General features: G+C 46.5%; 2 protein-coding genes and 1 long non-coding RNA gene across 3 annotated transcripts in view; 2 read left to right on the top strand and 1 right to left on the bottom strand.

The window, feature by feature from the left end:
* The window catches only part of CEP78 (centrosomal protein 78), a 28,368-nt gene extending 24,778 nt beyond the window's left edge, over window positions 1-3,590 (top strand). Inside the window, exons 11-14 of the mRNA XM_029919677.1 lie at window positions 1-166; window positions 1,671-1,842; window positions 2,161-2,208; window positions 2,961-3,590. The exon at window positions 1-166 is cut by the window's left edge and continues 1 nt beyond it. Of these exons, the coding sequence (XP_029775537.1) occupies window positions 1-166; window positions 1,671-1,842; window positions 2,161-2,208; window positions 2,961-3,524 (950 nt within the window). The 3' untranslated portion in view covers window positions 3,525-3,590. The remainder of the gene's footprint in view (window positions 167-1,670; window positions 1,843-2,160; window positions 2,209-2,960) is intronic.
* Window positions 3,591-15,717: 12,127 nt separating this feature from the next.
* LOC115276841 lies at window positions 15,718-16,695 on the bottom strand. Its single transcript, XR_003902112.1, has 2 exons — window positions 16,278-16,695; window positions 15,718-16,183 (listed from the first exon to the last, which is right to left on the bottom strand). It is a non-coding gene; the product is annotated as an uncharacterized LOC115276841 (long non-coding RNA).
* A 15,346-nt stretch (window positions 16,696-32,041) lies between these two features.
* Window positions 32,042-61,101, top strand: LOC115276470 (phosphoserine aminotransferase). The gene is made up of 9 exons (XM_029920509.1): window positions 32,042-32,193; window positions 37,315-37,375; window positions 38,306-38,375; window positions 41,131-41,336; window positions 42,132-42,304; window positions 43,581-43,750; window positions 51,409-51,537; window positions 58,666-58,803; window positions 59,946-61,101. The coding sequence occupies exons 1-9, from the start codon at window positions 32,134-32,136 to the stop codon at window positions 60,049-60,051; spliced, it is 1,113 nt and encodes a 370-aa protein (XP_029776369.1). The 5' UTR covers window positions 32,042-32,133; the 3' UTR covers window positions 60,052-61,101.
* The last annotated feature ends 9,603 nt before the right edge of the window (window positions 61,102-70,704 follow it).

Raw genomic sequence — 70,704 nt, 5'->3', positions numbered from 1 at the left:
TGGAACGTGAAAACGCCCGGTTGAGAAATATCAATTACTCTTTGTCTGAAGCCCTTCACGCGCAGACGGTGACAAGCGTGATGCTGGATGATGAAGGGGTTTTGCGCAGCATTGAGAACTCCTTCCAGAAGTTCCATGCCTTCTTGGATCTCCTTAAAGATGCTGGGTTAGTTCATTGCTCTCGCGCGCATTCTTCTCTTTGCGATAGTAATGATGGTTTGCTGCGGAACGTGGGCGATTGCCGTTGCTTCCATCATTTTACTTAGGGTGTAACTATTATGTAAGATAGAGGGTTTTTATTTTTTACTCAGGACTTAAATTTTAAAAGAAACACAAAGTGGGACACCTGCTTTGGTAGAGGAGAGAGGCCTTTATAAAGGAATAACCTATAAATAAATTAATTTGTAGGTATAGTTTTTGGTAAAGAGTAAATGGAAGGTAATTTTACTTGAAAATATTCCAGAATGCATAGGAACTTCCCTCCTTGTTATCCATTTTCCTTGTAAAATAAGTCTGAATTAAAGCAATTTTGGGGGGTGCCTGGGTGGCTCAGTTGAGTAAGCATCTAGCTTCGGCTCAGGTCATGATCTCACAGTTTGTGGGTTTGAGCCCCGCATCGGGCTCTGTGCTGACAGCTCAGCCTGGAGCCTGCTTCAGATTCTGTGTCTTCCTCTCTCTCTGCCCCCTCCCTGCTCATGCTCAGTCTCTATCAAAAATAAATGTTAAAAATTTTTTTTCTAATTTAAATAAAAAATAAAGCAGTTTTTGTCCTACATATTAAAATTTTCATCAGTCTGCAGGGCAGAGATAGATCGTTTGTTTTCAACCGGGAACGATTTTGCTACAAGAAGTTGTTGAAAGAGAGAATAGGAGATTGAAATTGATGCAGTGATGTTTTGTAGGTGGAGGGGTTGGTGTCGGGATGGAGGGGGCAAACACGTTTTTTGGGACAGGAGGAAAGGTGGTAAAGAAGTGGGGATGAGGGGAGGGGCGGTGGATGCACTGGGTGCGTGCACTGGTAAGTCAGGTGGTGGGCCGGACGCCATGGGGGGAAGCAGTGCTTCAAGGACCGCATGATCTGATCTGGTCCTAGAGCACGATCTGGAAGGGCTGAGAATTTGGGAGAGAACAAGGGCTTGTTTCTGGAGTAGGATGTTGGCTTTTAAGACTTTAGAAGGATTTCATGAGTGGGGCGCCTGGGTGGCTCAGTCGGTTAAGTGTGTGACTTCAGCTCAGGTCATGATCTCCCAGTTGGTAAGTTTGAGCCTCTTCAGATCCTCTGCCTCGCTTTCTCTCTCTGCGTCTCCCCAGCTTGCAACTCTCTCCCTCAGAAATAAATAAACATTGATAAAATTTTATAACGTTTATTTTTGAAGGAGAGAGACACAGAGCATGAGCAGGGAGGGGCAGAAAAAGAGGGAAACACAGAATCTAAAGCAAGCTCCAGGCTCTCAGCTGTCAGGACAGAACCCAATGAGGGGCTCGAAGTCACGAACTACAAGATCATGGCCTGAGTCGAAGTGGGGCGCTTAACTGATTGAGCCACCTGGGCGCCCCAAAAAATTTTTTTTCAGAAGTATTTCAAGATCGTTAGGTATAGGGAGATCTAACCTGCTCATACGCAATTATAACAATCTTTGCTTTTTTTCTCCTTTCCTCCTCTTGTCCAGGCTTGGTCAGCTTGCCACAATGGCTGGTATAGATCAGTCAGATTTTCATTTGCTCGGTCATCCCCAGATGAATTCTACGATGACTAGTCCTCCTAGAGAAGAAAAGAAAGCGCCCGAAGAAGAAAAACCAGAATCAAAGCAGAACTCCCTAGGACACGTGCAGAACATCCAAGTGAGTGGACGGAACAGAACTTAATGATCCTAAGAGTGATGAGCAAAAGCAAATTACAGTCAGAGAGAAAATGAGGCCGATCTGTCTCTAATAATCCACATGCTTGGGAGCCTCTTTGGGGTCCTTTCCCAATCTGAAATTAGTAAGTTTGTACCCGTTTCATAATATTGTATAGTTGTAACTGAGAAAATGGGGACGCCTTTGGAAAATGTCTGATGTAAAGCAAACTATCCTCAGTGAAGATAGAAACGAAACATTAGAGAAGATATTCCAAATTTTAAATTGTGTAAATGTCTATTCTATTCGTATTTCATCTAGGTTTCTATTTGTATGCAGTCAGCTTACAGTGAAGGAACACTAATGAAGGTACAAGTTCTGATACAGATAATTTTTTTAAATAAGTAATCCAGACGTAACTAATAGACAAGGTCTTACGGTTAACCTCCCGGTTATGGGAACATGAGGGAAGGCCTGTCTGCTTCTCCTCCGGCCTTCCCTCCCCTCCCCTCCAGCTCCCATCTCGGCCAGCCTCAGACAGTCTTAGGAACCGACAGCTGAGAACACAGTCTCGCCACAGGTTCAATACTGCTCATATGTTCCAGGAGGGTAGAGAAGAAATTAATTTTCTTAGGGAATAAAGCTTTATTATTTTTGTTAGTGTTTATTTATTTTTGAGACAGAGACAAAGCATGAGCAGGGGAGGGGCAGTGAGAGAGAGGGAGACACAGAACCCGAAGCAGGCTCCAGGCTCTGAGCTGTCAGCACAGAGCCCAACACAGGGCTCGAACGCACAAACTGCAAGATCATGACCTGAGCTGAAGTCGGACGCTTAACCAACACTGCCACCCAGGGACCCCTCTAGCTTTACTATTTTTAATGGGGCAAAGGGAAGTAGGTAATAATTACCACAAACTGTAAAGCCTGAAAATGTAGTAGACGTTGCCTTGGATATAGCTGAGTTAAGTTGGGAATCACCTGGCAAGATACAGTTAGAAAAAAAACGGATCTAAAATTGTCTGATCAATCAACTGACTGTCTTAATAATAAGACCAGACTCTACTTTTTAATGGTTGGCTTTTTCATCACTGAATTTTTGTTTTCTTTTGTTTTCCCTCCAGTTTCAGAAAATTACAAGCGATGCTAGAATTCCTTTGCCTCTCGACTCCTTCCATGGCCCCGTCTGTACGCAAGAGCCCTTAGAAACTTCCAGAGACAACCTGGGAGCCCCGGTCAGTAAGCAGCAGCAGGAGTCTTTCAAAGAATTCATTGCTAGAACATGTTCTCCATCAGCTGATGTGATATCTGGAATTGGCAGCCAAAGAAAAGATGACGAATTATCTAGAAATAGCAAATCTTCTTCAGAGAAGTTGACCAAACCAGGTGAATATACCAAAAAACACTCTGCTAAGAAACAGTCCAGAAACGACCTGCGTTCCTGCTCTGACTCCCCTATAAATTGGAAAAGTAACGGAATCGGGCAAAATGGTTCTTTGGTTCATGAACCAATTAAAAGCGAGTCTTTGAAAAACCCCATTTCTGACAAGAAAGAAAGTAAAATAGTGACTCTTTCATCGAAGAGAACTAAAAGTAAACTCAATCTGTTAGAACACTCTGAAAGTGATACTCTTGGATCTGACTTTGAAATTCAAGAAAGCATCCATTCTGTATCACGCCTGACATAGGTCTAAATCTTTTGAAATTATGTTTTTGCCTCCAAATTTTAATAAAGTCCTTATATTTTCATTGTGCATATGGTGTCTTAAAATGTGATACTGGAAGCCATTAGAGAAAGGTTTATCTAGTCTTTTTTATTGTAATGAAACTTCAGGTGTATGTTTTCTTTTTGACACTACACCGTTCATTCAGTAGGTATGTCCTCAGGGCCTAACAAGTGCTATACCATTCTGGGCACCCTTGCTTTAAGCAGTGAACAAAACAAAACCTGTACCTTTGCAGAACTAATATCCCATGGGAGGAGAAAAAAAATAAGCAGGGTAATAGCACTAGAGAGGAATGAAGTATTAAGTGGGATAGTTTTAACATTTGGTTAAATGTGGAAATACTATAAATCGCTTGGCCAGCAGTCATTGGTGTATCCTAAATCATAATAACCAAGGCAACAAATACTGACCAAGATACTTAACCATATTTATAGATTACAGCAGTCATATAAAAATAAGGTAGGGCCCCATTTTATGGATAAGGATTCAGATAATGTGAATTGCCCAAAATTACAGAGCTTTAAGTAAATGTTTGAGATGGGGTTTGAACCAGAACGTGTGCTCTTAATCTCTTTGTTGTCCTGTTACTTTGTTAAGAGAGGAGGGGCTTGAGAAGGCCGTGGAGAGAAAAGCCAGTGAGCACTGGAGTGCAGAGCAGGACTGTCAGAAAGTATACCCATCCCTCCCCCATCTGGGTTGGGATTTTAAAGGCAGAATATGCGGGACTCCTGGGTGGCTCAGTTGGTTAAGCGTCCAACTCAGGTCATGATCTTGCAGTCTATGAGTTTGAGCCCCATGTTGGGCTCTGTGCTGACAGCTCAGAGCCTGGAGCCTGCTTCTGATTCTGTGTCTCCCTCTCTCTCTGCCCCTCCCCCTAGTCCTGCTCTTTCTTGCTCTCAAAAATAAACATTAAAAATGTTTTTTAATAAATAAAGGCAGAATATGTAAAGGTAAATGAATGCATGCCTCAGGACTAAATTATGCCTCCCTGGTAAAACATGCTAGATAAGTCCTGAGTTCAACCAAACTGTGACTTGAGAGGTAAGATCAGAGAAAAGCTACAGTGTCAGGTCTCTTCTAGCAGGTTCTGCTTGATTGATACCCAGAGGACTGCTACACTACTACTGAGTTCAGGAATCATGGAGCGCGTGCTATTGGAAGAAAACAATAAAGAGATGTAGTCTTGGTCCTTAACTAACAGAATGAAAGTAGAAGACACACAACTAGAGGCATTAATACTGCATTTTGCATTCTGTGATGGGACCGCTTAGGGAACGTAGCCCATGTTTGGGGAAGAAGCGAGACCTGGAAGGTCATCTGAAGAGGTGATAACTAAGCTGAGTCCTGAAGGACTAGTTGGAATCTGGTGAATAAGGTGAGGGAAAGGATACTCAAGGTGGAGGGAACAGTACAGGCAGAAGTATAGAACCAGGAGCATGAGAGTGGTATGTTAGGCGGACGCCAGATAAACATTTCAGTTAGCGGGATGTCCTCAGGCGGTGGCAGCAAGGTCGCCTTACAAGCCATGTTACATGGAGCTGGTTCTTTCTTCTCGGGAAATAGTGAGCTGATAAAAGGGTTGACGAATGGGGCCGCCTGGGTGGCTCAGTCCGTTAAGCGTCTGACTTTGGCTCCAGTCATGATCTCACGGTTCATGAGTTCGAACCCCGCAGTGGGCTCACTGCTTTCAGCACAGAGCCCACTTCAGATCCTCTGTCCCCCTCTATCTTTGCCCCTCTCCCATTTATTCTCTCTCTCTCTCAAAAATGAAAAAAAAATGTTTAAAACAGAAACTTAAAAGGGTTGAAGAATGGAAATGACATATTGATGTTAAATCATGGATATTCAGTAGAACATCAGTTTGCAGAAGCATGGAGATTAGAGATGATCCCACACTCTTCTGAGGAGTATTGTTTTTTTATTTTTACATAAAAATAAAAAATTTCCTCCTCTGTCTTTACAAAAAGGGTTCCATGGACAAAAGTAAGGGAAATCCTGGCTTAAATAAAGTTAAATAGGTTTCTTTACAATATGATTTCTCGAGGCTGCAGCAGGCTAATGGTCATTCTGAATTTCTGTTTTATTTTCTTTTCAATACAGTCTTTTTTTTTTAATTTCTTTTGACTTTTATTTATTTTTGAGAGAGAGAGAAAGGCAGACAGAGCATGATCAGGGGAGGGGCAGAGAGAGAGGGAGGCACAGAATCTGAAGACAGGCTCCAGGCTCCGAGCTGTTGAGCACAGAGCCCAATGCAGGGTTCGAACTCACCAACCGTGAGATCATGACCTGAGCCAAAGTCGGATGCTTAACCGACTGAGCCACCCAGGCGCCTCGTGAAAAAGAATTTTTTTAGAATGAGAGTGACTTAAATGTTCGTAGGTTGAAAGGAAGGAACCGAAGAAAGGAGCTACTGAAGGTGCTGAGGAGTGAGCAGCTCACCTGTACCTTGGATCCCAGGAGGCGGGAGCATGCGGTGCGTCCGCGCACTTAGGACTGGCAGAAAGATGTGCGCAGGTGAGGGTGTATGTCGATCCCTTGAGGGCTCAGTGAATCGGAGGTGTCTCGCCTACATACACGCAGTGAAAACGATGAGATAAGTGATGTGGAGAATTGGGAACACGTGGAAATATAGTAAGAAAACAGGAATACCGTTCATACTGCAAAATACAGAAGAATGGTACTCTTCAAGTGAGATAAATTCCGGCAAGTTTAGGGAATAGAGCCCTGGGAAGAGGTAGGTCAGTGAATTTATGCTGTAGCCTCAGTTTTCTTTTACCACAGACTTTTAAAAGTCATACATACATCAGCTCAGGTCATGATCTCACGGTTTGTGAGATTGAGCCCCGCATCCAACTCCATGTTGATAGCACAGAGCCTGCTTGGGATTCTCTCTGTCTCTGTCTTTCTCTCTCTCTCTCTCTCTCTCTCTCTCTTTCTTTCTCTCTCTCTCTGCCCCTCCGGGGCTCGTGCTGTCTCTCAAAAAACACAAACAAAAAACATGCATGTATACACATTGCAGTTTTAAAATTCTTGCATATTTTAAATGTTTTTTAATCATTTGAAATGATTTTATTAAGACTCCATATGGGGGCGCCTGGGTGGCTCAGTCAGGCATCTGACTTCAGCTCAGGTCACGCTCTCATGGTTTGTGGGTTCGAGCCCCGTGTTGGGTTCTGTGCTGACAACTCAGAGCCCGGAGACTGCTTCAGATTCAGTGTCTCCTCATTCTGCCCCTACCCTGCGCATGCACTCGCTCGCTCGCTCTCTCTGTCAAGAAAAACAAACAAAAATTTTTTTTAATTAAATAAACTTAAAAAAATAATTATGAATATGGATGATTTGTTGTTTAATACTTTTTAGCGCTTTGGTGTTAAACTTCCAACACTGGTCCTGAAGGAAGGTCACTTCCTTGAAAACCAGTATTTTCGGGGCCCCTGGTTGGCTCAGTCGGTTGAGTGTCCGACTTCGGCTCAGGTCATGATCTCGTGGTTTGTGGGTTCAAGCCCTGCATTGGGCTCTGTGCTGAAAGCGCAAAGCCTGGAGCCTGCTTCCGATTCTGTGTGTCCTTCTTTCTCTGCCCCTCCCCTGCTCATGATCTCTCTCTGTGTCTCTCAAAAATAAATAAAAAATGTTAAAAAAAATTGAAATCCTATTTAAAAAAGAACAGTATTTTTATTTGGTTTAGAGAAAGTTACAAGCATGTTCCTTTACTGAGAAGTTGCTGTGTACTCTGCTGAGTGATTCCCAGACCCTATGAAGCTATGCAAAGAGGACGTTTTGAGTTTTATATAACAGTGTCCGATGTGATGCTGTCACACAGAGTTGTCATCCTGCCCTAAGTCCATATAATTACTCTTGGCCAAAAATTATTTTTTTTAATTTTTTTTAATGTTTTATTTTTATTTTTGATACAGAGAGAGACAGAGCATGAGAGGGGGAGGGGCAGAGAGAGAGGGAGACACAGAATTGGAAGCAGGCTCCAGGCTCTGAGCTAGCTGTCAGCACAGAGCCTGACGCAGGGCTTGAACCCACGAACGTGAGATCTGACCTGAGCCGAAGCCGGAGGCTTAACCGACTGAGCCACCCAGGCGCCCCCCAAAATTATTTTTGCATGCCTATCTGGTACTGTATCCAGGAATCTGTCTAATTTCAAATGGATATTTATAGAATAATCTCTAATCTAAGATTATAACACCTGATTTTCAGAGGATCAGCAAGATAGGATTGACGATTTGAGTTTTTTAAGATTCTGATTATAAACTACATGCTGCAGCGTATCGTTTAACAGAGCTGGCCGAACACATTCTTGTACTCTTCCAGAATCTCATTGAGATGATTGGAGAAGTATTAAAGCAAAAATAGATTCATAGCAGAGTTGGAAAACCAGAAAATGAACAATGTGGAATTTCTAGAAGATAAAAAGGTTATCAAAGGATCAGTTAGTTATTAAGAGCAGAACGGCTAAACTTCCATTCTGTGCATCTTTGAAGCCCCTAACTGGGGCGTTTACCACCAGGCTGAGGCTAAGAAAGCGGCTCTCTGAAGTGGGAGTTCTGGCACAGGGCACACTGAGGTTGGAGAGGGCGACACCCTCGTGACTACGAGGAGGGACTGAAGGTGACCCCCACCCGCTCTCTGGCTGTGGGAACAGCCACTCCCTTTATCGTCACCAGAGGCACCTATGATCAGAATTTGTGTTCACTGAAAGTGAAGTGGAATTATTTGGCTTAGGAAAAGCACTTCGAATGTGACATTAGGTCCACACCTATAAATACACCAGGAATCATCAGATTTGAAGAAAACCGGTAACATAAAAGGAGATCCCTAATTAAAACAAATTAGCCTGTTTCAGATGGTAGTTACTAGAGGAAACAGAAGAAATTTAAGAATATGACTATGATCTAAAGAGAGTTGTATGGGGGTGTCTGGGTGGCTTGTCGGCTAAGCCTCCAACTTCGGCTCAGGTCAGATCTCACATTCGTGGGTTCGAGCCCTGCGTCAGGCTCTGTGCTGACAGCCAGCTCAGAGCCTGGAGCCTGCTTCCAGTTCTGTGTCTCCTTCTCTCTCTGCCCCTCCCTCTCTCATGCTCTGTCTCTCTCTGTATCAAAAATAAATAAAAACATTTAAAAAAATTTTTAAAAATAAAGAGAGTTGTATGGATACGGTATCCATAAAGAGTAAGATGCTAGGAAAAAGAAGTCTTTCGCTTCTGGAAATTAAAAATATGATTATGAAAAAGCACTCGGCTAGATCACGGAATGGGTTCAGCTGAAGCTTAAATTCATGACATAGAAGCTTTGAGAGATTCCCCCTTATCCCCTGCAAAGGGATGAAAGATAAAAATTATGAAAGAAAAGTGAGAGCCCTCCAAACAGGCACAGAGTAATCGTACGAGCACACAGATACTTGTGGGATTAATGAGACAATACAGATTTTGGTATTAGACTTCTTAGCAACAAAAAGAAATTTTTCTCTTAGAATTACAAAGCAAACTGAATGATGAATCCATGAGAGATTTTCAATTAAAGAAACTAATGATGCCATGTGCCCTGCCATTCCCCGTTATAAGCATGGATGCCTATAATCAGAAAAAGTCTAAATGAATATTAATGCATACGGGAAAAAGTGAACTCCACCTCACCCTGGACTTGGGAGCCAGCTGATGAAGTGTCACTGTTTACAGTACTGCTGGTTGCAACCTGATGAAAAAGAGGCCAATGCAGACCACGGACAGGGACTTAAAGCTTCCAAATGTGTGCCACTTCTCAAATTTCATTGGCCAGAGAGTGTCACATGACCATGCCCGAGTTCAACAGAGCAGAGAAGGGTGAACTTCCTGTGTGCCCAGAGAGGCAAATATATCTCAGTAATAGCTACCAAACTACCAGGAATGGGGGATGGAATTTAAAAACCCAAGGAAAGTCAGGCAAGAGAAACAAGTTACACAGAAAATAAAAGGTGGTAATGCCTTTTAGTAGTAGAGTAGATGCCTTTCTCACAAATGTTGAGTAGGTTAAATTCTGAAATTCCTTAGGCTTTAGTAAAAACATAAAACCCCAACTACTCATCATTTACAAAAAGCATATCTAAAAAAAATTATCATGGACTATAAAGAAATAGATAAAACTATACCAGGCAGGTAGGTGCTAACAAAAGTGCATGTGGCTCTGTTGATTTCTGGCTAAATAGAATCCAAGATGAAAACCATTAAATGGACAAAGAAAAAAACTCCTTCTGCCTAACAGAAGGTATAGTTAGGCAGAAAGATTTTTTAAAATACTGTTTTAGGGGCACCTGGTTGGCTCAGTCTGACTTCAGCTCAGATCATGATCTTGCGGTTCATGGGTTTGAGCCCTGTCTTGGGCTCTGTGCTAACAGCTGGGAGCCCGGAACCTGCTTCGGATTCATTCTCTCTCTCCCTCTCTCTCTCTCCCCTCCCCTCCCCTCCCCTCCCCTACTTATGCTCTTTCTCAAGAATAAATAACACTAAAAATATTTTCAATAAATAAAATATAAATAAATAAAACACTGTCAAAACGTGTAGCATGAAAACTTTAGAAATGAACTACAATTTTGAGAGATGCTTTAACACATCTCTCTTCCAAACCAGTGGATCGACCACTATGTGCTTATTAGAATGGCTAAAATTTTTAAAAATATGGTACCAAGTACCAGTGAGGATGCAAAGCGATTGGAATTCTCATAGATTGCTGGTGGGAATGCAAAATACTATGGCCACTCCTAAACATGTCTCTAAACATGACCTTATGACCCAGCAGTCACTCCTGGGTGTTCCCCCTAAATAGATGAAAACTCATATGCACATAAAAACCCGTCCATGAATGTTTATAGCAGCTCAATTCATAATCACCAAAATGTCTTCTAATAGGTGAATCAATGATAAACAGATGATAGTATATCTACACATTTAATAAAAAGGAAGGAATTACATATGTATCAATTTGGGTGAATCTCAAAATCCTATGCTAAGTGAAAGAAGCCTAAAAGTTACATATTCTATGATTTCATGTATTCGACATTCTTGAAAAGGCAAAACTATAGTAACAGAATAGATCTGTGGTTACTACGTGTTGGGGAGGGGCAGGATTTGATCACAAAGTGCTTTCAGGAATGAACTTCTAATTCTGCCGTGGTAATATGAACCATATATGGTATAATAATGTTTACGTGAAACATAACAGAAGGTGAAATATCCGTAATATAAAGCATCTATAAACCAGACCAAACATGGACAAAGGATATAAAAATATTTTTGTAAAGAAAAATAAGCCTAAATATTCAACTGCATAAGAAACCAAAAATTGAAATGAGATAACTGTTTTTCAATCCTTGAAAGTGGCAGATACGGAAAGACCAGTAAATAGCTATTGCAGGAGATAATGTGTGTATCCAGCACCCTCACTGTTGAAGGACATGTAAGTTGATACAGCTTTTTGAGTGGACAATTCGGTGTTGTATATCAATAATTAAACTGTGTCCAGCTTCTGATTTAACAACCATGGTCCTAAGCAGCCAGCCTAAAGAAATACTCATGCAAAGTGGCTTAAGGGTCAGGTATAAGAATGTGCACTGAAGCGTTTTCTAAAATCATAAGAAATTAGAAACAACATAATTGTACATAAATGTGGAAATTATTGAATTAGTACCTACCCATTCTTACCATGCAATACTGTGCAGCTGATAAAATAGCAACTTTGTAGGATGGGCATGGAAGTATTTTTAAGACCTACTGATGTGGGGCATCTGGATGGCCTAGTCAGTAGAGTGTGCAATGGTTAAATTTTTTGTTAAGGTTTATTCATTTTTCAGAGACAAAGAGAGGCAGAGCGTGGGAGTGGGGGCGCAGCAGAGAGAGAGACAGAATCCGAAGCGGGCTCCAGGCTCTGAGCTGTCAGCAGAGAACCCAACGCGAGGGTCACACTCAAAGACCATAAGATCATGACCTGAGCTGGAGTTAAACACTAACTGACTGAGCCACCCAGGCGCCCCAGTAGAGCGTACAATTGTTGATCACAGAGCTGTGAGTTTGAGCCCCATGTTGGGTTTAGAGGTTACTTAAAAAACTAAAATCTTTAAAAAAAAAAAAAAAGAGAGAGACATGCCGATATGAAAAACAAGTTCCACCATAATACTTATGTACACTGTTTACACGTAGGTGGTTAAAATCCTGTTTGTATATATATAGTGTTCATGTGTGTCTGTGTGTGCCTAGAAATTATTCAGGAATGACACATGTCAAGCTGTTGACAGCGACTCTGCAGAAGGCAGTTTGAGAGGAGGGATGGAAAGGGGCTTTTCATATCTGACTCCATTTACTTTAGGTTATTTGATTTTGTTTTTTAAAAAGTATGTTTTGGGGCGTCTGGGTGGCTCAGTCGGTTAAGCCTCTGGCTTCAGCTCAGGTCAGATCCCACGTTCGTGGGTTCGAGCCCCGCGTCGGGCTCTGTGCTGACAGCTAGCTCAGAGCCTGGAGCCTGCTTCCGATTCTGTATCTCCCTCTCTCTCTGACCCTCTCCCTTTCATGCTCTGTCTCTCTCTGTATCAAAAATAAATAAAAAACATTAAAAAAATTTTTTTAAAGTATGTTTTTATGGCCGACAAATTTCTAAATTCACTTCATCACAGAAAACTTGGAAAATACAAACATATGGATGCTCCATCATCCTGTATGTCCTGTGTCCATTTATTTTTCAAAATCCGTCCTAGGATCTACGTGGAAAATGAGCTTTACCGCGTAACCTCTCAGAGCTGTGTACCCCTGCATGGCTTCCTACATAGTATATTAAAACCGTTTGTTGGGTTTGTTTTTTTAACCACAACTCACAGTAAAAATTATATTTTGTGCTAAGTATAAGCTAATGGTCCTGGGCCACACCTGCCTTGTGTGCATCCCTAATGAGTGGAAAATGTCATCAAACTGCTCTTACAGTACCTCTGGTGACACTATGGTATGTCCTGTTCTGTTTCATTCCTTTAAAAAAGGTTCTGTTGGAAACGCACTACGCAAGTTTCACAATCCACTACTGGGTCATGACCTGTGGTTTAAAACGCCGGGTAGAATGTCTCAAACGTTTGCTCTGCTACTCCTGCCCAAACTGCCGTGCCTGGAGAACGGAAGCTTTCCTACCTTCGCTTTGTCTCTACGTGGGTCAAAGTCCTTCTCCGTTTGTAAATTATTTCCAAAGCCCGGCTTTCCTTTCCTCTTCCCCTCTCAATAGGCTGAAGGTAGTTTACCTTAGAGTCCCCTTTTCAAAGTCCTTTTGTTACCCTGAAAGCCTTAAATTGACACATCTCTGGCAGAATCCTAAAATATAATTTTGTCAGAGTTAAGAAAGCAAGGCAAATGCCCCGTGACTTAAGGCAATCGCTTGATATGGATGGTTGCTCATAAAGCACAGAATGTACTGGAAGGTTGAAAGGGCTCAATACCCGTGTCCCTCTTAAGAGTTCGTAAATTGTAAACCTGTGTGAATTTCAAATACAAACAACAACCAGGCAGTTTAGAATTAGATAAGTACGCCTCCTATAGATTATCTGACCGTTAACTTTGTTCCTGTGTGACCAGTGAGCATTCGTTGGCTTGTGTAAGGTCTTAGAAAGATAGTCCTCAGAGTCCTTGACCTGTGGAGGAGGCTTTTGTCTCTAAACCAGTAAAACCAAACAAAACTTTACAAAATATTAAAACTAGATAATCCCAGGTCAGTATCTTAACTGGTAAAATTTGACTATGCTATGAAAAAACTAAAACTGGGAGAGAGAATAGGAGAGGTGTTGTATAAAGCCGCAAACCTGCAACAAGTAGGAAGTCCTACACATATAATGCACGGTGTAGTAAATAGAGACAACAATAGTGTCTTAAAATGATCAAACTTGCTAAGACACTAGATCTGAATTATTCTCACCACTAAGAAGAAATGATAATTGTGTGATGTGGTAGAGGTACTAAATTATCGTCACGATGGCAATCATAATATACAAACGTATCAAATCAACGTGTTAAAATTACACCTTAAATTACAACATGTTCTATGTCAAATATATTTCGAAACACACTAAAATCAATTTACTGAATAGTCACTCTAATTTCTTTACACCAAAGTCAAACTTCACCTAAATCTTTCCTATGGATCAAGTACCTTTCTGTACACCAGATAGGAGACGCTTTCATGCATCTTTCCAAGACTTGAAGACCTGTAGGGGGTCAAAGGTATTATTTTTATATGCTTTCTAGCCGTCATACCCTGTCACACGATACTGCTTATAGTCAAGTGAACCACAGGCTATTTTTGTGATGAGTGGTGAGAATGGGAAATTTGAAGCTGTGGATCATGGTTTTTTTGTTTCTTTGTTTCCTTTTCTTTATGGACACAAACTTCTAGCATTTTCTATAGTTGCTTCCTTCTCGAATGTAGTTAATAGAATAACCTTATAACTATATAATAAGTTTAAATTGGCTAATAGGCTAATGCCTCAAAAGTTTTGTTATAGTTTTCCATTCTTTTTTGTTTCTTAAAAATTAAATATTAGAATTTTTTTAAACATTTATTTATTTTTGAGAGACAGAGAGAGACGCATCATGAGCAGGGGAGGGGCAGAGAGAGAGAGGGACACACAGAATCAGAAACAGGCTCTAGGCTCTGAGCTGTCAGCACAGAGCCCAATGTAGGACTCGAGCCCACAAACCGTGAGATCATGACCTGAGCCGAAGTCGGACGCTCAACTGACTGAGCCATCCAGGCGCCCCTAGAATTTTTTTAATAAAATAACTTTTTGCAGAAATCAATCATCTTTCTTTCTTAATTTTTGTTTAATTTTGAGAGAGAGAACGCACATGGGCAAGAGAGGGGCAGAGAGAAAGGGGGACAGGGAATCTGAAGCCAGCCCTATGCTGACAGCAGCGAGCCCAGTGGGGCTTGAACTCACAGTCTGTAAAATCATAACCTGAGCCGAAATCAGACACTCAACCCACTGAGCCACCCAGGCGCCCCAGAAATCAGTCATCTTAAACAGAGTTTAGTCCATAGTCGTCAAGGCCTAGATTTTTGAACACAACTGATAAAATAAAGTCTGGTGTTTTCTTGCAGAAATTGGCCTTGCAGGAACGCCTGGGTGGCTCAGTCTGTTGAGCACCAGAGTCTTGATCTCTGGCTCATGGGTTCAAGCCTCACATCGGGCTCCTCACTGACAATGCAAAGCCTGCTTGGAATTCTCTCTCTCTCTCTCTCTCTCTCTCTTTCTCTCTCTCTTTCTCTTTCTCTCTGCCAGCCCCTCCCCCACCTCAAAAATAAATAAGTTAACTTTAAAAAAAGAAGAAAGAAATCGGCCTTGAAGGTTGTTGGCCTTGTATGTCTGTAAGCTGACATTCTGCTTCCTTCCTTGCCAGCGACTTCAGCACCTCAGGCCTTCCTTCAGGACAGACCCTGAGAGAAATTAGAAACAGCTTCATTTCTTCAGAGACTTCAAAGTCCCGTGTGGAAGAGACAAGGTGCTTGCTAGAACGAGACACCTCTCACCTCCAGGCAGGCGAGATGCTTCTTTGAGGTGGGTTTCCTTTTTAAAGGTTTTGAGAAGGGGCGCCTGGATGGCTCAGTCAGTTAAGTGTCCAACTTCAGCTCAGGTCACAATCTTGCAGTTCGTGGGTTTGAGCCCCGCATCAGGTTCTGTGCTGACAGCTCAGAGCCTGGAGCTGAATCAGATTCTAGGTCTTCCTCCCTCTCTCTCTGCCCCTCCTCCACTCACACTTTGTCTCTTTCTCTCTCTCAAAAATAGATAAGCAGTAAAACATTTTTTAAATAGATAAACATTTACATAATAAAGGTTTTGGGGAGAAGCCAATTCGGAGAGCTACTGCCCATACCACCCCCCCCTCCGACCCCAGGCAGCCGTGACCTCCACCAGCTGTGGGGAGGGTTCCGTGGCCGCGGGACTGACGCCAAGAGGGTGGTTTTCTCCTGGTTGAGTTGTTCACAAGTCACAGAGCCCAGGCCCCTGCAGAACCCGAAGCCAGGACTGTCCCGGAGTGGAGGCAGCTGCTGCGGAAAGAGCCAGACGCCCCCACCCTCGCTGAATGAGCCCACCCACCCCCCCGCCCCGCCCCCCGCCGACCCTGAACCGAGAAGAAACTGAGCGGGAAATAATTGTGGACTTTTAATTTCTTTAGAGCTCAACCTTCAAGAGAAAGGATATTAACTTTTTTTAAGACTTTAATTCCTCCCTGAGAATTTAATAATGTGAGGCATTTCATATAGTTCAAATCAGGGCATTTTAATATTGCTGGCATTTATTACTTGGAATAGATTTATGCCGTCATTTGAATTCATTGCATAATCTCCAGTGAGCTCTGTTGAATGTCCTACCTGGGAAAAATCTAAGATGGAAAATAGATTGGGGAGCGAATTTTTCGGCTAGAGCGTGGGGATCGCCATGAGGGGATTTTATCAGGGCTCCGTTGAGACCCATTTCAGAGCCTGCAGGGTCCCCTGGCTGCCCTCAGGAGGGTTCACAAGGGGATGGTGATAATGCCAGGGAGCGGCCTCACCGCGGCAGACGACGCTCAGCCTTTCTCAGGAAGAATAGATGCACTTAAGCGGTGCTGAGCCCTGTGTGTTCAGAAACCTAAATGTTAGAAATATTGGGGACCCAGGGAGAGAGATCTTTTCCCTTCCCTTCATGCGTCACCCTAAGTCCCCTAACCGTAAAGATGAGTGAGCGTCTGCTTTCTCAGAGATTCTGGACACTCAGTGTTCCTTCTCCCTGTCAGGTCCTTTCTTCGTCCCAGGATGAGGGACTGGCTTCTTCTGGCTGTTAGGTTGGCAGTGGGGTTATTCCTTACACACGCACGGCCTCCTCCTTCTGGGGACAGGCAGGATGTGGTCTTCTTTGGCATCTTGTCCTTTCTCTGAGGTAAATGAACCAGAGCCTTCTCTGCCTCCGTTGTGGGGCTGGGAGGGGCGGGGCGAGGAGGGGAGGGGCGGCGGCTGGCACAGCAGGCCTGCCCTGCATTGCCCATTGCCTGGTAAATCCGTTCCACTTGGTGAGGGAAGAGGAATAGAAAGACGAGCCTGGACAGGACTTCCAGTCAGAGTCCGCGGTGCACCTCGGAAAGTACTGGTGTGGCTACTTCAGACCCCACCGGAGCCTCGCGGGCTTCTGGGAAGAGCTTTCGGTTGGGTTCAGAACTCTGAAGGGGAGAATGGTAGGAGTAAGTAGCAGCCTGGAAACAACACAGACTGTGTTCCTCCACATGGTCATGAAAATATGACAGTCAACTCCGAGTGCCACCTCCATGGCATCTGTCATAAGAGAAAACGGTCATCTTCCTCAGTTCTGGTTAAAAGTTTTGGCAAAAACCACCTCACACGTATTAGGAGGGCTACTCTAAAAGACAAGCAAACCCCAGAAAATAACCAATGTTGGTGAGGGTGTGAATAAATTGGAACCCTTGTGCGCTATTGGCGGGAATATGAAATGATGCAGGCACTATGGAAAACAGTAGGGAGATTCCTCAAAAAATTAAAAGTAGAACTACCCTATGATCTGGCACTTGCACTTCTGAGTATGTACCCCGAAGAACCAAAAGCAGGGTCTCAAATATGTATTTGTGCACCTGTGTTCATAGCATTATTCACAGTAGCCAAAAGGTAGATGCAACCCAAGGGTCCAGTGATAGATGAATGGATAAACAGAATGTGGTATATGCATATGCAAGATAACAGAAACTAGCTAGGTTGGTCTCTGTCAATAGAAAGTACATGTTTTATACAAACGGCAGTATATATATTGGTTCCTGCTTCCTTGCAGAGTTCCTAAAACCCTTGTAATTTCCTAAGTCATAAGGGCACTACAGGAGCATCTCTTGTTCTAATGAGGTGACTCTGGGTGGACTTCCAGATGGCTCCTGGATGAGGGCTGCTCACCACAAGGACCGAGGAATAATTAGGAGCTTGGAGTTTTCAGCCTGCTCCGCCCCGCTTCTCTAGAGAGAGGAGAGAGGCTGGAAGTGGAGTTAATAATTGATCATGCCTATGAGAGAAAGCCCCAGTGAAATTCCAGTGGTATGCGGTTCTGAGACCTTCCAGGTCGGGGAACACATCCACGTGCCAGGTGGGTGATATATGCCACACAGGGTACAGAATCTCCTGAACTCAGGACCCTCCCAGACCTCGCCCTATGTGTTTTTTAAATCTACTTGTTCATCCATATCCTTTATTATATCCTTTAATAAACCGATAAATATAAGTGTCCCTGAGTTCTGTGAGCTGTTCTAGCAAATAATCAAGTCCAAGGGGGAGGTCATGGGAACCTCGTGTTTGTGGCCGAGTCATATAGGAGATCTGGGGAACCTGGGGACCTGCTCCTTGCTTTTGGCATTGAAGTCCGATGAAGTCTTAAGGGTCTGAGCCCTGATGCTGTGGGATCTGACGCTAACTCCAGGCAGAGTGTCAGAAGTGAGTTAACGTGTGGGTCACTCAGCTGGTGTTGTGCAATCGCTTGGCGGGGGAAATGCTCACACCCCCAGTGTCAGAAATGCTGTGAGCGTGGAAGTCGTGTGAGAGTCACAGAGACACATGGGGACGTCTGGGTGTTTTTTCTAATACAACATACAATAGATTCTACAGAGACAGAAAGTTGAATGACAGTTGCCAGGGCCCAGAGGAGGGGAAGAGGGGAAAGGAGAGTTAATGGGTAAAGAGTTTGAGTTTGGAAAGCTGCAAGTGTTCTGGTGGTTGCTTGCACAACCGTGTGAATGTACTTAACACATCTGAACTGTACATATAGAAATGATTTAGATGGTAGATTTTTTTGTTATGTGTATTTGACCACAATTTTTTTTTTAAATCCCGGGGAAGATTTGTGATGAATGCCTCTTGGATCAGGGCTTCACTCTTGAAGCCACCAATTGTGGCCAATGGGCAGGGGCAGCTACTGAGCCTCCGCTCCTTTAGAGAGAGGAGCACTGAGTGTCCGCTGCTGCTGGCATTCATAGAATTGGAAACTAGTGAGACGTTGGAAGGCTTTGGAATCCTGTGGCTGAAAGATGTCTGTGACAAAGAAAATCATAACTGGAATGGAAAAGTCACTGAAATTTTGGCAGAAGAAACAATGCTGTAGTTTTGTGCCGTTTTACCAGTCAAAAGGAAAGGATGCAATATTTCTCTCTTTTTTTTTTTGAAGCCCAAACTCGGAAGAATAAAGCTAATAAAATTCAAAAGTTCGATCTGAAATGCCAGGACAGGGAGGGACCGATATTTTTGCTGAAGCTCTAGGATAAAATGTTCTTGCATGAGAAGTAATTCCCCAACAATGTATGATCTTCAGAGTTCAGGCATTTAAGGTCGCGTTGCAACTCGCAGTGATAAGGATTTAGTGATTTTAAAAATAAAAAATATCTCTCTTTGGTAATGTCACCTAGCGCTTTAGCTCAGGATAAAACGTTAATCATTGATTTTCTTTTGAAACTTGGTTTGCTGCTGAGCTAGTCCCTCAGACTGAGGAGTCTACCCGCATGGGTGGTGAACTGGAATGTCTGAGAGACAGCGCACATCAGCGAAACAGCTCAGAATTCTGGTTATTGACAGGATTTGAGATGACGTCATCAGGCTGAGCTGTGCAAGGAGGGGAAGGAGCGAGGCCACCCAGTGCTTGTCTTCCCAGACCTCTGCCTTTCTTCTGTGAAGACCATCCCACTGTGGGACGAACTAACCCCACCTCTCGTCAGTATTGGGGTGCTACAATCCTACCCCTTTGCACCCCTGCACGCAGGAGTAGGTATGTGACCCGAAGGTCCCCGAGCCCTTTCAGTGTGGCTTTCAAACTAGAAGCAAAGGAATAGAGTCCCTTTTTCTCTTATGGCAAAGATGAGGCAGTCCCTGGCCGTGATTTCAGGCCTGAGGATAAAGCCAGTTGGACGGAATGAAATGATGTGAAGAGAGAAGCAAAGACGGGGGACAAAAATACACAAATACACACCTTAGAGCACGTGAGGGTTTTGTCCAGGGTGTCCCCGAAGCAAAGCTTCACCCTCATCCACCACCTTGAGGTTTGGTTCCAGGCTCCATGAATGGATTCATTTCGCCTCTGCCTGAGCTGATCAGGGTTGAGTTTCTGTCCTTTGCAATTGAGCGAGTCCGGGGGTGCGGCACAGCAGGTCAACACAGGCCACTCAGCCCTCACAGGGTGTGGAGGTGCCCTTCAGAGATACACGAGGGCAGGATTAGGCTACTGCCTTCCCTTTCTGAGAAAACCAGGAGTGACAGGATGTGGACTTGAACACTGGACTCAGAAGAGGAAAAGAGAGCAACCTGCCTACTGTCCCCACTACTAACTGCCATCGTGGATGAGTTACCTTCTGGAACTCATAAAACAAGGGGGCTAGACAACGCCATCCAAAGGGCATTTCAGCTTATATTCATTCATTCATTCATTCATTCATTCATTTAATTTCAGAGAGAGAGAAAACACACATAAGCAGGGGAGGGGGCAGTGGGTGAGGGAGAGAGAGAGAGAGAATCTTAAGCCTGGTGGGGAGCCTGATCTGGGGCTTGATCCCACATCCCTGGGATCATGGCCTGAGCCAAGATCAAGAGTTGAACGCTCCACTGACTGAGCCACCCCATGTGCCCCTTCTTTTTAATATTTAAATGTCAGTTTGATTTATGCTACTGTCTTCTCTTCGTTTTGACTCCAACCCTGCTTTCAGTTTTTTGCTGACTTGCTTACTTTTTAACAAAGTTTAAAAGCTAATCCTTCCTGTGCTACCTAGAAGGACTAAGAGAGGGGAAGATAGCACACCTGTGTCTCCCCAGTCGCGTCCTCGGGTATTTAATGAAGAGAAGACCTCTGGGCTTGGCAGCACGGGGCATAAAGAAGACAGAAGAAAGAGGAGTCAGATTGTCCTCAGCACCTTCTGTTCCCGAGGTTGAATGCTGTCACGAGCTGATGATTTGCTGCGGGACAGAAGTGGTCAACGAGGCAGGAGATAGGCACCCAGGGTTGAGTTCTGCTGTTTGAGCAGTGATTACAGTTGCTACTTTGGCGGACTTGGAAAACTCCCTGTGTAGGTGCGCGTTCCTCCAACATCATCACGTAAGGTCTTTTTAACAGCCTGGGACTATAGTTCTTGAACAAAATACATTAAGGTTTCCGTGTTCCTTTCAGGAAGTATCTTGTCTGTGTTTCGAGGAAGGGGAGTAATACAATGTCCCTTGAATAGGCTAAGTCCCTCTGAAAAACATGCTTGCTTTCTTGTTCCTTTGAAGCATGTGTGTATGTGTGTGTGTGTGTGTGTGTGCTTGCATGGGCATGCGCGTGCATGCACAAAGACGTTAAAGAGGATTACGTTTGGTTGATACCATGAACTTTCAGCTTTTGTTTGTGTTGAGAGAAATTTTTAAAAATGGGTCAGAGAATTTCATGGAATAATTCTACTTTCAGGGGCGTGGCTGAACTTCTCAGCAAAAGTCCTTGCTTGGCCGCCTGCTGAGAAATGGACTTCACCAGGTCTGGACCCTGGGGCTGTCTGCATTGTTGGAAAGTCTTACTGTCAGACCAATGGTGAGTTTTGTATTTATATTGACATGGTATTTAATAAAGAATAGAGAAGATGAAGCCCATTCTCTACTCTCTGTCTCCTGGGATGCTCTCATTTTTATTTCTGGTGATAAAGACAACCAAAGAGTAGAAAGGCTCGCAGAGGAGAGGCATCCCCAGTTTTGGTTGGCCCTCACATAGCTGGATCTCACAGGGTCTTCTGAACGAGCAAGGCTGGAACCGCACAGTTTTGGCTCCTACATCTCCCCTATTCCCACCTCCTGCTACTACCTATCAAACAGAATCTTCTTATCAGATCTGATCCCTGGTCTATTTCTTCCTAAGGCCCATGGAAAGCAGTGGGCTGAACAATGACTGGCCCGATTAATTCATCCTGCTTAGTTATACCCCCAAGAAAGGAAGAAGTGTGTGTGTGTGTGTGTGTGTGTGTGTGTGTGTGTGCACACGCGCGTGCACATGCACAATATGCCATGGCTTTTTATTTCTGGGTTCTTTACATTCTGAATCAAAACTGGCTTAATATCTCTTATGTGGAATGAAAAAACAAGGTGCAAAGCAGTGCTCACAAAATGTTATCTTACATGTCAGAGGGAGAGAAGGAGTAACTATATATTTGTTTTTGTGTGGTTATGCTAAAGAAACTTGGAACATGCAGAAGAAACTGACAAAAGTGTCTCCTAGTGGAGGTGAGATGGAAGCTAGCTGGGTGGACAGGATAAGACAATGTTCACTGTATGTCTTTTATATGTGTGATTATTGAATCAAGTGAATGTGTTCCCAATTCAAAAAAAAAAAAAGAAAAGAAAAATAGATGCGGTCCCTAAGCTAAACTTGTCTCCAAGGTTGGATATTCTCTATCTACACTCTGAATGTGTATAATGTTTGAACATTTTAACAGTGATCATATTACATTGGCCTCCGGAAAGCCGGAAAAGGGAGAAAACTGTTAGGGATCAGCACATGCTGTTAACATTTTTCCTATGTAAGGAGCTCTAGGAAAACAAAGACAAAGACCCAGAGATTTCTCCAGGGCCCAAGACTGCATGTAAATGTGCCAAGTTCAAAAAGTAGGGATGAAGAGGGACTCCCCCAACCACTGGGTCTTCTAATATGAACATTTCTAAACTCGCATCACAAATCGGTCAGAAAGCTTCTCCTCTGAGCCAGACCTCTAAGGGTAGTTGATAATGTCCCTTTGGCACTCAGCAACACGGAAAGATTGAAAACCAGCATGATGGAAATGGCTAACTTGGTGACGAGTGGATGAAAGCAGGTGATAGTTAATTAGAGATGGATGGAAGGAGACTTCAGATCTACAGAGAAAAACGGGGAAATGTGGCCAAGGCCACTTGGGATACCATGGATCAATTCTGGGGCTGAAGGGACAGGGGAGCAATGCCGCTAGAAGGGCACAGGAACATTATATGAAGCCCTTGTCTGCAGTTTGGAGAGAACGCAGCCCTGTACTGAGGGAGCAGGTGAGGGCAGGGGTGAGGCAGGGCCCATCCCAGGTTTCTGCATCTGCCTGCACTGCACACGCCCTTCCCTTTCTAGATCTTAAATTGCTCAGGTTCAGGTTGTATTTCTCTGAGCTTGCTCTCTTCTGGGAGTTTCAATAACCTTGCAAACACCTCGAAATCATTTTTAAAAGCAGGGAAGTGCGCATGAGACAAAAGGGTTATATTCTCTGGGCTGGAGACGCAGTGGTTTGGTGTCCTCTCCTGGGTTTGACTGACCAGATTCTTGGTGACCCTAGCCAAATCCTTGATCTGGGTTTCAGCCTTCCTTCTACCAAATGGGAACAAATGTTGGTTACTGGCAGGCGGTAACAGCTGTTGGAGACACGGGGGCGGGGGGGGGGGGGGGGGGGGGGGGGGGGGGGGGGGGGGAGGTGGACCAGCCCTACAGCATCACATTCCTCATCAGAAACTAACAGCGGCGCTGAGTTTCTGAGATCTAAGGTTTGAATTCTGTCAACGCACCTCCCCCCCCATAGATGTAAGACACACTGGAAATGCTTCATATTTAATACCCGAGGATGCTCCCATGTTGTTTGGAAGAGGGCAGGTGCTTTCCATGTTATTCTTCAAAGCACTCTTTCTCATTTTCTATTTTTTAAAATGTTTATTTATTTATTTTTGAGAGAGACAGGGCATGAGCGGGGAAGAGGCAGAGAGAGAGGGAGACACAGTATCTGACGCAGGCTCCAGGCCCCAAGCTGTCAGCACAGAGCCCGATGTGGGGCTTGAACCCACTGCAAGATCATGACCTGAGCTGAAGTCGGATGCTTCACCGACTGAGCCACCAGGTGCCCCTTGGTCATTATCTTCCATCTGTAACCTTAGAGTTTAAAATGCAGTTTCTTTTGACCCCAGAGTTCTATGTTGTCAGTCTACCTGGTTGGTTGCCCAAGAAAGTTTAGTCACATTTAGAGATTTGAGACTGACAGGGCCAGCCTGGCTACCTGAGAGGATTTTTGGCACTATAAAGTACAGGAGCGCTAGGACAGACATCATCAATATGGAGATTTTTATTAATTAAAAAAATTTTATTCTTTCATCTTACTCCCAGGGTCTGCCAGCCTCCACCCCGATCCTTCCACGGGCATCTGGGACTGACTTTGTGTGATTTATAGGGGAAGTAATTTTCCTCCCCACAGCCCCAGGACAATGCTTGGGAGTGGCTGATTCTCAGAGTGTGTGGGTGGATAATTCTAGATGACATTCTAAGATTCTTTCCATCTCTGTGGGCACTCTGTCTCCACCCCCTGCCACCCTGCTCCTCTGTCCACCGCTTCTTCCCCCACAAAACACGTCCCTTCCACAACCTGTAGCTCACCGAGGGCTCCCGTGAACTTTGGCTGGTCGTGCCCAGGTAGAGAAGTGCAATTGGAGCCAGTGCCGCTTGGACAGGAGCAAGGGATTTGGTAATCTCCCGCTTGCAGCTTCACTCACCAGTGCAAACACTAACCTGGAATTCTAATTGCACAGAGACATGTTACTACTCGATGCAGAGAAGGAGCCTTCCAATCCCAGCACAGGCTTCGGGCAGTATGGGCGTCAGCAATCACCGCCTTGCCAAGTGGTGTGCCGGGATCACCAGAGCTTCTCATGGGTCTCATGCCTATCCTCACCCCAGTCTTTAAAAATAATTGACTTTGGTGCACCTGGGTGGCTCAGTCGGTTGAGCGTCCGACTTCAGCTCAGGTCATAATCTCATGGTTCTTGGGTTTGAGCCCTGCGTCGGGCTCTGTGCTGATGGCTCAGAGCCTGGAGCCTGCTTCAGATTCTGTGTCTCTCTCTCTCTCTTTCTCTGTCCCTCCCCTGTTCGTGCTCTGTCTCTTTCTGTCTCTCAAAAATGAGTAAACATTAAAAAACTTAAAATTAAAACATAAAAAATAAAATATAATAAACAAATAATTAAAATTAAGAACTCGCTTAAAATGATTATTTTCATTTATTTCATATTCACTATAGAAAATTCTAGAGCAATAATAGATACAATGTCTTTATCCCAGCAGCAAAGACTGTCAACATCATTCTTATTTATTCTTCCTGCCCTGGACATTCACTCAGAGAATATCTACCACGCACCAATGTGCTGCCTGATATGGGACTCGATCTCACGAACTGTGAGATCATGACCTGAGCCGAAAACAAGAGTTGGATGGTTAGCTGACTGAGCCATCCAGGCTCCCTATAAATAAACGTTACTTAAGAGACAGCCTGTGCCAGCAGACACTCAGACCCCCCTCTGTCCCCTTGAAAGCAGGAAATAACTCTGCCTGTGAAAGGTACACTTCCTGCCCCAGGAGATAAAGAGACATCCTTTTCACCAGAGTGGAGAAGTCTGAATAAACAAGCTTGTTACTTTTGACTAATTTGCTCCCCCAGCCCAAATTCTGTTTAGAATTCCTTACTGACGAAAGCTCCCAAAGCTAACTTCTTTTTGTCCTGTCAATTCCTCCCAGATTTACTGTCTCTCTGTCTAAAAAGTGTAAAAACTGCCTTCCTCAGTCATTTCCTCAATTTCATTACTGGGCCTCCACGAGCATGTAGTAAAACTCTTTTTTTTTGGTGTTAATTGGTCTCACGTCCATTTAATTCTTAGTCCAGCTGGAAGACCCTGAAGGATAGAGACTTCTTCCTTCCCTTCAGACTCGGAAATCGATAATAAATGAACTTATTCTGTTGCATGTTCCAAGTGATTCATGTTTTGGAAACAAGAGAAATGGTAGCAGGGTGAGAGTTAGGTGTGGAGGGGGAGGTGTTGATGTTATCAGGGTGAGCATGGCAGGCCTTGCTGAGCTGATGATTTTGCCAAATATGAAAAGATTCTCTATAAATACATGAAACACCAGAAGTTTCAGGAAGGCGGGGAACATGCCTGCCTTCTTCATGGTACACGGTAGAAATACAGTGCTTGTGGAATGAATAAATGAATCTGAGTGCATTTATTAATGGTCTGGTTTGGGACTATAAATTGTTTCTCAATTTGAGTAGCAGTTGTGACCTCCAAAGAGGCAGGCTTTTTTTCAGGGGGCAATCCTGGTTACGTTCCAAGAATGGAGATGGTTAATGGTTGCAGGGATGGAATGTGGCTTTTGTTTTCATTTGATTTTTGCTACTGAGCATATTCCTGTGTTATTAAAAAGTCTTCGGGGGCGACTGGGTGGCTCAGTCAGCTGAGCGTCCGACTTCGGCTCAGGTCATGATCTTGAGGTCCGTGAGTTCCAGCCCCGCACTGGGCCCTGTGCTGACAGCTCGGAGCCTGGAGCCTGCTTCGGATTCTGTGTCTCCCTCTCTCTCTGCCCCTCCCCTGCTCTCATTGTTTCTGTCTCTCTGTCTGCCCTTCCCCCTCTCTCTCTCTCTCTCTCTCTCTCTCTCTCTCTCTCTCTCTCCCCCTCTCTCTCTCTCCAAGATAAATAAACGTTTAAAAATTTTTTAAATTAAAAAATGAGAAGTTTCCATCTGCATTCCATGTAAAAGCAGTTCACCGCATGCATAAACCATGATCTGTTGAACTGGCCTTCCCGTCTTTCCCAGTCACTCCCTCCAGCCATACCGCCCACCTGTCCTTCCCTCCGTCTCATCTCTAGGATTACACAAATGGCTCTCACCTATGCAGCTTCGAATTCTTGTTATTTTTTTTATTAATCTTTGCTGCCTTTCTGTACCAAACATAAGCCAGTAAATAAATTAGATGACAGTCCCCGCTTATGTCCGAGGCAGTGTGTGCTGGAGTTGGGATTTAGTTGGGGTATGAGAAAAACAAGGGTCAGAAGCAGGAAATTCCAAGCCCTGTACTGGTTTTCCCCCATTATCCCTGGCTTTGCTCTATCTCCTTTTTATCTTAGTATTGCACTGGCCTCTGAAAAGAAAAAGAAAAAAGGAGGGGTGCCTGGCCAGCTCAGTGGGTAGAGTATGTGGCTCTTGATCTTGGGAGTTTGAGCCTCATGTTGGGTATAGAGATGGCTTAAAAATAAAATACTAAAAAAACAAGCAAACAAACAAACAAATAAATAAAAGGAAAAAATAAAACCACCACCAGTGATTAACACTACAAAAATCATTCCACCTTTTTTATAAATGTATTTTTTAATGTTTAATCACTTTTGAGAGAGAGCATGAGGGGGGAGGGGCAGAGAGGGAGAGAGAGACAGAGGATCCAAAGCAGGCTTTTCACTGTCAGCACAGAGCCCAGTCTAGGGCTTGAACTCACAAACTGTGAGATCATGACGTGAGCCAAAGTCAGATGCTTAACCACCGAGCCACCTAGGGACCCTATAAAAGTGATTCTAAAAGACATTGGATGGTTTCTATAATAGACACATGTGGACTTTGGATGGGTGATTGAACAAGTGCTCTGTGGCCCATTTTCATCCTTCCACATGGAACCCAGGCAAGGTTGCCCCGGTGAAGAGTGCTCATCCAAGACCGCACAGGCACGTGACCGGGGGCAGCCCGGCTGGGTGCCGTGAGCACTGCGTCTACACACCAGACGGATGGTGTCAAGGGGTTTGCTCCCTTCCTTAAAAAAAAAAAAGTAGTGAAATAAGTACATTTTCAGGTTTAAAAAAAGCCTGACACCTTTCCCATACCAGAATCTGAATGTGGAGAGACAAGCAGTGTGCAGTCAGTCCCCTGTGTAATTGTGCCCAGTGGTCCATAGAGAGAATTTCTCTTTAAATGACCCCCTTAGAGATTTTACTTGTGCAAGCCTTGCTGTAGAAGGCTCTCGATGCTGATCAGTCAAAAAGGGAGACAAAGCGGGCGGGGGGGGGGGGGGGCACCTGGCTGGCTCAGTCAATAGAGCATGTGACTCTTGGTTCGGGCCCCAACACATAGAGATTACTTTCAAAAAATGAAAAAGAGAGAGAGAGGAACAGAGGGATGAATAGATAGCACTACTCTGGATGATACTGTCAGGGTGGGCACACAACATTATACATCCGTTTAAACGCATAGTATGTACAACACCAATAGTGAACCCTAATGTAAACTCTGGTCTTTGGGTAATAATGAGGTTCATCGATCTGTAACAAGTTTACCACTCAGGTAGGGCATTTTGATAATAGGGGAAGCCACCTCGGCATGTGTAGAGGCTGGGAGTAGATGAGAAATCTCTGTAACTTGCTCTCAATTTTCCCATGAATCTAAAACTGCTCTCAAAATAAAGTCTACTTTGAGAAAGATATAAAAAAAAATAAAGCAAGATGGATAAAGCACAAAGACATTGTATTAAGTGATCTAAGCCAGTCACAAGAGACAAATTCTGTTCAGATGTGGAAATATTGGGGTTTGGCACAAATGGTCAAGAAAGCATTCTTGGGATGTCTTTGGTGCAAGACGGTGGTTTTGTTAAAGCACAGGGATAGGACCTGTGGACCGAAAGAACTGCTCTGAGTTTGTGGGGAGTGACTGATTATATGTGTTCAAGTAGGGAGGGGGTTAGGGATAGCATAAGTCTCTAAGGAATCTTGGAAGAAAAGTTTCCAGGACCTTGAGGGGGCTAATGATAAAACCTCAGTCATGAGACCCTTCAGATGTCTATCAGTGGTCCATATGCTTGCGGAATGGCTGCTAACATGTATCTTGGGGGATTTGAGATAAAGGAAGTTTCCAAAGGAATTTGTATATGTTAAAGGAGACTTACAGGAGACTTACAGGAGTCTGGAGGTCAGGATAATGTTCAGCTAAGATTGCCATCCGCCCTTAGCAAAGTGTCAACATCCAGACCGCTGAGTTCCTAGAGGAAGGTCACTCTGCCTGTCTCAAGGACTTGTTATGTTGTAAAGAAATTTAATGTTTTTCGTTTGCCTTTGTTTCCCTCTTCGTGTTCCCCTTATGAGAAGTACTCAGAGCGGTCACGTGCATGGAACCAGAGACCAGAATGGTGGTTTATGGGGACTGATTAATGGGTACAGTCAGGGTTTCAGTTGGGGAAGATGAAAAAGTCCGGAGATGGACAATGATGATGGTCAGATAACGATGAATGTACTAATGCCACTGAACTGTACCCTTAAAAATGTGTAAAAAATAAATTTTATGTTATGTATGTTTTATCAGTTTTTAAAAATGCAGCGAAGTAGGGAGAGGAAATAAATTGAGTTAGTAAAGTAACCAGGATGAGTACCTTCTTCCACCTTTTGGGGTCAGAATGAAGAATGTTATAGGATATTGACTTTTTGTTTGAGTCCCTGGTCCCAGCCCGATTTCCTCTGGGAGTAATGATAACAGAAAAGGACCTTCAGCTCCAACTACAGAACAGGCAACAGAAATACTCTCCCCTCATTCGCAAAAAGTTTATTTTCTGTTCAGTTCTCTTCTTCTTTTTTTTTTTGAAAATGTATTTATTTATTTTGAGAGGGAGAGAGAGAGAGCACGAGCCTGAGTGGGGGAGAAAGAGAGGAAGAAAGCGAGAGAGAATTCCAAGCAGGCTCTGTCAATGTGTAGCCTGACTCGGGGCTTGAACTCATGAGCTGTGAGATCATGACCTGAGCCAAAATCAAGAGTCGGATGCTCAACTGACTGAGTCACCCAGATGCCCCTCTTCTCCTACCCCTCTAAATGGGATGGCCTACCTGATTGGAAATGCGGCACATTCACATAGGTACAGTAAGGGCTCAAGAATTAACACCTGTGGAAACTGACATTTACAAACTATGCCTTTCATAAAGAAACTTCTTTTAACGTATTCAGGGAGAGCCCACGAAAAGGGCAAGGGCCCCCCCTCCCTGAAATGCAGGAATCCCCTGGGCTATCTGCGCTGCAAGAAGGATATTCTGAGGTTAAATTACATTTCCCCCAGTGTTTTTTTTCTTTTCTCATTCTCTTATTCAAGCAGGGAGCACAGTGTATTCCTCACTGAAGGAGGGAATTGTGGGGCAGATCCTACAACGCAGTCCTTAGAAGGAGAGCTGATGGCCAGCAAGCTGAATCAGGCCTGCAGGGAATCTCGGTGGGGCCCCTTTACAATATCGATCTGTACAGTGTGTTCTGAAATTTGAATTCGGAGATGTTTAAAAATTGGAAAAATGTCATGTAAACATCTGGGGTTCTGGTTTTTCCTTATAAAGGGGGAAGACACTCCAGCGACCTTGTTTGCCCATTTGGCAACAACCGCTGGACCCAGAGCTGCAGCTGTCGCGTGTAGAATGGGATATTAATTAGCAGAACAGGAGCCACCGGGACAAATAGACCCTCAGATTTCAGTGGCACAAGGCAAAAGAAGACACTTTTCTCACTTGTGAATATCAAGCCCGGAGTTGGTGATACAGAGACAGGAGATCCTTTCTTTCTGTGTCTCCACCATCTCCGGGGACTGTACAGTCTCTGATTGCAGCCTGTGGAATGGGAGGAAAGAAGGGCAGAAACACCATTTCCCAACCCCTGAAAGGGACATCCTCGGCTCCATTCCACTGATCGGACCCAGGCACACGATCTGCCTAGAAGCAAGGAGATCTGGGGAATGAGGAACCTAGCCGGGCAGCCACTTCCTGGCGACAGCTCTATTCCATGGAAGGAAAGCATGAATGTGCATCAGGCTTATACAACTCCTCCACAAATAGGTGGGCATGTTCCAGTTCACCACAATTTCGCTACCACTTTTCTATTCCTGGTGGGCCAGGAAACACTGATATTTGTGGTGCAGGCTTAAGGTAACTCATGCACAGTGTGAGGAAGAAACAAAGAAGTGGATTCTCTCTAGAATGGAAAAGAGATTCCCTTGGGTTGGGTGCGGGGGGGGGGGGGAGAGAGAGAGAGAGAGGTCAGCAGTGCCTGGGCAGAGGGTCTGTGTGCAACTCAGCCACATTTGGGAGATGGAGGACCCCAAAGGCTGTGTGCTCCCTCTCCATCCCACACCGCAGGGCTGTGTAAATCCCTGTGGTTAGAGACTCCAGGGAGGAGGAAAGCCATCTCCCCCACCCCTCCAGCAGACTTGCTGCTCGGGTCTATAGATAAGTCATTACATAAAATAATGCGTAAGTGACCATTCTTGCACATCTTAGTTTATGGACTGAGATTCATATCTTTTACTCAATTTTTCAATTTTCTAAATGAGGGTGCTCTGGAAGGCAGTGACCTTGCTTGCTCATTTCAGCTTTTTTTTAAAGATATTTTGCCCTCCATCTCACAAATGGAAAGCAAAACCTCTAACCGCCCCCCCCATCCCGCCCACACACCACAAAAAGCAAACACAAGCCAAAAACCCAGTGAGCTTAGAAACCTTTTCAAACAGAGGTTGGAGGGGGGGGGGGTAGTTGCCCCTGTGTAGTGTTACAGAAAGTCCCAGTGATAAGCACTTGTGTGTATTCCTGGATCATCAATTTTGCTCAAAGATTTGGTAAAATATTTTTATTTTCAAAAAAACTAGGTGAAATTATGGACTAGAATGCAAACTTCGCAATTCAAAAACTAATGGAATTCCAGACTTCAAAGAAATGTCTTTCTGGTGGGGAAGCGGGCCTCCCGGTTTCAGAACACCACGTGGGTCTCCATGGGAGATTTGAAAAGGATGCGTCTGTGGAAAAGTTTGAGCAGGGTTGGCCGGGCGCCCGCCTTGGTTTGGGCTGCAGACTGGCTCTGGGCCTCTCCCTAGGCTTGCGCTGACTCCCTAGTGGTTTCGCATAAGTCCTCATGTTTCTAAACTCACAGCTTGTCAGCTCCGGGCGCAACCTGAGAGCTAATGCCAGGTTCCAACTCGCTCTTTTCACAAAAGGAAATGGAGAATCAGCAACTTGAAAGGACTTGTCTGAGTGGTATCCAGGTTTCCCAGGCCAGGGGTCCTCCCCGAGGGCTCGGCCTCTCCATCCTTTTATCCTGCAGGAACTCCAGGCCCCTAGGAGGGTGCGAAGAACCTCATTCCCCACGCACCCTTCCCAGGTCCATCCTTCACCTTGCAGTTCCATTGTTGAGAGCCCTGCCTCTCCACTGGGGTCTCCGGGGCCGGTGGAGGGGCGCTCAGAAAAGTTTCGTGAATTAGTAACTACTGGTTCTGAAGCATGCATCAGAGCCCAGACCAGGGGCTGGTGTTGGCAAGGTGATTGAATTGGGGAGCGATTTGCTCCGCATCTCCCAGGGCGACCAAGAGAGCGGGACTGGGGTCGGAGGGCGGAACAGGCCTGATTCAGGGCGCAGAAGCACGAATCCACGTTGGCAGGGTCAGCCCTTTCCCGCCGCCCACGATGCTGGGGGGGGCACTCTGCGGAGTTGGGTGGCTGGTGCAATCTCCCGCGCGCCTTGCACTGATCAGAAAGAGGAGCTCGAACAGTAGGCGAGAGGAGGAGCAACTGCTCCCGGGCCTGGGCTGCTGCGCATGACCAATGGGGATGCGAGCCCCTAGCGCGAACCAATTAGCGCAGGGCCTCCGACAGCGCGGGCCAATGGGGGCGCCGGCTGGGCTCTGGAAGAGAGCAGAAGGTCTGAGCTAGCGGCAGACCCGCGCCGCACACGCGGTCACTTCTCTCCGTCTTCCCCGCCGCCTGCGCCGCTGCACCATGAACGCCTCGAGGCAGGTGGTCAACTTCGGGCCCGGGCCTGCCAAGCTGCCGCGCTCGGTAAGTCCCCACGGGCGCGCGCCGAGAGTGCGGTGAAGGCTGGAGCACTCGCGCTCGGGTGGCCGTGCATCCCTGAGGCGGGGCGCTCGGATCCCCTCTCCCAGCTCGGGGGCTTCCGAACGCTCTGCGGCAGAGCGCACGCCCAGTTCAGGGTCCCTCGCAAGTGGGCTTCTGGAAGAATGCATTTGGGGGAAAGGAAGCTCGGCAGCTTGCTTAGGCAGCCGCCCCGGGCGCGGCGTGCACGACTCTTGGCTCGCCCGGGCAGCGCACCTGCAGATTCCGGTGCAGTGCCTTCTGGGCTGGGCCGGGGCGCCGCGGGGAGGCCAAAACTCTCGTCTCGCCCGGCGTTGAGAGCCTGGCGGTGCTGAGTGGCTCTGTGAATGGATGCTGTGAATGAATGGTGAATGGCGATCGAGTTCCCGGAAGGAATGGCAAACTGGAGTCCCGCGCATGACCCCTCGTAAAGCGTGTTTGGTTCAGCCAGCCCCTTGGGAACATTGTTTTTCAGAAATGTAAATTTGAAAGCCTCCAGTCCAGTTTTCCTTTCCCCTTGTTCTCCTAGAGAACCTGCCCCCCACCCCTTTATTTCAGCTCTTTCACGCGTAGACTTTTTTTTTTTTTTTTTAACTTGCTTGTTTCCTAAAAGCATTCGAGTATTCAAATTCTGGTAGGCTTTGGGCTGCTCGCCCAGTTAGCTTCACTTTGTTTTGGAGGAAGTGGCATGATTGAATTCTCCCTGGGGCCCCAACCAGACTTTTCAAGTCCAAGTGGAACTCACTCCCTGCCTTCCTAGGCCCGGTGCCCGATTCCAGCTCCTCCCCCCAACACCCATTCCTCCTTTCCCATCACCCCCACCCCCAGTGGTGAAGAAGGCAGTTTGTGATTTGCCTTGACTGACAAGCTGCCATCGCTGCCGTTATATTTTTATTTTTCTAACCAGAATGACTTTGATAATATGTTACAGCAACATGAGGCATAGCCAAGTGCCTTACAATTACCTATTGTTGAACAGAGTAGAAATCTCCCTGGGATAGAGCCTCCTCTGTGTTGGACGAACAGAACAGAGAATCGAACAGAGAATCGTAGTTTTTTAAGGGTTTCTTGCATTTTTAGGGGTAGGGCTCACAGTAGCTGAGAGAACAGGGCTTGTTTTTTCTCACCTCTTCTAGTCAGTTTTAGGGAAATTCCTTCCCTGCCAGAGCTGTGCAAACGTTTCTTGTACCCTCCTCACCTTTGTCCCTTCTTTGTTTTGGAATCTTCTCTTTGTTCCTTGTGCAATGTCTTTTCTTTCTTTTTTTAATCTCTCCCCATCCCCCTGGAGCTCGAATTCAGGCCCCCGAGATCAAGAGTCACAAGCTCTACCCATTGAGCCAGCCAGGCACCCCACCCTGTGCAGTTTCTTTATGCATTTATTATAATGGCAGTTGTCAGCATCAGTAACGCAATTATTATTTTCCTGGGAGGATTTTTGCCCTCAAATGCCCTTTGCGGGGGGGTTGGGGGTAGGGTGGGAAGAAGTAGCAGATGTTGCTTTTTATGAGTTTTGATTTGATTGATGTTAGAATTAGAGAGTTTTTCCAAACTTTATTGTTGACTGTGACCACAATGAAGAAATATATATTACAAAGTGACAAAATACATGCATATAATTATAATGAAAGCCTTATAGTAAAGCCTTATGAAATATTTAGCCTAAATAACTACAACATCCACATTTTTGTATTCTATTGCACACTAGTCTGTTCTATTTCATGTAAAAAATTAGTTGTGAGGGGCGCCTGGGTGGCTCAGTGAAGTGTCTGACTGTTGATAACAGTCATGATCTCATGGTTCGTGGGTTCAAGCCCCATGTCAGGCTCTGTGCTGACAGCACGGAGTCTGCTTGGGATGCTCTCTCTCCCTTTCTCTCTGGCTTTCTCTCTCTTTTTCTCTCAAAATAAGTAAATAACTTTAAAAAAGTTAGTTGTGACCTACAGAAGTGATTGTATTCTGCAGTTAAAGAAACTCCACTGGAGTAAAGGGGCATGCTTTGGGGGTAGAAGTCTTTTAAAACTTTTTTTAATGATTTGGGTTAGAACCTCATTTTAGGGGATACTCTCTGTAAGAGAAATATGTTGCAAATATGTTTCTTTTTTTCTTCCAAGATTTTATTTAAATTCAAGTTAGTTAACATTTAGCGTAGTATTGGTTTCAGGAGTAGAGTTCAGTGATTCATCATTTACATAGAACACCCTGTGCTCAGCACAAGTGCCCTCTTCAGTGCCCATCGCCCTCCCCTCCAGCAGCCCTCAGTGTGTTCTCTATAGTTAAGACTCTCTTATGGTTTGCCTCCCTCTGTGTTTTTATCTTATTTTATTTTTTTGCCCTTCACCAGTGTCCATGTGTTTTGTGAGAAATCCAGTCTTAAACAGGAGTTCAAAGATGGATTCACCAAAGTTTCTTTAATCAGCCAGCGCTGATGATCAGCCAGTAGTTTACAGAATAATAATAGTTCTTTTTTTTTAATGCTAGCTTTTATGATTTCTTTTTTTTTTCTCTATACCCAACGTGGGGCTTGAACTCATGACCCCAAAATCAAGAGTGGCATGCTCCACCGACAGAGCCAGCCAGGTGCCCCAACAATGACAAATTCCTGAGCCCCTTTACCCCAATGCTAAAGGAAACTTTTGTTTAATTTTTTATTGTTAAAATGTTGTTTTTTTCAGGGGCATCAGAGTGGCTCAGTCAGTTGAGCATCAGACTCTTGATTTCAGCTCAGGTCCTGATTTCACGGTGAGGAGATCCAGCCGGGCATTGGACTCTGCCGAATGTGGAGTTTGCTTAAGATTCTGTCCGCTGCCCCTCACAACCGCTTGTGCGCATGCTCATGTGCGCGCGCGCTCTCTCAAAAGTGTTCAGACAAATTGCACTCCGGTTTAGATTGTGTTTTGGCTTCTTTTTTAGCCTCTATCTTTCCAGGAAACCTCTTACGGCAGGATGCCTCTCCAGAGGGCTTGTCTCACCTGTTTCATGTATGTTTTTAGCGCTTTTTACCCCTTTCTTTGTACTTTATGACACTTCTCACATCCACAGAGGTAGAGAGGGAGCAATACAGTGAGACCCACCGACCCATCTCTGAGGATTTTGACTTCTGTGGACATGTTGCCCGTCTTGTTTCAGTATCCCTCCTCCAGCACCCTCTTTCTCCCCACCTGCCCCGGGGATTTATTTATTTAAAAATTTTTAAGTGTTTTTACTTATTTTTGAGAGAGAGAGAGAGAGAGAGAGAGAGAGAGAGACAGCATGATCGGGGGAGGGGCAGAGAGGGAGACACAGAATCCGAAGCAGGCTCCAGGCTCTGAGCTGTCAGCACAGAGCCTGACGCGGGGCTCGAACCCACAAACCGTGAGATCATGACCTGAGCCGAAGTTGGACGTTTAACCGACTGAGCCACCCAGGCGCCCCCTCCGGGGATGTTTTTAAAGCCAAGTCCAGGAGTGCCTGGGTGGCTCAGTCAGGTAAGTGTCCGGCTTCAGCACAGGTCATGATCTCACAGTTCGTGGGTTCAAGCCCTGCATCAGGCTCTGCTGACAGCTCAGAGCCTGGAGCCTGCTTCGGATTCTGTGTCTCCCTGTCTCTCTGCCTCCACCCTCCACTTGTGCTCTGTCTCTCTCACTCTCTCTCTCAAGAAGGAATAAACATTAAAAAATTTTAATAAAAAAACAAATAAAGCCAATTTCAGATATCATGTCATTTCACACTTCAACATTCATCTCTGATAGGACTTTGTATCTTCCTTCTTTAAAACAGAAAAATAAATAAATAAATAAATAAATAATTAAAAATAAAGGATTGGTGGGGGCATTTTCAGTGTGTAGATACTTGCATTTTACTTACTTTGGGGGAGGAAAACACCAGTGGGGCTCCCCCAGGCCAGCCGTGTTTGGTTAGGGATGGTGAGCCCTGCCCCCAAGTCCTGTCTCTTTGGGATTGGTGGGAACCTGGGTCTCCCCTGCCCCGTTGTCTGTGTAAGATAGAGTGTGGGTAGCAGAGGGGTCAAAGGCTGGCCAGGTGTGTAGCCCTCAGAGCCTTAGCTGATGCTGCTCACCTGCACCTTGGGGTAGGGACATCCCCCTCATGGCTCTCTCCATATGTCATTACCTCTCCGACCCATTAATCTGTCACAGCAGGTGTTTCTTTTCTTTTTTCTTTTTTTATTTATGTAGTTTGAGAGCGAGGGCGTGTGTACAAACGGGGAGGGTTAGAGAGAAGAGAGAATCCTAAGCAGGCTTCTCAGCGCCCTATGTGAGGCTCGGTCTCAGGAACCGTGAGATCAGGACCTGAATGCACATCAAGAGTTCAGCGCTTAACCCACTGAGCCACCGAGGTGCCCCTTCATTCACAGCAGGCTCTTCCTAATTCCTGCACACCCAACCTGTTCAGTTGAGCACCTTAGACCAAAGAAGTGAAAAATTGGGTTATCTGTTTAATTTACCAGCCTCATTGACTTTTTTTGTTGTTCCCTGAACCCAGAACTTTATACATTTTTTTGTACTCCTGCTTTCAGAGAGTGAGAAATGTGATAATGGAGGGGATATTTTCTAGCACCGTCTGGTTTTTCCCAGAGGGCTTATCTTGATAGCTAGAGGTTGTCATAAGAAAAATTTTCTATTTTTTTTGAATCCAGGTGAATTTTTATACCTAAATAAAAAAGCCTTTGGGAAAGCTGTATAATTTTTAGAGTTTATTTTTATTTTGAGAGAGAGAGTATAGAGAGTGAGTGGGGGAGGGGCAGAGAGAGAAAGAAAGAGTCCGAAGCAGGCTCCCTGCCTTTGGTGTGGAGCCCGATGCAGGGTTCCATTTCATGAACCATGATATCATGACCTGAGCTGAAAACAGAGTCCAACACTCAACTGATTGAGCCACCCAGGCACCCCAGAAAAACTGTATACTAACATCAATCGCATTACATAATTTCACAGTGCACTGTGGGCTGGATGGGAGGAAGGGGATTGGCCGTGGGCACAACAGAAGCTTCTAGACCTCACAGGCCCTGTGGGTGGACTCCCTTTCTTTGACGCCCAGAGGGACACTCTGCACGGAATATCCAAATCATTTTATTTTCTCTTGTTTTTTTCCTAGGTATTGTTAGAGATACAAAAGGAATTATTAGACTACAAAGGAACTGGCATTAGTGTTCTTGGTAAGATTTACTTTTTGACTCTGAATATACAGGTTCCAAAGGAAACATTAAAATGCATCAGCTTCAGATTTTTCACTCGGCCTTTAGGCCTTTGTAAATATATTTTAATAAATAACTTTGGTCACATGTTTGACGGAAGCGATTGTGAAGTCACCCATGCTGGTGAGGGCTTCTTGCATCTCTGTGTCCTTTCATGATTGGCTTTTGCTGTTCTCAGCATTGGAGATGAGAAGATGCCGTACATCTGTCTCCTAGATGCTCTGAACCTTTATATTATTGCCTCACATTCATTTTACAGCCCGGGCGATACAAATGAACTCAGTAATAAGTTGAAAAGTGTACAAGCCTTTGCTCAAGATCTTGCACGTTAATAATTTCATTAAGTTTCTCCTACATTATTCAGGAAGAGGACCTCGGAATTTAAAAATTTCCTTTTGAAAATTTAATGTCCTTTTTCTTGTTGGGTAATTCCAAAGGCCACATAGTATTAAGAGATCATAGGGTTAACTGCATGCTTGTTGCTATTAAATTTTGCTCCTGTGGGTTTGGGACGTGTTCTTGGGTTTCTGTGAAATGAGAGCTGCGGTACAGAAATCTGTGCTGTTGTTCTCTGGGGCACGCTTTGCACCCTGGTTCGTGTTTGTGAGAAATCACAGGGACGGAAGGATGAATTAGTAAGTGGCTCATTCAACGAGTACGCGACCTGAAAAATCATTCCGCGGTGGCTGTAAGGCTCAGATGTTTGCATTTGGAAAATCAGTTTGGATTTTTTTCCCCTAAGCGAAGTGAGCCTTGGCCTACAATTTGGATGCAAAATCACTGCAATTTCCCTTTATTATTTAATTTGCACATTGTGCACTTCTGAAGTTACTTCTGTTCGTTTGGTTTTGAACTGGAACTGCATTTTCTTGTTTTTCTTTCCTTCCGCAGAAATGAGCCACAGGTCATCAGATTTTGCCAAGATTATTAACAACACAGAGAATCTTGTGCGGGAATTGTTGTAAGTTAAAGATTTTAAAGACCAGATTCATTACTCATGTTTGATCATCCACATAGCTGGGTGTCTGTTCCAGTATTTACTGTGCTGTGTGTTAAGAATATTTTGTAATTAAAAATAATCTTTTGAAGATTCTCCCAAAGCCCCTAAATTAGTACATAATGCTTTGTTGTTTTTGTTGTTTGCTGTCCTGTGTTTGTGTGTTTTTATTTCATGTGATATTTCCAAAGATTTGAAATCATTATACCTAGGAATGGTTTTTCATTCTAGGGACTTAAATAACAAAGAAATGGTCATCTTTGTTAGTTTACTGATTCTTTTTGTTTTTTTTAAATTTTTAATGTTTTATTTATTTTGAGAGAGAGAGAGAGGGAGAGAGAGAGAGAGATGGCTTGAGCAGGGGAGAGTCAGATTGAAAGGGAGACAGAATCTGAAGCAGGCTTCAGGCTATGAGCTAGCTGTCAGCACAGAGCCCGATGTGGGGCTCGAACCCACGAACCGCAGATCATGACCTGAGCCGATGCCAGACACTCAATCGACTGAGTCACCCAGGTGCCCCTAGTTTACTGGTTCTTAAAAGCATGAGTCTCAGACCACCTGTTGGAATCACCTGGCTGTAGGGAGGTACTAAAAAATTTAAGTGCAGGGCCCGGCTCTAGCCCAGCTGAATCAGAATCTCTATAGAAACTTCATTTTGAACAGACTCTGAGTAATTTTAAGAGTTCTTCACTCCACGAACTTCTCAAATGGTCCCTCTTAGCTTATCTGTACCCCACTCCTTACCCAGAGGAAACCTTACTCTTAAATAGATTGCTGTTTAAGTGAGAGATTTATGTATTATCTATACATAGCCACATAAACGTTACAAATATGGTAATCTTGGGAGAAAAAAATGCACGTTTCCTTTCTGCTCATAGAACTCTAGTGCATGTTCATGGTAGAAAGTTTTGGAAAACCTGAATGTCACAAATTAAACTAGGATTATCCTTAACCCTACCAGTCAGAGGTAATTCTTACTAACATTTTAGGGTCTATGTTTGCATTATTTCATTAACAAGATTGGAATTGTATGGACTATTTCCTTTTAAATTGCCTTGGCGAGACACTTCCAGATGGGGCAGGCTTGGGGACATTTTTGTGAGGAGCTCCTGGAAGCCTAGTGCAATGCGCATGGTCAGAACCGGAAGTTGTTCACGTGGCTTCACACACAGGGTCTGCCTGCTGGGTCCCGTGTCCTGTTCACAGCATAGCCCTGTGCTTCATGGACGGGTATTTGGAACCTGGGCCCCAGAAGGTGTGACATTTGACTCGCCTCCTGGCACTGGACTCTCCTTTCACTTTACGGGCCTGACTTTATTCTCCTAAGCAACTACCTACTTTGTACTCCTGTCTGCTCTGTTTCTATCTGCTGTCCTTACATCCAGGTGTTGGCCCTTTTGTCTGTCTGCATCTGAATAACATAGACCCGGACCCCTGCCTGGCCCCCTGCCCTGGACCCTAGTCCTCCTAGCTGCTGAGAACCTCATGTTTAGAGCCTCCCAACGAGACTTGGCTGCAAGCCCTGGATGATAACAGGCAGACCCGGTTCAGGACCAGATACTGCACAGCACCCATTCCCCAGAACCCTCTCGGGTTGCTCTGCCCTTTGGTTCTTGCCTTGGTGCTGAAGTTGTCTCCAGCCATCTGCCTTCCATACGTGTTTCCATGCTCTGGCCTTGCTCAAGGGCTTGGGTCCGGGCTAGTCCCTCTGGAGCTGGCCGCCTCTTACTGCCTGGAGGCATTCTAATCATCATCTTCCATTTTCTACATTGGAGCCCAGAAATTTCCCTGTTAGTCTTTTTTTTTCCAAAAAATTTTTTAATGCTTATTCATTTTTCAGTGAGAGACAGAGTGTAAGCTGGGCTGAGGAAGGGGCAGAGAGAGAGGGAGACGGAGACACAGAACTCAAAGTGGGCTCCGCTGTCAACACAGAGCCCAATGCGGGGCTCAAACTCACAAACTGTGAGATCATGACCTGAGTCAAAGTCGGACACTTAACCGAATGAGCCCCCCGGGCGCCCCCCTGTTAGTCCTGATGTATGTTGGTATGTGATTACATGCTTAGTCCTAAAATATCATCTACAATCCTTTACCACTGCCCACTTGCTTCATAGCATGGACCAACACGCATCTAGTTTGAGGACTTCTGGTTGCAAGTGACAGGTGTCCTGCTCTTGGATTAAGGGAAAGAGGGGATGTGTTACCGTGTGTAACTGTAAAGTGAAGGAGTGATTTAGGTGATGTTCAGGAAGGGCTTTATCTTCATCTTTTGCTCTGCTTTTTTACATATTGGCTTCACCACATGGCCCCCACTGATTGTAGGATTAACTGGTTTATCCTATCCCTCAATAGAAATCATTTCTCCTTGCCAGAAGTTTGAGCCAAGGTCTCATAACCAAACCCTGCTGGCCAGCTCGGGTCATGTGCTCTTCCGCAGGAGCGAGGGCTGGCCACCCTTGAGCCATGTAGTCTGAGAGGGGTAGCAAGATGAACAGCAGGGTGTCACTAACTTCCCTCCAAACGTTCCCGATAGGCTTCCACTCAGAGCCCGATACATGGTCATCCAAGGAGGGAAGAGAGAACTAGGCAAAGCCATGGGGGGACTTTACCGTATTTCTTGTAGTATATCCACCCATGGTAAAGTGCTGGTAGAGCACCGCTCATTCTCCGTCTTTCACCCTGTGTATCTCTGTTTACCGTCACCTGTGCTTCCTCCCAGATCCGTTCCAGACAACTACAAGGTGATTTTTGTGCAAGGAGGTGGGTGTGGCCAGTTCAGTGCTGTCCCCTTAAACCTGATTGGCCTGAAAGCAGGAAGGTGTGCCGACTATGTGGTGACAGGATCTTGGTCAGCTAAGGCCGCTGAAGAAGCCAAGAAGTTTGGGACCGTGAATATCGTGCACCCCAAACTTGGGAGTTACACGAGTAAGTGCTGGGATCTGAGTTCAACGGTGATAATGAAGTGCTGACGGGGGTGTTGATGGGTGGGTGGCCCCTCCTTAGATACCAGGTTACCCCTGCCCAGGGCAGCCAGCAGTTTTTAAATTCCTTCTTCTTGTCAGTAGTTGGTTTGATACCATTCAGACTGGATGGTTTTATTCATTACGATTGTTCACTGGCTGCTACAGAAAGAGTATTCATAGGTTCTCTCACCTAAAAACCTAAGGGCTGGCTTGGCTTCAGGAATGGCTTGATCAAGGGCCCCAACAGTGTCTGCAGGTCCTGGTGTCGCTCCTTGTCTCCTCAGTGGTGGGTCCATGGTCAGGAAAGCTGTACTCCCTTTTAGAAGATGCTCCTGACTTCTATTCTCCCAAGTTTTGATGCCTTTGCTCAAGCATTTCCAGTTCCCAGCCAGTCATGTGACTGCAAGTGGCATTGGCCACACTGGAGCTACATGGGCTGAGCTGGGGAGGCTGGAACCCCAAGAGGAAACTCAGTGGACATAGGATGGACACTGGGTAATTGGAAAAAAACTCTACGAATAACCCACCACACCACTCTTGAAGATGAGTTGCCCCCGATAACTGTCAAAAGAAAGGCATTTATTCTTTTTGGTTGTTGGTGGTGATTATAATGCAACATGGATGGAGAGGTTTCACTTGGGAGGACTTTGGGATGAGCCTTTCACTTCTAGGGGCGGGCTGTCGTTCTTGGTCATTCCCATCTGCACGAGGAGGGCTGAATAAGCGGCCAGAGTCTCCACCTTTTCTTCTGTGATAGAAATCCCAGATCCAAGCACCTGGAGCCTGAACCCCAACGCCTCCTACGTGTATTACTGCGCCAACGAGACTGTGCACGGAGTGGAGTTCGACTTCATCCCCGACGTCGAGGGAGCAGTGCTGGTTTGCGACATGTCCTCAAACTTCCTGTCCAAGCCAGTGGATGTTTCCAAGGTAGGGTGTAAAAGGGCCTGGAGGGGGGCCCCGGGGTCTCGGATTACCTAAGAGCACTTTAATGTAGGCACTAGGGCACGGAAAGGCCCAGAGTGCCCTGGGCCAGCAGAGACGCCAAAGCCAGGCCAGCTCACAGTGACCAGGCCGACAGTTGCTCGTTTTCTGTGGGTTGTCAGCATGCTTACGTCCTGATGTTACTGCTCTGTGTTAATGATTGCCTCGCAGGGTCACACTGGGGTCCTTGAGGGAATTTACCTGCCTTCAAGCATCCCTCTTAGAAAGTGTTTCGGCCAACGGATCGGGAGTAGCTTGCTGTCTTCCAGGGAAGATGCAGATTATCCAAGCTCAGGGGATGTGAGAAGGCGCTTCCTCTCGCTATGAGCTCACCACCTCCACCCCAAGAGCATCAACAGGGCACAGAGCCTTTCCTGGTGGCACACCAGGGTGGGTGGGGGAGGAGCATGCAGCCAGGGGGCGCAATAGCTGTAAAGCATTTATGTTTTTACCTTTTTTTTGACGTTTGTTTATTTTTGAAAGAGAGAAAGAGAGACAGAGCACGAGCAGGGGAGGAGCAGAGAGAGACACACACACACAGAATCCAAAGCAGGCTCTTTAGGTTCTGAGCTGTCAGCCAGCACAGAGACCAGTGTGGGGTTTGAACTCACAAACTGCGAGATCGTGTCTTGAGCCAAAGTTGAACACTTACCTGACAGAGCCACCCAGCCTCGTTTTATTTTATTTTTTTATTAGAAAAATTTTTTTTAAGATTTATTCATGTTTTGAGAGACAGAGAAACACTATGAGTGGGAGAAGGACAGAGAGAGAGATGGAGACACAGAATCCGAAGCAGGATCCAGGCTCTGAGCTGTCAGCACAGAGCCCGATGCAGGGCTTGAACTCACGAACAGTGAGATCATGACCTGAGCTGAAGTCAGACGCTTAACCAACTGAGCCACCCGGGCACCTCTCCTTAGCCCCATTTTAAATACTGGTTTGGGTATAGAAAGGGGGTATTATATAGTGATATGAATATGTATGAGATATTTATAGTGATCGGCTCGGGCTGGCCCCTTGCTGGTGAGTGGGACCAGACACACATGTAACCTGCAGGCCTCTGACCTGTCCCAGGGACAGATGCCTTTAGGAGAACAGAATGCACTTTGAGCCAGATTGGAATAGAGTCACTTCTCATACTTTAGAAAGAGATTGAGAAATCTGAATGCAGTTACGAAAAATGACCAAGTGTATGTAAAACAGCATGTCTTGTCTTTCTCAGTTCGGTGTCATTTTTGCCGGTGCCCAGAAGAACGTAGGCTCTGCCGGGGTCACGGTGGTGATCATCCGCGATGACCTGCTGGGGTTCGCCCTCAGAGAGTGCCCGTCCGTCCTGGACTACAAAGTGCAGGCTGGAAACAGCTCCTTGTACAACACACCTCCGTGCTTCAGGTCAGCCTCCGGGGCATGACTGGGGGGCCTGGAGACTGACCGAGGCGGGTCTCACTGTCTTCCATCAAAGCGGAGGGAGGTAGCCTTAGAAAGAATTTTTTTTAATGTTTATTTATTATTGAGAAAGAAACAGAGCATGAGTGGGGGAGGGGTAGAGAGAGAGGGAGAGACAGAATCCAAAGCAGGCTTCAGGCTCTGAGCTGTCTGCACAGAGCCCAATGCGGGGCTTGAACCCACAAACCGTGAAATCCTGACCTGAGCCGAAGTCAGACGCTTCACCCACTGAGCCACCCAGGCGTCCCAGGACGTAGCTTTTTAAAGTAGAGCATGTTTTCATGAGCCAATGAGCTCATGACATCCTATCAGGATTCTCTGCCCAGCTCATCTCCCCCTGTTACCCTCAGTGCACTGTTGGGTCAGCTTTCCTTGTCCTTTCTTTGCTGGGGAGGGGGGGTGTTTTCATCTGGTCTTGATAGTCCTGGGGGTTTACCATTAACCCCAAAGCTCTTTGCAAATAAAATGGCTGATCTGTATCTCACAGAGCTTTGGAAAAGGACTTTCAAAGGCCAGGCCTCCCCGCCTTTCTTTTCTTTCCCTGCGGGGCCTGCTCAGGCCTGGCCACCAGGCAGCGAACACACTGGCTCGGGACAGACACCTTGCTGGTTTTCACCCAGCCTGCAGGTGTCCTGTCGGCAAGCCTGGCTTCCGCTTAGCCAAGTAAGAAAAGCCTGTGAAAGCACAGGCAGGGAGAGCGAGGGTCCCTACCCCATGGTCTTTTAACCCCTCGCCTGAGGCATTTTGTGAAAATCTTGTGACACCGGGATTTAACAGCTGCAGGGAGATTTTACAACTTCCCAGCTGTGTGATCTTGGGCAAGTCACTTAACCTCTCTGGGTAGCAAGTTTCTCCAGGGGTGATAATAGTACCCTGATTGAATCACTGTGAGGATTTATTTATTTACTTATTCATTCATCTACTTATTTACATATAAACTTGGTGGTTGGCACATGGTAATTTATAAATGTTACCTGTTCTATTATTATTGTTTCTCTTGTCGCTAGTTCCCAGAGCTTTGGCAGGGGAGGGAAGAATCAGACTTCATGGGTTACCTTTCAGGTCAGGTATGATCTAGAATGGTCATACTTTGTTTGTATGACCCTTTTCATCCTCCCAAGTGTCCGAGGACATAAATACTCTTTTTATTCCCGTTTAGCAAGCACAGAGGCAGAGAGGCCGTACTTGTAGGATGTGGCACAGCTGGGATTTGAACCCAGACAGCCTGGTTCCAGAGCGTGCGTGTGTTCACCCCGTACCTTTAAGTGCTCTCCACAGGTGAAGTGATCAGTGTGCATTTCTTGTGTCTGAAGGGTTCGGCTTAGGAGGAGAGATCACTGTTGGAGTCCAGCTCTTCCACTCATGGATTTTTCTGGGTGGAAAGCGCTCTCAGTAGAGCATGTGGAAAGGCAGGTACTGGCTGGTGCAGCCGCGTTTCCCTCTGGTTTGGGACTTTGTCAGAGTTTTCCCCGACAGGGGCTTCTTCTAGAAAATCTTCTACATAATTGGCTCTAGGAAAGAAAAGTGGTTTTTCCTCAATGTTAGAATTCTTTTTTTTTTTTAATTTTTTAATGTTTATTCATTTTTGAGAGACAGAGAGAGACAGAGTGTGAGCAGGGGAGGGGAAGAGAGAGGGAGATACAGAATCCAAAGCAGGCTCCAGGCTCTGAGCTGCCAGCACAGAGCCTGATGTAGGGCTCAAACCCATGAACCGTGAGATCATAACTTGAGCTGAAGTCGGATGCTCAACTGACTGAGCCACCCAGACGCCCCAAAATTCTTTTTTTTTTTAGGTTAATTCATTGATTTTGAGAGAGAGAGAATGAGAATGAGAGCAGAGGATGGGCAGAGAGAGGAGGCAAGGACAGAGGATCTGAAGCAGGCTCTGTGCTGACAGCAGAGAGCTTGATGAAGGGCTCGAATCCACAAACCGTGAGATCGTGACCTGAGCCAAAGTCAGACACTTAACGAACTGAGTCACCCAGATGCCTGTCAAAGTCAGAATTCTGATGGAAATTTCCACTGGATTTCTGCACAGCTGACAGGGGGCGCAGCAGCTCATTGGTGTGCTGCTCTCCCCGGGCACTGGGCTGTTCTGGTGCTTGCTGGCCTGGTCCCCTCTAAACCCCACCCTGTTCTGTTAAGGGTGGGGGCAGTCCATCAGTCCTATTTCTGGACCAGTTCCAGGCAGCACTGATCCCTGGCCAAGTTGGAAACGAGACCTGGGCGTACCGAGGGGTGAGGACACAGGTGCAGGGAGCTCAGGGAAGGGGCTTAGGGGCCAGGCTGCACAGCGACAGGCGGTGTCTGTCCTACTTGTTGGAAGGTGGGGCCAGGGCCTGGCTTGCCGTCCGGGGAGTCTCTCAGGGGGAGACAGAGATCAGCATGAGCTCCAGGAAGAGGGGGGCACACTGCACCTGAAATGTGGCCTGAAAGCTGGCAAGTTGAGATCACAGCACCGCCCAGAGGGGCAGGGGGAGGGCACACCCTCTGGCACTTTCTCTGGTAACTAAGAGTTACCAGAAGCAAATTCTAAAAAAATGTAATAATTATGTTAAAATGCTGTTTGTTAATGTTAAGGGTGAAAAGTCAGCGGGAACAGGGAGAAAGCAGGTCAGTCTGTCTAATAAATAGGACCACATGATAGGAGATAACAGTGTGTGGAGTCAGACCCAGAGATATAGAGGACTTTTCAGTGACTCTGACGTGGGGGACCTCCCTACCAACTCCTGTGCAGGCCTCGGCCTGGGCCTTGACCAGTCAGCTCAGCTGGTCACCTGGGGGAGGGTAGCCCTGGTGGCGGGGGGGGGGGGGCAGTCACTGCCTTTCCAGAGCTTTCAGGCCTCAGGAGAGGGAGCTGAGCCAGAATCAAGGGCAGAAAATGGCCAAAACCTTTCCTTCCGGCCCATCAGAGCAATGTTAACTGAGATCACCTGGGGGCAGCATTGTTACTACTTGATTTGAATCAAAGATGGGGTTAAATGTGTTCTCACCAAGACATCCTCTGGAAGTCACCTTCCTTTCTCTTATTTTGAAAGAAGAGAACCAGAGAGAAGTAAAAGTCTGTTCAATTGGGCAATTACCCTAAATCTATGGCTAGAAGAACTTAGAGTTCATTTGTTGGTACTTAGAACCTTCAAGATTAGAGAATTAACTCGCCCAGTGCGAACAAGCCCCAAATTAGAGATAGGAAGATTTGTGCCAGACCCCTGCCCCCGATCCTTGAATGGGAACCAATAAGGCAGGCGGAAGACTCCTGAACTTTGTGTTACACACAAGTCCTTGAAAAGGCACCAAGTGTGAAAAGAAGCCCCCCCTTTTTTTTGTCTTTTAAAATCGGAGCTGAATGACCATTGGCTCTGGGCATTTTGTGTGAACTGGGCTGAGTGAGGCTTCACATAGTTGCCTGTGGCCCTGGGCTGTGAATTCGGGTGGAATGAAGGATCCAGCGGGCCTTCTGTTTTAACCCTTGGTACATCACACTAAGCCCAACGAACGCACAGGCAAGAAGGTTCCCCCACTTTCCTTCTGTACCCACAGATCGTTTTCTGACCCAGTAAGTATACGTTTGTTTTCGCTGTAGTGTGAGGAAAAGTAACGAATAAGAAACAAAACAACCCGGTTAATCAAGGCCGCCTTTTTTACCAGAGCCGGAGTGTGGGCCTGCCCAGGGCCTCCGCCTCGCTCCGCTTGAACCCCAGAGGCCCTTAGAATCTTCAGAACAAACAGCCAGGGAGAGTTTTTCTGAGGATTTCTGCTGTGCTTTTCTAAACCTTAGTGCGCAGAGAGTATTTTTATTGCTTTAAAAAGTAATACATATTCTTATTTTTTAAAGTTGTCTTATTTTCAGAGACTGAGGGTGGGGCAGGCAAAGAGAGAGGAAGAGAGAGAGAATCCCAAGCAGGTTCCATGCTATAAGCGCAGAGCCCAAGACAGGGCCCGAACACACAAATTAGGAGATCGCGTGACCGGAGCTGAAATCAAGAGTTGGCCACTTGACCGATGGAGCCACCCAGGTGCCCCTAACATGTGTCCCTAGCAAAGAAGTCTGAAGGGAGCAGAACCGGGGTGGGGAGGAAGCTCTCTTGACTGCTTGCTGGGGGTCCCGACAGACTCTTACCTGGGCGTATGCAGATCCACAGAGCTGTGTATTCAGGTATGTGAGCGGAACTTTACCATAGAGACTGTTGTGTGAATTTCTTTTTTCTACCCCACAGTCTGCCACGATCACTGTGCTATGCGATACCAGCTCAAATACCTCAAATACTCGAGTTGTTGGTTCTCCTTTGAATTGCCGTGTGGTATTCCACAGAGTGGGTCTACTGTGATTTATTTAGTAACGTAATAGGCGAGCTTCGGTGGTAAACCTACGTGGTGTGATGCAGGCGGCATTTTAGATGTGAAGGCATGAATCAGGCACGTTAAATCGGTTAATGGGGAGAACTGAGACCAAGCATTTAGGGTCCCTGTAGCTTGAAGAGTTTGGAATAAGGGGGTAGAAGCATGAGTTGATAATGAATCGGAAGCCACAGCGAGACCCCGTTGCCTTCCAAGCGGGCTGCCTCCGGCTGATGCTTCACCGACGAGGCTCAGGGTGCCGGGAGGACCTCCTGCCCATCGCCGGCCCAGGTCCCGTTAAGGTTAGCACCGAGTCTGAGCACGGCAGCCCCAGAGACGACAGGGCGTTGGTGCCGAGGACTGGCGGGGACCGCGGGCCTTGCTGCAGCCTTGGGTCTGCGTAGTGAGAAAGCAGCTCGGGACAGTAGAATAACAGAGCTGTAGGTGAAAGCAAGTGACACGTGGCCGTGGAAGGGTACGGTCTGTGGTTAGGCAGCAGTGGCTTTGCCTGGATCGCGGGGCAGGGCAGGGTGTGCTTCTGTGGGTCACGGGGAGGGAGCAGTTTGGGGTTGGAGGGGACTTCCAGAGCATGTCACGGCACAGGGGAGTGGGCGGGCAGTGTCGTATCTGTGGTTTCTAAGGTTTATTTTATTGTCTTTGAGAGAGGGCGAGCGGGGCAGGGGCAGAGAGAGGAGGGGACAGAGGATCCGAAGTGGGCTTTGCACCGACAGCAGCGAGCCTGATATGGGGCTCGAACTCACCAACCTTGGGATCGTGACCTGAGCTGAGGTCGGACGCTCAATTGACTGACCAACCCAGACACCACCCCATTTATTTATTTATTTATTTTGAGAGAGTGAGAGAGCGAGAGGGGGGGGAGTCAGTGAGCGAGCTCGAGCAGGGGTGGGCAGAGAGAGCGAGGCCGGCAGCGCCCTATCTGGAACACACCACATCCACACAGGTGCGCTGCGAAGCTGCTCTAGCACATGCACTGGGCAGCCGTGTCTGCAGTTTGATGCCAGCCTGGCTGCCCCACTAGCAGGTGAGGCAGTGGCCGAGGGGCTGGGGTCCCTGGTAAACCAGATGCCTTGGTTACTGTGAACAGAGCTCAGGCTGTGGAGTCAGACCAGCCGGGGTTGTCATCCTGGCTTTCTCAGCTGCTAAATGGGTGACATTCACCAAATGAAGTTCCCCAAACCTCAGTTTCTTCATCTGTCACATGGGATGATGGGTAGCTCTGACCCCAGGATTATTGTGATCAAGGAAAGAAGGAACAAGTAGCAGGCTGCCTGGCCCCACACCAGATGTTAGAAGATACCTACCCGCCCCCTTCTTCTTTCCCTTTGTTCTGCTTTCTCAGTCTTTATCCGCAGAGCTGCAGTGGAAGCTGGACTTACTCAGGGGCTGTTCTCCACTACATGCTCTCTTCCCTTTTTGCCACTAGCTGCTCTTTCGCATTCCTCAAGCTGGGGGAGCTTCTGGAGAGGCTATTAGCGGTTTTGGGGTGCAGGCTGCTCTCTGCCCACTGCCTACCGAGCAGCCCAGTGTTCGCTTCTGCTAACTTCCAGGGTAGAAACAACCTGTGTCCTCTACCTACCAGGTTGAGACCTTCAGTGAGCCAGTTAGTGCCTTGGGCTTCCCCTGGGACAAGCTTCCGGCCATTAGAGGGCTTTCCAGATCCTGTGAGCTCCCTCTTCAACCTGTCGTGGTGGGAATGGACCCCGTGGTGTTCATGAACAAGGCAGCTCTTTTCCAGGGCTGGTGCCCCAGATCTCTGCTGGGCACTGACTCCTGGCGACTTGGCTTGCACACATCCCCGTGGGGGACCCTTTGTTCCACTCCTGGAGAGTGCATGGGCGAGAACTGATCTTCAAGTTCACAGCTCAAGTAGATGGTGTTTCTTCCCTTGGGAGCCTGTGCTCCTGCCCCCACAAGCTTTCAGGGAGGTGCACGTGGAGTCGTTTGCTCCTTTTAAAGAAATAGGCTTTCAGGAGCGCCTGGGTGGCTCAGTCAGTTAAACCCAATCCGACTCTTGATTTTGGCTCAGGTTGTGATCTCACAGTTTGTGAGTTCAAGCCCCAAATCGCAGAGCCTGGTTGGGATCCTCTCTCTCTCTCTCTCTCTCTCTCTCTCTCTCTCTCTCTCTCATATTCTCTCTCTCTCTGCACCTCCTCTGCTTGGCGTACACACACACTCTGTCTCACTCAAAATAAATAAGTAAACTTAAAAAAAGCGAGAGATGGGCTTTCAGAGGCCACTGGGAACCATGCACACTGCTCTTCAGCATCATGAGTGTTCAGTGTAGTTTCGAGCCCTTCGTAATGAAGATGCTGTTAACTACACTCGTGTGACCCGTGTGCCACATGTCAGACCCAGCACTAAGCACCTCACCCGACCCATCTCCTGTGGTCCCCTCGAGCCTTGAGGTCTCACAGTGGCAGAGCTGACATTTTGGCCCCGAGAGGAACGCGGCCAAGCTCCAGGAGGGGCCGGGGCGCAGTGGCTTCTCCTGGGACCAGGGACACAAATCCCCCTCGGCTTGCTCTCTGTTTCTGATCCTTGCTTCTTTGTGCTGGCATCTTGGCTTCATTTTCTCAGACGAGTCTCCGTCACACGTTCTTACTTGTGTCTCACACTTCGACCTGCACACAGGGCTGCCTCTCTGTCCTCACTCCCAGGTCAGAGAATCCCAGGGAGGGCTCTGATTGGCCCTGTTAGGGGCCCTGCCCAGCTCAAACCAGATGACAAGGAACCCTGCTGGATCCGAATCTGCCCGTTAGGTAGGCGTGGGGGTAGGTGAATCTGAGCAGCTAAAATGCCAGGTGTCCACCATAGGGTGGCAGGCGCCCTCTTTCCAGATGGGAAAGCTGGGCTTTGGATTCCCAAGGTGACTAGTCCTGGGTAGTTCTTTTAATTAGTGGCAGCACTGGGACCAGAGTCAAGATGGACTCGGAGCCCACGCTCCCAGCGTGGACCCTACTGCTCCCTCCAGGTAGGGGCCCCCCTGTGAGGGCTCTGCAGTGGAGAAGGCAAACGCTGTGTTTCAGGTCTTCCACAACCACGCGGTTCAAATCATGGGCCCAGAGAAATATAAAATAAAGGAGTGAATGGTACGAACTACGGAAGTCTGGGTTCTGAGGGTAGGAAGTGAAGGGTTAACTGGGTGGGGTGGGGAGGGTGCTTGCTGCAAAGCAGCAGTTGGCTTGAATGCCTTTCCACTTCTGCAGAGCTGAACTAGATGGATTTTTTTTTAACCTTTATTTCAGCATCTATGTCATGGGCTTGGTCCTGGAGTGGATCAAGAACAACGGCGGGGCGGCCGCCATGGAGAACCTCAGCTCCGTCAAATCGCAGATGATTTATGACATCATCGATAACTCGCAAGGATTCTACATGTAAGTTGATGGACTTGCTCTCACATTTTGCCTCTTGTGAATTTCTTTTCTGTAATTAATTAATTAAAATGTTTTATTTATTGTTGAGTGAGTGCAAGTGGAGGGGGGCAGGTGGGGGGGCAGAGACTCCGAGGTGGGCTCTGCGCTGACAGCGTGAGCCCGCTGTGGGGCTCCAACTCATGAATTGTGAGATCATGACCTGAGCTGGAGTTGGATGCCAGTTGGACTGAGCCACCCAGGCACCCCAAAGATTTTTATTTTTAAGTAATCTCTACTCCCAATGTGGGGCTCGACCCCACGAACCATGAGATCATGACCCGAGCCAAAGTCGGATTCTTAACTGACTGAGCCACCCAGGCACCTTTTGCCTCTTGTGAATTTTCAAAATTCACATGTGTATATGCTGTATGTCTTTAAGAAATGGTTACGTTCCTCCTTCTTGGTGTCATAGTGCCAGTGAGCAGGGCCGGTGAGCAGGGCGGCCGTGGCCTCCGCGGCCCCCGCAGTCGGAGGCGGGTGGGTCCTCCCCTTGTGCGTCCCCGCCTGCGGAGTCCCAGGCTTAGGGACCTGTTTGCTGGGCGGTGGTGTGGTTTCTCACCCCAAAGATCTCTCCCGGGGACGTGTCTCAGTTCCTCGTGGGGCAGACCCTTACTCCCACTGTCTGCAGCCTTTGTATGCCCCCTGGGAAAAGTCACGCAGATTTGCTGGAAGCTCTCCCCTTTGTGGAGGGACTCCGCCGGAGGCCCTTGGTGTAGACACCCAGTCCTGGTCGCCTCAGCCAGGTCACCTACCTTTTTAGGGAAGTTCACTGATTCCTTTATTATATATAGGACAGGCGTTCCCATCCCAGGCCTGCAGTCTGTGAGTGAGGAGACTTCCAGTTAAACATTTCTGTGACTGGGGCACCTGGGTGGCTCAGTTGGTTAAGCATCTGACTTCAGTTCAGGTCATGATCTCAGGGTTTGTGGGTTCCAGCCCTGCATCAGGCTCTGTGCTGACAGCTCAGAGCCTGGGACCTGTGTTGGATTCTGGGTCTCCCCCTCTCTGTGCCCCTCTGCCAGTCACACTCTGGTGACCAAATGATTCATGAATGTGTGTTGACTACTGGACCCGCTCCCGTGAGGGGCGGAGAGAACACATGGGCCTTGTATTCGTCTCTTAGGAACTGGAACAAAGACTCACTGACCTGGTGGCTTAACCCCACAAAATCCATTGTCCCCGTTCTGGAGGCCGGAGGTGCAGAGTGTCAGCACGGCTTGGCTCCCTCCAGAGGCTCCAGGAAGAGCCCATTCTTAGTGGCTCCAGGCATTCCGTGGCCTGTGGCATGTCGCCCCGACTCTGACCTCACCTTTGTTGTGTGTCCTCCCTGCTGGCTGCCTGACTTAGCACCTACCCAGATAATCCAGGATGGTTTCCCTCATCTAGAGACCGTTAACTTAATTACTTCTAAAGACCCTATTTCCAAAGGTTAGGACATGGATGCACCTTGTGCGGGGGCCACTATCCAGTCTCCTACCCTAGACCTCTCACCAGAATGCTGGATGTGAAGCGTCTAGTACAGTGCTGGCACACAGGGAACTGACAGATGGTGTTTTCATCCACGTCCCTCCCTTTTCCAAGTGGCATACAGGTGTAGGAGACCTTATGCTACGTGTGTCTACGTGTACCCACATGCGTGTCTGTGTGTGTGTGTGCGCACGTTTGTGCTCATATACATAAACACATACTCATTTACCAAGCCTGAGGCCTCCTCCTTAGTGACTGTTAACTCTTTCTGGTTCCATGATAGTCACTGACTGGTAGGAACTAGAGAATGTATATTTTTCTTTGAGAATTCAGTGGGCCATGAGGGATGGACAAAATAATGCTTTAAGCCCAACTTTTAATACATCTCGATGCCCACCCATGGGTGGTGGGCGGAGGTGTAATTGTAGAGCAGCTAGGATAAAGCAGCATGCCCCGGCTCCCTCTGTCCTTAAAATGCTTTTTGACTGTTTCTGTGAGTTCTTGGCCTGCAGTGAACCTCTAGCCACAGGCCCTGGGGGAGTTGGGTTTGGATGGACGCCTTAGCCTCTAGGCTCCTCCTCCACATGTGGTCTGAGGGGAGGTGTGCACACTGTGCTTTCTGCCTGCTCTGCTTCTGTGCAACAGCCAAGTGCAGCCTGGGGGCTTGGAGATGGTCCTAGGAGGTGACAGCCAAGGGCTCATTGACAGTTCCTATAAGCTTGGAGCAGAGAGATGGTACTGCTTTGCCTGGAGGTGTAGGGGGTTTGTGAAAGAGCTTGAGTGAGCCTTGGGCATGAATAGAGTTAGTCAGAGGAGGGCAAAAGTACTTTTAAGAATTTTTAGGAAAGCAGGGCATAGCCCCTGCAAAGGTACTGAGGGGAGAAAGTACATTGTGTTTGGGGAGCAAAGAGTGGGTTGCTGAGAGGGAATAGTTGTGCTGGAATGAGAAGGAAGGCCTGGAAAGGTCTGGAGACATGTTTAGTCTACCTGTTTGGTCTTCTGTTCTCCCAACCACACATCTACCCACCCACCTACCCATCTATACACCCACCCACCCACCCATCTATCCATCCATCCATCCATCCATCCATCCATCCATCCATCCATCATGAGCCACCCACCCATCTATCCATCCATCCATCCATCCATCCGTCCATCATGACCCACACACCCATCTATCCATCCATCCATCCGTCATCCATCCATCCATCTGTCATCCATCCGTCATCCATCATCTATCTGCACACCCATCCGTCTATCCATCCATTCATCCGTCCATCCAGTTCCTGGGTTAAGCTTGTTCTAGGCCCTGGGATGCCCAGAAGAATAAGGTATCTTTCCTGACCCCCGCAGTGCTCAGAACCTGAATGTGAGTGAAAGCATTTGGCTGTTGTGACGGGGAGACCAAATTTTCTATTAGATTTTGGCTCCATTTATTTCTCGGGAGATATGGAGGCACAAAATGAGAGGACAGAAAGGACAATAAGGCTTCTGGAAAAATCCAGAGAATTAGAAGCAAAGCAACGCATAGGAGAGAAACCCTGAGGAACCCCGGAATTCCTTTTCCCCCCAAGGTCCTTAAACTCCAAACGCCCAGCCTGGCATTTCCCGGAAGGCAGCCTGCTGACGCCAACGTGGCAGGTGGGTTGTGCCCTGGGGAATCTGGTCACTTTCCCACCTAACACTTCGCGTTTACTTATGCACAGCCTTGACCCAGAATTTTCATCTTCTTCAGAGTAAACCTCTTTCTGGGAACTTGCAGCCACCCTGGGCTGCCTGCCCAGAAAATGTCACCCCGGCGCCTGACGTTCCTGAGGGCCCCTGTTACTGGAGTCTAGCGGCCTTGCGCTTGCTCCCCGCTCAGCGTTTGCAGTGGGTGCTTCCTAGCTCTTCCTGTACTCACTTGGGTTTTCAGGAACAACTTCACTTTTCCTTCCAACCATAGAAATAGGGCCCCATAGGGATGTGAGCACTTTTAAAGAAAAATACCAAGGGGCGCCTGGGTGGCTCAGTCGGTTAAGTGTCCAGTTTTGGCTCAGGTCATGATCTCACAGTTCATGCTTTTGAGCTCCGTATCAGGCTCTGTGCTGACAGCTAGCTCAGAGCCTAGAGCCTGTTTCAGATTCTGTGTCTGTCTCTCTCTCTGACCCTCCCCTGCTCGCACACTCTCTGTCTTTCAAAAATAAATTAAAAACAGTAAAAAAAAAGAATATTTGAATAACCTAGAATTAGAATTTGTTACTTACTACCACCTCTTGCTCCTTATTTTTGTGCTCCCGCTCTCTTTGGTTTCCCCAGCTTCGAAGGCAGCCCATTACTGAACTCAGTTCTGGGCAGTTTCTAGCAGGTTGCAACAGCTCTGCCAGTGAGCCCGGCACGGACTCCGAGACTAGAAAAGCCCGCCATCAAAGTCCCTGAGTTCATTCCATAGCCTACCCATCCACATGGCACTGGTTGACTCTGACGTGAGCCCACATGGACAGTGGACCCCGTCTTTTCCACTTATTAGCAAGTGACCTAACTGTTCCAGACTTGGTTTCTATATCTGTACAGTGGGTACAATGATGGTATACTTCTTTTTTTTTTTTAAGTTTATTTATTTATTTTGAGAGAGAATACCATAAGAAAATACAGGAGAGGGGAGCCTGGGTTGGTCAGTCAATTAAGCATTGACTTTGGCTCAGGTCATGATCTCACAGCCTGTGAGTTTGAGCCCATGTGCAGCTCTGTGCTGACAGCTCAGAGCCTAGAGCTTGCTTTGGATTCTGTGTCTCCCTCTCTTCTGCCCATCCCCTACTCCTGCTCTGTCTCTCCTTCAAAAATAAGTAAACGTTAAAAATTTAAAAAAAAATACAGGAGAGAGTTGCTTTTAAAAAAGTGTAGGGAGGCCAGAGGCCTTTCTAAATAAGCCGCAAAACTCAGAAGCCATGTAGTAAAAGACATATTTAATTATGAGAGAGAGAGACACAGAATCTGAAGCAGGCTCCAGGCTTTGAGCTGTCAGCATAGAACCTGACGCGGGGCTTGAACCCATGAACTGTGAGATCATGACCTGAGCTGAAATCAGGACACTCAACCGACTGAACCACCAGGCACCCCTAAAACTCCAGATTTCTTACTTCATAAGCCATGTGTCCTTGACAGTGGAGTGGGGCTGGTGAGGGGACTTCGGTCGGGAGGGCCATGTGTTTAAGAAGGAGCATGTGTTCCTGGGTAGGCAAAGAACGGGACAGTCACGCCTGTTAGGTAACCAGGGGAGTTTGTGCTGAGTGTGGCTCGCCAGCCCTGCTCTTACTTATGGGACAGCTGGGCCTCACTGGGCATTTGAGTGCGCCGCCCATGCTTGAGGCTCTCCACCGCTCCTGCCCTAGTCACAGGCCCTCAGTCTTCTGAGCAAGAAACCTCTCTGTAAGAACTTCCTAGCAGGTCTCTCCAGCTTCGGGTGTCCCCACTCTGCGCTCTCCTCTGTGTGCCGTTGTTCTTTTTAATTCAGCCATCTCACCTGAAGGGGAGCAGTGAATCCCGTTTAATCTTTCTTTCCCCTCTTGAGCCTCACGCCAGAGCCCCCCTGGGCACGAGGTAACTACTTGTGTGCCGATGCCCGGCTCTCCTCTTAACGTCTGTTTTCGCGTTAGGATGGGGTAAATTTGGGGTGGGGGTGAACTGTAAATAAGATATTTCATTCTTCCTCCTTTTAATTTTTTTTTTCTTAAATTAGACGTGCTTTTTGCTATAATTGGACCCTCCCGTTGGGAGTCTGAGGCAGCAGAATAGCAAGAGGGTAGCTGATGAATTTTTAATTTAAATGTCAGCCATGAAACGTACCACCTAGTGAAAGGTGGGGGTATGTGAATTCAATGCCTATTTCCGGATATTTGGTTTCCCTCCTTGGCGTCTCTTCTGCCTGTAGGTGTGCACTTGACTCTTATTAACTTTAATAGGAATTATGTGTGTGCCCTTAGGGGAGAACATACCTTTTAATAGGGGCTTCCTCAGACTGCTTTTATTTGCTGTTTAATTTTAATGAATCACACCCTGTGGAAGTGTAAGAATAAAACAGGATGGGCCTGAAAATGGAGAAAGGGTTATTACATATTTTACTCTTCTTTTATTCCGGATTTAGATGTCAGCTCTTATATTTGTCTGCTTTGATTGTCAATGAGACATAATCTTGGCTGCTTATTTTTCAAATTGGAAGCTGAAGTCAAAATTCTAACCTTTCTTAGATAAAAATTCATGCATCATTTCTTAAAAAAATTTTTTTTAATGTTTATTTTTGAGAGACAGAGACAGAGGGCAAGCAGGAGAGGGGCAGAAAGAGAGGGAGACACAGAATCCGAAGCAGTTTCCAAGCTGTCAGCACAGAGCCTGATGCGGGGCTTGAACTCATGAATGGTGAGATCATCACCCAAGCCGAAGTCGAAGTTGGTCACTTAACCGACTGAGCCACCCAGGCACCCCAGGCATCACCCATTTTTGAGAGTTTGTATAAGCCCTGAGTAAGGTGCTAGGAATGAAAAGATGGCATTGTTGAATTTAACTAATACTTAACACCGTTAAATATGTTCCAGACACTATTTTGAATCGTGTCCGTTACCTGTTTTGGCATCCCCACACAGGCAAGACAGTGGTTAAAGCAACGGCCATTTTCTTTGCTCACGACTTGGGGTCAGTAGGTTGGGCTGGGCTTAGCAGGGTGGATCTTCGGCCGCTGTCACCTGGGATGTTTATTCAGTCAAGGTCATGTGGCCATTCACCTGGAGCTACAGGTCTACAGTGACCTCCCTCACCTGTCTGGGAGTTGGCGCTGGCTGTGGCATGGGCCTCTTTCCAGCAGGCTAGCTCAGGCTTGCTAATATGGAGGCCATGTTTTAGGACAGCTAGAGACACTGTATTCCCCTTGAGGCCTCGGCTTGCAAGTTGAACAGCAACACTTCCGTTGCAGTATCTTGCTCAAAGCAGGTCACATGGTTTAAAAGGTGTGTACACCTAGACCCCATTTCTTTTTGGGAGAGCTCTAGAGAATTTGTGGCCCCCGTTTAAAAATATACCACAAAAACTCCCTGTAGGTCATGGCTCACTTAATACTCATGTCAACCTGGGCATGTAGGCTCCATTACTCTTCCCACTAGTCAATAGATGAGGAAAGTGAGGCACAACAGAGAGGTTTAGTAACTTGCTCAAAGTCACACAGCTTGGGACAATCAGTGTGACAAGTGCTTTGAAGCTGTTCATTATTAAGTCTTTCAGCCACTATTAGGACCGACATATTTTTTTCTCTCTAGCCTTGTAGAGAAAGAATGTCACTCACCTTGTCATGTGGCTGTCGTATGTGGGAAGCTTTGTGTATGCTGTGCCACTGAACTATCACAGCTAGTCTGAAATGGAGGTGTTCTCTCTATTATTTAGGTGAGGAAACTGAGGCTCATGGAAATTAAGTACAAATCCTACAAGGCAGTCCTTATGCAAGAGTGGTCTCCTTAAGTAAAAATCATAAATGCCCTGGGACAGACTAATATTCTCTTCGTAATCACAAAATGTTTAAAACAATTTTTCTGTTGATTGGTCAATGGCTGTCGCACAGTTTGGAAAAGTAGCTGGAATAATTAACATGCTTTTCAGATGTCCAGTGGAGCCCCAGAATAGAAGCAAGATGAATATTCCATTCCGCATTGGCAACACCAAAGGAGACGATGCTTTAGAAAAACGATTTCTCGATAAAGCTCTTGAACTCAATATGATCTCCTTGAAGGGGCATCGGTGAGTACACATCCAGCCCAGAAGCTTGGGTCACGGGGATGGCATCCTCCTTATTTTTTTTTGAAAAATTTTATTTTTTAAAAAGTTTATTCATTTATTATTTCTGAGAGAGAGAGAGGGAGCCACAGAATCCAAAGCACTTATTATTTCTGAGAGAGAGAGAGAGAGAGAGAGAGAAGGAGACACAGAATCTGAAGCAGGCTCCAGCCTCCGAGCTATCTGCACAGAGCCTGAGGTGGGGCTCGAACCCACAAACCATGAGATCATGACCTGAGCCAAAGTCACACTTAACTGACCTACCCAGCCGCCCCATAGATTTTATTTCTAAGAGATCTCCACACCCCACACAGGGCTTGAGCTCACAATGCTAAGGTCAAGTCACATCCTCTGCTGGCTGAGCCAGCCGGGCGCCCCTCTCCTTAGCTTACAGAACCCTTAGCAGGATTCCCCGGCACAGCCTTTTGCCAAAATGACCTTCCAAGATCTCTTAGATGACTTATGGCATGGAGGTTGCCGTCTCTTGCTGGTGAGAAAGGATCACTGTTGCTCCAGCAGAATATCAGAAAGTTAACCCTGCATGCTCTGTGGAAAGACGTGTCCTCACCACACGGGAGGGGGGACATGTGTCCTGCAGTGGTTGCCACCCGCTTCTCCCCATCCAGCAGGCCCATGGATAGCTGAGTTCATCTAGGCTCTGTGTGAGCATGATGGTTCTTCACTATATTTGAATTTTTTTGTAATATTTTTATTTATTTTTGAGAGAGAGAGAGAGAGAGACAGTATGAGCTGTGTCAGAGAGAGGGAGACACAGAATCTGAAGACAGGCTTCAGGCTCTGAGCTGTCAGCACAGAGCCCGACGCAGGGCTCAAACCCATGAACCGTGAGATCATGACCTGAGCCGAAGTCGTATGCTCAACCGACTGAGCCACCCAGGCGCCCCGGTCCTTCACTATATTTGGGAGCATTTCCTAATGATTAGAGGTTTGAGGCTGCCAGCCACCTGTGGGGTTTTCAGGTCACAGGTAGGGCATGCTGGCCTCGGGTCTCTCTCAGGAGCGAGTGACTGGAAACCGGAAAGCTGGTTGTCTTGATGCTAAATTAGATGCTTTTGTTCTCCATGGGGCATCCTTGGTCCCTCTAGGTCCGTGGGAGGCATCCGGGCGTCACTGTATAACGCCGTCACGATTGAGGATGTTCAGAAGCTGGCTGCCTTCATGAAGAACTTTTTGGAGATGCATCAGCTATGAACACATCTTAACCAGTGTCTACTCTGTCCTTGAACGGCGCACAACATTTACAGTAACTCGGCAATGACGACAGAAACCTAGCAAACAAAACAGTGTCTTTCTTGAGTGAACATGATTATTATTATAGATCTCGTTTTTCAACGAACAACAGCAAAATGTCCACAGCTCTGCAGAGCTGGTGGGACTTAACGGCCGCCATCTTAATTCTACTTGAACTGGAAGTATTTAAAAAAACCTTTAACTTTCCTAGTAAGTTCCAGCTAATTTTGGCCTTTGCTGCTATTTTTTCTAGCTAGATCTCAGTATTCAAACTTGCCTGTGGACTCATTGATGCAAATTGAAGTTACTTCTTTCTGGAAACATAAAAACACAGCATGGAGTCTGGGTGGGGACCTCTAGGTGCCGAATCCTGATCCTTTACAGAATGACAGGGTGGGGTGTTCTGGGTTCTGCATCTGTTACTTCCAAGTCCACACCGACCAGGGAGTGAGTGTTTAGGGGTTCTGGGCGAAAAGGCAAACTGAGGATCTTTCTTCATACTGTTACTCTCATAAAGAGATAAAAGTGGCATACTGTGTGTTTCTACAGCAAGGTATGTTTTTAATACCCAATAGTTTATATCTCTATACCATATGTTTCTAATAATATGGTGCCTGGTAACGCATATAGAGGAGAATTTGCTAGAATCCTTGACCTCACGTAGTATGCGTTCCGCTTGCAATGGTGTGTCCCTCCCCTCTCTCTGCCCTTTCAAGAAAACTGCCTCGCAAGATTTTGAAGTTCGCAGTTCCCTTTTATGCTCCTTTTAGTGGGGAGAAGAGAAGATTGCTTGGTTGCTTTGTTCTTTATTTTTCAGTGAGGCTGTTAAATTAAAATTCTCTGTTAAATCTCCTTCTCCTTTGTTCACCTGACGGTTCTCTTTAGAGTGTTTGACCAGTGATGCTGTGAATTCTGGAAGGTCTTTGCTGAAGCGTCTCTTCCCGTTTTTTATCTGTTGTCAGTATTTTCTCATGGCGATGTGGAGGACATTAAAGTCTTCAAACACCTACACCTTTGTCAATGAATTTCTTCACCTGCTTTTTGTTTATTGATTTTTTTGTTTAAGTTTTGCTACACCCAGCTTGGGGCTCGAGCTTACAACCCAGAGAGCCAGCCAGGAGCCCCCACTTTACCTGCTTTTGAGGTGCATTGTTCTGTTAAAGAATTCATGATGGAAAAAGTTGAGTCTGAAAGTAGCATCGGATGAGGGTCATTTAGTTCCACCAAAGGTAGCTGTAAGACCCGAGAGCTGTGTGCATCCGTTATTTATTTCTTTTTAATGGTTCTGGGCACTGTGGTGGCTTTCCATTGGCTTCTGGAATGGACGTGATCAGGCTATCAGGAAACCACCTCACAGCACAGCTCATGGTATAAAGATCTATGAACTCGGTCACTTGGAGGCCAGAAACATGCCAGCAGGACTGTGCTGAGCAGTCGTTGGCTTGTGTCACAGGGACTCCTGATCTCTTGTCCCAGCTCTGCACCAATCAGTTGGGTTACTTGGGTTCCCTGGTCCGGGCTACGCTTCCCTTGTCTTAGTTCCATCAGTTGTAAAAAGAAGGATTGAAATAACTCCCCCGCTTGTCCCAGAGATGTTTGAGAGCTTAAAAAGAGCTCAGTGCAGGATATGAACAATTACTTTAACAAATGTTTAAATAGTGAGAGCCAGCCCGTCCATGGAGTCTGCCCAAGTGGACGCCAAATTCTACTTCCTCCAAACTGAACTTGAAGTTTTACTTTTCTCCTTCAGTATTCTTGCTGATACATAAATCGTTCTAATGCCATTTGAGTGAGAAAAAACAGAATTGTTCTCATGTTCCTCAGGTTCGCCTCCACCCGCCGTTTGGTCCGAAACACTACGTGTTTTGTTCTTTCACGAGAAACAAAATTTGCGTTCTGTGTATAGGTCTTTGTTCCCTAGCTACTATGTTTATCTAAACACCCAATGCCAGTTCATCTCATTTTAGCTGATCCTGGAAGGTTTGACAAGCCTCTTGGTGAACTATGTAACAAATAATTATTCTCTTCCCGCCTCCTTTGGAGGTGAAAGAACCACTAAGATCTTCGAAATGGACAAGACCCACTGATAGATAAGATGTTCATTTCTGCCGAAGGCATTAGCTGGTCTGGCCTTGTATCACTTCATGATTAATGTTTGTTGTAACGAGTTCTTTGGAAGGAAAATAAAATGAGGAAGAATTTTCTCACACTTGATCAGAATGAACATAATTAAGAAGTGAAATGCTACTGGGTTTGGGAAGAAATCAATCACTTTAATTGGAAAGAAGATTCCTTGCCTCTGTCGGTAATTGGACTCCTGGTAATTTAGAATCGGAATCCATGACAGTTTGTGATAAATTGGCTCCTTTTGGGCCTAAAGAAGGTAAGAAGTTCTAATTACCTCTGGATTATTCCAGCGTGGATGGAAAAGCTTGATCAAAGAAAGATTTGGGGGAAGAGGTAGAAAAGCCCAGGAGTGAGCAAAGGTTTATTGAATTTCTTTTTAAGAAGGTGAAAGCTAAGATAGTTTATTTGATGTGACAAAAACAGCAGCCTGGTATTCGTGGAATTCGACATTCCAGAGGAAATCCAAAAAGTTGGATTTTCTAGAAAAATAAGGAACGGGGCATATTAGAAGAACTTTATGTGTACAGAAGTTCTACCATGAGGTTATGGTAATTAGTGCCTGAGCAGATTGACAGCCTTGGGCCCCACCTGGGAAAGTGTGGCATTTGTACTTTGAGTGTTTAAACCTGTAAGTAATCGGCACTGAGTTTAAGAAAGTCCCATATGTCTTATTCAAATGAAACATAGTTTATGTAAGTAGAAAGGTAGACCGGGCCTTAATTCATGAAACTGCTGACCTGGTCACTGTTGGTGTCCTACCCTTGTTTTTATACAGACTGCCTAGTGGTGCCTGAGAAATAGGCTGGATTTTAGGTTGATGCACTGGGGGATGAATTTATGTTGGGTTTGGTGGTTTATTTTTTTCTATCTATATAGTTATAGATGTATAGATGTAGATGGATATAATTTCAAACACAGCGAAGTTGCAGGATGAATCCAAAGAACTCTTGTGTTACTCAGATTCACCGATTATTGTTTAGCTTCATTTGCTTTGGCCTTCACTCTCTCTCCATTTGTAGATATCATTTCCCCCGAACCATTTAAGGATAAGCTGGAGACGTTGTGCCCCTTTACCTCCAAAAGGTGATGATTTCTTTCTTATAGATATATAACTTATTTACTTTTAAATTTCCACCCAAGTTAATTAGTGGATAGTGCAACAATGATTTCAGGAGTAGATTCCCTAATGCCCCTTACCCATTTAGCCCAACCCCCTCCCACAACCCTTCCAATAACCCTCTGTTCTCCATGGTTAAGCGTCTCTTATGTTTTGTCCCCCTCCTGGTTTCTATATTATTTTTGCTTCCCTTCCCTTATGTTCATCTGTTTTGCATCTTAAAGTCCTCATATGAGTGAAGTCATATGATACTTGTCTTTCTCTAATGTCACTTAGCATAATACCCTCTAGTTCCAACCACGTAGTTGCAAATGGCAAGATGTCATGCTTTGTGATTGCTCAGTAACACTCCATTGTATACATATACCACATCTTTATCCATTCATCCATCGATGGACATTTGGGCTCTTTCCACACTTTGCCTGTTGTCGATAGTGCTGCTACAGACATTGGGGTGCATGTGCTCCTACGAAACTGCATACCTGTGTCCCTTGGATAAATCAAATGGTGGTGATTTCTTTTATTATAAAATTTTTTTATGTTTTGTTTTTTTTTGAGAGACAGAGAGAGCACGAGCAGGGGAGGGTCAGAGAGAGGGAGATACAGAATCTGAAGCAGGCTCCAGGCTCTGAGCTGTCAGCACAGAGCCCAGTGTGGGGCTCGAACCCACGAACTGTGAGATCATGACCTGAGCCGAAGTCGGACGCTTAACCGACTGAGCCACCCAGGCACCCCAAATGGTGGTGATTTCTTAGGAACAGCAACATTCTCCTCTCTAACCGCAGCACGAGGATCTAAATCGGAAATATAACAGATACTGGTGACTCCTCTGCAGTCCATATCCAAATTTTGCCGATTATTCTCATCCCGTTCTTCATAGCTATTTCTTTTGGCCCAAGAACCAGTCCCCAGTCATGCACTGTGCTTAGTTCTCATGTCTGTTTCAGTTAAATATGAAACGGCTCTTGGGCCTCTCTCTTCATGTTGAAGAGCATAAGCTACGCGTGGTCTGAAATGATCGTGTCAGCCTGAGTTTGTCCTGTTCTCCCCTGATCGTTTTCGCCAAAGCGACAGTGTTCTCCGCGCCTCCTTGCCGGAGGCACCTGCTGTCTGTCCGCCTCACTGGTGTCTTGCTTCAGATGGTGCCCATGAGGTTTCTCCACTGACAACTTACTGTTTGTCCCTTTGTAGTTAATAAGTAGTTTGTGGAGAGAGATTTCGACTAATCTGCTCTTCATGATGGAAAAGGTAAGGGACTTATTGCTGATTTTCCACCAGTATTTCTACAACCTACTCTTCTCTCAAAAAGGGGGGAAAAAAGCAAAAAAGAAGAACTAAAATATAAGCAAAGGTGTGAAAAAAAAGTACATTGAGACCTCAAAAGCCAACAGTTGGGGATATATACCCCAGGAGCCTTGAGAGAAACAAATGTATTTTGGAAACGTGAATAGTATGGGTAAAGCGTGCTTTTGGGGAACCAGGGAAGAAGGAGGAAAACCTGATCAGGATATAGGGGCCAACTTGTGGAATTGTCCTTCCCTGTCCAGTCAAGTTTGTTTATTTCTCAATATTTCTAGAAGTACAGCATTTTGACAACACCAACCTTTAATCTAATAGCCATGAACCACACAGCCTGATTATACTTTGAAAGACATCATATAACAACCTAAAGTTAAGATTGCTCCTGATGTTTCTGGCCTAGCAGAAGGGCCCCCAAGAGAAAAATAAAAACCTTGGCTTCCCTCCAGTCGGGTAAAAAGCCAGAAGCATCTTAAATGCCTGAGAAATAAAACCTGAAGCTGAAATGTAAGAAACGTAGGAGGTTATAGGTCATTCTGGGGGTAAAAATAATGATCTTACCCAGCAGAGTAGAAGGTGGCTGCCGGCTAAATATTTTTTCCTGCTCCCTTCCCCCACTTAAAAAACACACTTTCTTTAGGGTGAAAGTCCAGGGGTTGAAGCAGAAATCCCCAGAAGTTCTTCGGAAATGACAGGTAAGCCAGTTAATAGCCTCAGGCAGCAACCAGTCTGCTATAAAATACCCCCGGGGAAAGATTTCTGAATTTTTGATGCATTTAAATCTAGGGTGGGGCACCTGGGTGGCTCACTTGGTTAAGCATCCAAATTTTGGTTTCTGCTCAGGCCATGATCTCACGGTTCGTGAGTTCGAGCCCTGCGTTGGGCTTTCCAGGGATAGCTCGGGTCTGCTTGGGATTCTCTCTCTCCCTTTCTCTGTCCCTCCCCTGCTTGTGCTCTCTCTCTCTCTCTCTCTCTCTTAAAATAAATAACCTTTAAAAAATAATAATAAACCTAAGGTAATCTCACACATTTTCTAAAGAAATATACCCAAATTAAGGCTCCCGCTGACTATCATCCAGTCACTTCCCCCAGGAAGCCGATTCCAATCTCTCGGTAGCGCATTGGTCAGTGGATATGTGATTCAGTGTCTTCCGTGAGCAGAGTTCTTGTGGACACAGGGGCAAGCAAAATAATCAAGGTATTACATCATTTAGGATTCTGATCCATTTGTTAATGTAACTGAAACATTCAAGGGCAGGGCTCACCCAGGTCTGGTTTGCTCCAGAGGCCCATGATGTGTAGTCTTTAGGTTCACCTTTCTAGGACGTTTTGACTTTCTTGCCTTTAAAAAATTTTTTTTAATGTTTCTTTATTTTTTTAAACTTTTTTTCTTAATGTTTTATTTATTTTTGATACAGAGAGAGAGAGACAGAGCATGAGAGGGGGAGGGGCAGAGAGAGAAGGAGACACAGAACCAGAAGCAGGCTCCAGGCTCTGAGCTAGCACTCAGCACAGAGCCTGACACGGGGCTTGAACCCACGAACATGAGATCTGACCTGAGCTGAAGTCAGAGGCTTAACCGACAGAGCCACCCAGGCGCCCCAATGTCTCTTTATTTTTGAGAGAGAGAGAGAGAGAGACTCAGTGCTAGCTGGGGAGGGTCAGAGAGAGGGAGACACAGAATCCGAAGCAGGCTCCAGGCTCCGAGCTAGCTGTCAGCACAGAGCCTGACGTGGGGCTCCAACTCAAGAAACGTGAGATAATGACCTGAGCCAAAGTTGGACACTCAACTGACTGAGCCACCCAGGCGCCCCTTGACCTTCCTGCTTTGCTTCATGATAACCATTGTGGCAATGGCATTTCCAGACATCAGCTCTTAGTACTTAGGTTGGCCAGGGGATGACCCTAGGTCTCTATTTCTGCCTCCGCAGTGCGAGTGTCCAGGCTCACTCTGCTGGGGCTGTCCTAGTCAGGTTCTGATTCTTGAATCAAATATTAGGGCTCATCCTTGAAGTTGGATGGGTGGCCAACCCCACTGAACCATATAGAAGCCTGTGCAGTTTGCCAAATAAATTCTGCTTTCTGTTGCCTTCATAGAGCTCACAGCCTAGAGTGGGGGCCAGGGGCACAGGGACAGACAATAAATAATTGGATACGAGATACGAAGTAAAGGACTAGGCCTGTGAGACTCTATGTCGGGGAGGATGCAGTCCAGTCCCGGAAGTGGGAAGTGGCATTTGATTTGATATCCGCACGAGAGAGCCGAGTTAATCAGGAAAAGAGATCAGTAAGAGACAAGAGCCGTTTGGATATTTGGCAAAGGGGACATTTATCATTTTATTTTCTCTAGACGAGTTGGTGTGTGATGCACAGTTCCTATAATTGGCCACACGAGGGCGACCGCAGGAAGCACCCGCTGACCACAAGTGGCCACAACCCCAAGGGGTGGGATGAGCGCCCAGCATTGGCCTCTGTGGTGCTGGGGCACTCCCTTTCCTGCAGGGCTCTGAGGGCCAGCAGGGCTGGGGCTTGAATGGTGACAGTGAGCCATTTAGGATGGTTTGTTGTTCCTAGCTTCTTCCCACTGTCCAGGGAGCACCAGACCTTCCATATGTGATACGCAGTAAATATTGACTAAACATAGAGATGACTATATTGATAGCCATGGGAAAATACTCTACGCTCTTGCCTGATTGATATCGGTAAGATTTCACCCCAGAACAAATTAGCAAATGCTACCCTAGATTTTGCAGAGTGTCTTAGACATTGATTCTCTACTAGAAGCTTCTGGAAGTTGAATCAACATCTGCCCGAGGATTACAGAGTAAGGGGCTTTCAGCATGTAGATACATGTTGATTGAGTTGTTCAGTTTTGGAAGACCATAATGAGGGAGAAATTCAGGTGTGTTTTGTTTGAACCATCTACTACTTATTATTAAATTAATGACCATGTTAAAAAAATCATGAGAAGGAGCATTCTTGATTCTTGTCTTTTCTTGAAGGGGTAAGACATTTTGGCCTGCCTCCTGGTGTAAGAATCATCGGGAACAAGGAGATGCTGCTTATTAGATAGTGAGAAAGGCTCTAATCTGCCTTTTTTCCACCTTGCCCATTTTTGGGGTCATATTAGTTACCTGCCTGGCCCTTGCATACCAGGTCTGCAACTAGCAAGATTTAGGCTTTCTATTAGAAAAGTATCCCAAGGCAAAGAAGCGTAAGACATTTTATCATCCTTGCTACCACCTTTCTGGCCTCTTCCGCCATTTTTAACTCTGCAGAAGTTCAAATGAGATTTATAGCTGTTAAGGACTCTCAGAACTGAGCCAGAGCAGTCCCCAAACCAGATGGTGACGGTCTGTTGGCTCTGTGTGGGCTGAAAGCATGAAATTATCATTTCCAGTTACACCCTCCTGTCATTCCCCTTCGGTCTACAGTTTCCTCTCATGGCCTGAAAGCCTGGCCCAGAACTGACCCCCTCCAGCTTGGTCTCCTTTTTGTGCCTGAAGTGTCTCTCCTGTTTAGGTCTGAAGTCCAGCCCTTTAGAATTTGGAGTAAAATTCCCACACCCAAGTCATTCATTCATCTACCCAAGGCACTCACACTTATCTATTCATTTAACGAAATGGGGAAAACCATTAACAAGATCATTATCCTGAAGGGATTTGGAGCCTGGTATGGAAATGAAAATGTTTACATGCAGTTGTCGTACTCTCGGACAAGTGCAAAACCAGGTTGGGCTGCCAGATAAACTACAAGAAGTCTGGTGAAACCTGTGCGGTTTATTTGTTAGATCTGGTAAACCCCCCACCTGGGGAATGTCAGGGGCAAGGAGCATATACAACGGGGCTAGCGAAAGCTTCCCAGGAGAACTGTCGTGGAAGCCCAAGCAACAGGGGTTAGTAGGGAGAGGGCGGGGGTAGGGCAGTCTTCCGTGAAGAGCACGCTGCTCTGCACGTGTGAAGACGTGGACCCAAGCCGCCCCAGGGAACTCAGGGACATGAAGTCCAGGACGTGGTGGACAGAGTTTTAACATAGAGGGAAGATGGTGAGGCATCGAAGTCCTGCCATGGAATCTGGACTTGATCCTAAGCACAGGCGGTAGCTATTGTAGGACATTAAGCAGGAGAGCGATGTAAGATGTGCATTCGAGAAAAGTCCTGATCAGAGCGGGAGTCAGGAGATGGGAGTCAGTGGGTGATGGCGGTGGCTGTGGGGAAGCGAGGGGGATGGACGAGCTCCCACTGCATGTGGGAGATGAGGGGAAGAGAAGGTCGAGTGTGACGTAAGCGATGCGGGGGAGATGGCCCCACTTACTGGGTTGGGAGACACAGGGAGAACCCGGTACCATGCTGTCGTTTGCCTGTTCTCTCCCGGCCTTCCACTGCTCTGCTCCGGGCTGGGGCTGCCCCTGCAACCCCTGTCTCTGACTGGCTCGCCAACTCCTCCAGGTAGGGTCGGCAGGGGCAGGGGTTCAGAGGGAGGGAGGGAGGGAGGGAGGTTGAAGCCAGGGCCCTGTTCTCTCTTAGGACACCTGCAGCAGGGCCTCTGAGGCCCCGCCCCACCAGGCCGCTGTTCCCATTGTACTTCTGGGTCCTGCAGGGCGGCCTGGCTCCGGCAGCGCCAGCTCCCCTCCTCTCTGCTCCCCTCTCCTCAGCTTCTTGCCCAGTGCTGAGCCCAGCACAGGGCTTGAACTCATGAACCCAGACATCAGAACCTGAGTTGAGATCAAGAGTTGGATGCTTAACTGAGTGAGCCCCCTAGGCCCCCCGGGGGCTATTTTTCTGAGTGGACGCGGAGTAACATGGACATGGTAAGTTCGAGGTGCCTGCATGAGACATTGAACGGGAGCTGTTCAACGGGTAGTCACATGCATGCGTGGAAAGCTGCAGCGAGTCGAGACGGGTTTCCAAGGTCGTCGAAGCCCAGGGAAGGGGTGAGATCCTCTGAGGGACACCATAGGGGACGAAGGGCGGAGAGCCGCCAGCGACAAGGTCTCCGGAGAGGACAGGGCATGGTGAGAGAGAAAAGCTTGGGGAGGGTCGGCCAGTACGGAAACGGAGGAAGGAAGATACTGTCACGATAGAGACACCGTGTGAGATGGTAACTTTGCTTACACGTCACATAGATGAGGCTTGAGAAGCACGGCTTTGAACCTGTCTATGGAGACATCACTGGGCATCCAGGAGAGCGCGTTCACGCACCTGGTGGGGCAGAGACGGTGGGTGTCTGCTTAAAAACAGAAAAGCGGAGACACTTGGGTGTGACAGGTCTCCGAGCCCTGAGGCTTCCTGAGAGGTACCATCACTGACATGGTTGAAATGATCGTTTAATTCTCATTTTCATTCTGCACAGATCTAATGGAATTTTTATAAACCATGTGAACTACATGTCCATATGGTGGGACGTGTCTGTATCCTCATGATCCCCCTTCTCTTCTCGTTTTTTGACACCTGCCCTCGTTGGCTCTTTAGAGCTGAACCCCACTTCATCCGTCCACTGCCACTCCACCGAGAGTGGCTTCTTCCCTGACCACGTGGTCCTCCTTGACATCTTGCTCTCTCCTCTGCCCCCTGGTGGTCTCACCCTTCCCTGGCAGCTGTTGGGTCGCATGGGATTGGTTCATTTCAGGCAAGGGACTGTGACCAGCATGGGTAGGTAGAGGTGATAGGGCCACCTAGTGAGCCAGCCCTGAGTCTGTGCACCAGTGGATGGGGGTCAAGGGCAACGGGAGAGAGAGCAGGTGGGCTGTGCTTCAGTTCTGAGACACGTGTGCTTGGATCCACACATCGCCGCACACCCAGCCTTGCCTTTCTTTGTTGTCTTTTTGTTTTAATTGTTTTTAAGTTTATTATTTATTTATTTATTTATTGAGAGAGAGAGAGAGAGAGAGAGAGAGCAGGGGAGGGGCAGAGAGAGGGAATCCCAAGCAGGCTCCGTGCTGAATCCGAAGTCAGCGTGGAGCCTGATGCGGAGCTCGAACCCATGCCATGGATTGTGAGATCATGACTTGAGCCGAAACCAAGAGTCCGGCACTTAACCGACTGAGCCACCCAGGTGCCCCTCTTTGTTTT

The sequence above is a fragment of the Suricata suricatta genome, chromosome 13 (genome assembly GCF_006229205.1).
Source record: "Suricata suricatta isolate VVHF042 chromosome 13, meerkat_22Aug2017_6uvM2_HiC, whole genome shotgun sequence".
Lineage (NCBI taxonomy): Eukaryota > Metazoa > Chordata > Mammalia > Carnivora > Herpestidae > Suricata > Suricata suricatta.
This window is presented reverse-complemented; position numbering and strand designations above follow the sequence as displayed.

Excerpts from the sequence above, each read along its gene's own strand:
- LOC115276470 (XM_029920509.1), top strand. The coding sequence starts at position 32,134 with ATGAACGCCTCGAGGCAGGTGGTCAACTTCGGGCCCGGGCCTGCCAAG. Across the intron at positions 32,194-37,314 it reads CTGCCAAGCTGCCGCGCTCG|GTATTGTTAGAGATACAAAA; the intron begins GTAAGTCCCCAC and ends TTTTTTTCCTAG. Across the intron at positions 41,337-42,131 it reads CAAACTTGGGAGTTACACGA|AAATCCCAGATCCAAGCACC; the intron begins GTAAGTGCTGGG and ends CTTCTGTGATAG.